Source organism: Choloepus didactylus, chromosome 3, assembly GCF_015220235.1.
Source record: "Choloepus didactylus isolate mChoDid1 chromosome 3, mChoDid1.pri, whole genome shotgun sequence".
NCBI lineage: Eukaryota > Metazoa > Chordata > Mammalia > Pilosa > Megalonychidae > Choloepus > Choloepus didactylus.
The window spans coordinates 35,819,470-35,891,558 of NC_051309.1; positions in this window are offsets into that span (position 1 = coordinate 35,819,470).

Sequence of the window (72,089 nt, forward strand, 5' to 3'; positions counted from 1 at the left end):
TACAAAATGATGCTTCCCTTTACCCACACACTAAGACATACCTATTCTACTCTATCCTATTCTATTGTACTTATTTATTTTTTAATGCTCAGAGTACACTAGTAAATTCAATTCATGCCCACTTATGTGTTTTGACTTAGAATAAGAAATCCACAGAGGTATGATGGTCTCCCATTCAGCAACTATCAAGTAGCTACTCAAATATTTATGATGTTTTTGAATTTGCAACCTGCCTGTGGTGTTTGGAGTTATCCACCCCAGAAAAACATGCATTTAATTTAATCTACTCCTGTGGGTGTGAAGGACCTTTGGATGAAGTTATTTCAGTTAAGGTGTGGACCAACTCTATTGAGATGGGTCTTAATCCTATTATTGGAATTCTTTAGAAGCAGAATGAAATTCAGGCAGAGAGAAAGCCACAGGAAACAAGCAGCTGAAGGTCAATGGAACTGGAAGAGAAAGGAGAAACCAGGAGAGGATGCCATGTGCATTGTTATGTCACCTAGGAGCCAAAGACCAGTGGTCACCCACAGGTAACTCCAGAATTCCAGTCTTCAGGAAGAAAGCATTGTCTTGATGGTGTCTTGATTTTCAACTTCTTCTAATCTCAAAACCATGAGCCAATAACTCCCCATTGTTTAAGCCAACCCATTGCATGGCATTTGCTTGAGCAGCCAGGAAACTAAAACACTGCATTTTTACTGGTCACTACTGTGCAAACATTAATTAAATATTTCATAATCCCTGATTTCTTAAATTATTTCATTAATGAACAGTATTGGCATAGTAAAAATACAAATATTTTAACACATGTTATCAACACATATTAAAGGTAAAACATCCTCAATATTTTAGATAAAGAGCAACTTGAGGAGATGTGATAAAACTTCTGTAGCTCATCAGTACAAATTATTGGTACTTTTACATCTTTTTACATTAACCTCTTTAAAATAATGATATGATAAAAGGTCTTACAATTTTCTATAATCATTTTAATGATTTTTAACTAAATACAATATGCATCCCATTAGCTTTAAAGGCATCTGCTATTTTTCCAGGTAGTTAATAAGAAAAGGTCATTAAATCATTAGCAGTTTTGTGCTACTGAACCTTGCATCAATTTTAACTTAATAAACTATTTTGAAAATTAATGTTATTTTAATTGAAAATATGTAGATATTTATTTATAACTTCTAAGTATAGTTATATGAGAATTTGAATAATTAAAATGTATAATAAGAATTTAAAATTGTATGGTTGTATATGAATAACCATTCAGTGTTAACGTCAGGCTTGAGAACAGGAAAAGTCCCAAGAACATCAACTACATCAAAGCTTGGATTAATTTATGAATATGATGATGTGGTTCCCAGGTGTAATGTTCTCACCACTTTAGTTCTGTATTTAATCTAGTCTTACTTGGAATCAGAACCAGGCTCTGGAATACTAGATATCTGTTCCCCATATCTCAAGTATGTCAGTAAATTGTTTAGAAAATGCATTTAATTGAATTCAATTTGATTACTAGACAGAATTTAATTCTAAAAAATAAAAAAAAAAAATTTTGAAAAACACAGAGATACACATAAAGCAAAGGGAAACAAATATTAATCCCACTCTCTTTTCCACTTAAGCTACTTTTGCATCACTACACATCTGAAGCAGCTGCAGTTCCTAGACTGTGGAAATATTTTTGTCCACTCCTCTTTCCCCTTCAAGGGTAGGGAGTCAGCAGACATCTGGTTGGTGAGATGAGCACTGTGAGGGCACTCAAGTGGAGAGAAGTGGATGAGTGAGGTGTCAGAAATGAAGAAGTGCAGGGTATAAAGAGGTCACAGGAAGTTGGACTTAGCATGAAAATGATATGCAGAAAGGGAATCCACATCCCTTCTGTTTTTCACCATTTCTCCCAAATGGGATCTCCATGTAGTTTCCAGACTACATATGTTATAGATTAAATTGTGTCCCACACAAAGACATGTGTAAGTCCTAACCCCCAGTCCTATAAACATGAACTCATTTGTAATATCCTATTAAAATAAGGCCTAATTGAATCCTGGTGTGCCCAATATGAATGGAGTCCTTGTAAGCAGAGGAAATTTAGACACACTAGTAGGAGGAGACAGAGGTTACAGAGGGCCATGTGACAGAGGCAGTGTTTGAGTTATGGATTACCTGCAAGCCACCAATAGTAGGCCACAGACTTTGGAGAAAGCGTGGCCTTGACAATACCTTGATTTTGTACTAGCTTCCGAAACTGTGAGACCATAAATTCCTGTCATTTAAGCAAATCTATCTGCAACATTTGTTATAACAACCATGGCAAACTAAGACAATGTCTAATCCCTATGACTAGGCCATGTGACATTCCCTAATTCCTATACCACACTATCTAGCCAAGTTCTTGGCAATCATATTACTTCTCTACCTCCCTCTCCCATTGAAACCAGCACCCTTTTATCACACTACAACACTTTTTTGTTATAGTTGTCATCATTGTTTTAGTTTCCTTGGCTGTTCAAGCAAATACCAATGCAATGGTCCATCTTAAATGACAAGAATTTATTTTTTTTTATGGAAGTGAGGCTAAAAGAAATTCCAAATCAAGTCATCATCAAGGCAGTGCTTTCTCTCCAAAGATGATGCTTAGTGAACATCCAGGTAGAGATTTTGAGTAGGCAATTATTTCTCACATCTAGCACTCAGACATACAAATTTGGGTTACAGAAATATCAAAGATACTTAAATCCAAAGGATTATTGAGATCATATTTTGGGTAACTGAAGATAGTAAGAGAAGAGGGTAAAAACTAAAACTATGGCTTTCCAGCACAGAAGTCAGTGAGAGTACAACCCTGCAAAGGGGATTTTGAAAGAGGTGTCAATAAAATAGGAGAGTATGAAACCATAAAGGACCAGTTAAAGGAGCCACATGACCAAATGTGCTAGTAAGTAAGATGAGAGCCAAAAATTAAACATTGGATTTAGCTAGAGGAGACCAGTTGAGACTGGTTTCAGTGGACCACAGTGTGATTAAAAAATAATAATTGGTAAGAAGGAAGTGGATAAAGTGAATTTAGATAGCCATCTCAAGGAATGTTTCTATAAAGGGAAGAAAAGATACAGGGATAAAATTGTAATCTGGACTTTCGGCACTGTTTCTCAGTGCTTAATAGCAAAAGAGAAAAAATAAGGATGTCTATTACATGTATTTACAAGAGTTGACAAAATTTAGCAAATAGTAAATTACAGATTCTAAAAACTTGCTTTATTTAGTTGATAGTCTGTGATGGTTTCTTCAGAGCTGTTACATACTATTATGTAAATACATAATCACTGACATGCTGCATATTACTTACTCTATCCTATGTAAAGACTCCATTGGCATCATTATGGATTATTGTGTAAATGCCGAATTGCAGGCAATTTAAGATGGCTATTATTTACTTGATAGTTTGTAATGAATTTCTCAAATTAGGTATATAGCAGATCTAGGAATGCCTTTTAGTGTTCAAGACTTGATTATAAAAAGAATATGATTCTGTGTATGCATGTAATTGTGTAATATGCATACTGAAAATCAACATTTAAAATATTTTATTGCATTTATTGATGTTTTATTTCATCAATTGTAAGGAGATGTATTTTAGGAGTCACACAGACATGGAGATAATTATGGCTCTCCACCTACCAGTGGAGATTTTAGTTTATAAATCTCATTATCTGTTGCCTCCTTAAATTAGAAAAGTTTCTCAATGGAAATGCTGTTATTCTCTTGCTGCTTCTTACAGGTGTGCCTCTTTTTCTGGCTAGAGTAGACTATGAATGAGTTGAGTTACTCCTATGACTGCTCTTGATTTGGCATGAAATATTTCTTGTTTGGGTACCTCTTCATTCCACCTTTCCTACATTTTACTCATATTACAATTAATTAAATATAATTTTTCTTTTATGGAAAGTTTGTTTCTAGATGTATTCATTAATACATTCCATAAATATTTGTAATGAGGATTTCTGGGGGTAGGGGAGCAAAGAAGCAGATAGCTGTATAAAATACCAGTCAGGATAAATTCTTCTCGAGAAGGTTAGATTTGAGCAAAGGCTTGAAAGAGGTAAGGAAGTTAGCAATGTAGATATTTTTGGTGGGGATATTTTTCGAGGCTGAAAAACTGGCAGTTAGTGCAAAGATTGTATGGCAGAAGTATGCTCTACACTCAATAAAGGACAAGGATACCAGTGGGGCTGAATTAAAGTAGGTAAGTAGAAGTGTAGTAGGAGATGAGTTCAGAGAACTAGGAGCAAAGATCCAAAGGACCCATCATTTGGTGCCTTGTTGGCTTCTGGCTTTTGCTCTGAGGGAAGAGGGGAGACATTATAGAATTTGGAGCAGAGGATTACTCTGGCTGCTGAGAAGAAACTCTAAGGGTGAAAAGAGTAGAAGTAGAAAGTCCAATTATTAAAACAATATAGGAGAGAAAATTTGATGAATTGAATGAAGGTGAAAACAATAAAGAATTGGAAAAGTGGTATACTTTCAAATTGGTTGTGGGATGTGAAAAAAAAAAGTAGACTTAAGGATAATTTAAGGTTTTTGGCCTGATGATGTGATTGGATAGATTTGTCATCAATTGATCCAAGGAAGATTACTAGAAGATATGGGGAGAGGATTATCAGGCATTTGGGTTTGTACATGTTGAGTTTGAGATACCTATTTAATATTTAGATAGGGAATTGGATATATGAATTTGGAATTTAGAGGAGAGATCTGAGGTAGAAATATAAAATCATGAGTCATGGGCTAAGAAGTGTCATTTGAAGCAAGGGGAACTATTATGATCACCAAAATAGAGGGATTATTTAAAGAAGCATAACAAAGGCTGGATTCTAGAGAATTCCAATATGAAGATATTGGGAGGAATAGAAGGAAGAATAGAAGGAACCAGTAAGGGATAACAAGAAGATTTTACCAGTGAGTAACAAAAAAATGAGAGAGAATTCTGTCCTTCAACCCAATTTTTAAAAATGTATTAAACCAACTGCCGAAATCTGAAGACTGATCATGAAGATGAGAACTGAAGTGCTGGCCATTGGATTCAGCAATTTGTAAACCAATGTTGACCTTAGCAAGAGAAGTCTCTGTGGGGTATTGGGAGCGAACATCTGATTGCAGTGGGCTTAATAATGAATGGGAGGAGAGGAATTGAAGGCAGACAGAACAAATGACTGTTTCTAGGAGAGTTTGTTACTGACACTAAGAGGAACAAATTGGATGGTAGCTGGTGGGGGAAATTTAGTCTACAAGAAGTTTGTATTTGTTTGTTTGCTTTTTTTAAATATAGAGGTACCAGCATGTTTGAACATGGGATTCTTTTCCTATTACTTCTATAACAAAGTACTACAAACTTAATGGCTTAAAAACAACACAATTTGTTTCTCTTAACTTTTTGGTCAGAAGTCCAAAAAATGAATCTTATAGGGCTAAAATCAAATTTTTGGCAGGGTTGATTCCTTCTAGAGGCTTTTGAGGATTATGCATTTTCTTGCCTATTGCAGCTTCTAAAGTGACATTCTTTGGCTTATAGCCACTTTCTCCATCTTCAAACCCAACAGCATCTCTGCTTTCAGTCAGCACCTGGCCTTCTCTCCCTCTGATCATCTGCCTCCCTTTTACAGAAACACTGGTGATGACAGTGAGCCCACCAGGCTAATCCAAGATAATCTCTCCAATTCATGATTCTTAACTTACACACAATGCAGGGTCCATTTTTCTATATAAGGTAATACTTCACAAGTTCTTGGAATTAGGATGTAGACATCTTGGTGGGGTCATTATTCAGCTGATCACATACACTGATAAAAAATGATTATGAAGGGAAAAGAGGGGAGACTTGCTGGAGCAATGTCTGAAGTTACCTAGAGGTAGTAGCACATAGTACCCAAGTTAAATGGTTGGTTTAAATAGGAACTTAAATAGCTCATAGTTAGTAACAGGTGAGAAGGCAAATTGTGTGAGTAGTGTTAGTGGTAGGTAAATTGGTGTAGGGAAGGAGGTCAGAATATCTTCTTAGGTTAGTAGGGTCTTGTTTACTGGTCTAACTATACAAATTCTAGATTGATGTGACCATGGAATATGAGCTGAATTAATTATCAGTTTTCTATTCAACGCTTTTCAAATAGATAATTCCATTGTCTTGTTGGGAATAAATAGCAAGTATTAGGGAACAAATAATAGGTAATACTTCCTTTAAGCACTGTGATATTACACCAAGAAGTGTTCCTTGCCATCCCTGCCTGCTTTAGTGCATTTCTTCTGAGTTCCTTTAGTATATACTCTTCATACACTCAATATGAACTAATGGATTCATCAATTACAGTGCAGACAAGACATCTCATTAAGATTATAGCATAGATGAAATCCTTAGTATATGAAGCAAGTAGGATTTGGATACTATATTTAGTAGGATTTTTTGTTTTCCTTTTTGGCAGCTGGCATAAGTTTCCTTTCCCAAACTGCATCTGGATCTCCTTTTGGGAAATTTTCTCTCCAGTATTGTGTGCAATATTGGTAGAACAGTAAATAATATGGCTGTACCCGACCCTTTCAGAAGCTTAAAAGGCTCTGGAGGGTACATTGGCCAAGAACATCCTCTGATCATCTCGGTACAGCCATAGAGAGAAAATGTAATCCAAGCTCACCTAACTGAACTTTTTTTTTTTCCTTGGGCTTTGGACTTTTAGCAGAGAGATGGACAGACAGGTGAAAAACAAAAGAAAGCAATGCCGCAATGGTGCATTCCTGCCAGGAATGGAGCCAATCAGTTCCTGCTCTATTTTCCAATGAGTTTACAAAATGTTTAACTATCCATTAAATCCTATATTGTTCCCAATAAATTTCCAGTTAATTCTTGCGCTCTCGCTTGCTCTCTCATGCTCTTTCTCTCTCTCTCTTTCATTCTCTTTATAAAGTTTTACAGAGTTATTTTCTTATTACTCAAAACTAAAGGACCCTAATTGGTGGCTAATTCCAAAGAACTTTTACTTTAGTCCTAGAGAATTAGGACATATAATAAGAATTTGTCTACATGAGCAGCTTTGTTAGTAGGTGCTAGCAGTCAGTCAAAATGGAATTTGAAGCTGGACCACGAGGCAGGATAAAATTGAATTATGTTGAAAGAAATTGGTTTAGCTTTACAAGTGTGGGAAACAAAAGATGCACAGTGGGAAGTGGAAATGGCAGTTTGCCTAGATGCTTAATCAATTACCATGCAATGAATTGGTTTAAATAAAGGGAATTTATTAGCTCAGGGTTTTGAGGTTAGGAAAAAGTCCAAATTAAGGCATCATCAGGGCAATGCATTCTCCCTGAAGACTGTGGCTTTCTGGGGCTGACTGCTAGTTTTCCTTGCTCCTGGACCTCTCTGTCACTGGGCAATGCACATAACATCCTCTTCTGGCCCCTCCTTTCTCTTCTGGGTTCTGCTGACGTTTAGCTTCTTGCTTTCCATGGCTTTCTCTCCCTGTGTCTGAATTTCATTTGTTTTATAAAGGACTTTAGTAATAGGATTAAGACTCAGGCTGATTGAGGTGGGCCACAATTTAACTGAAGTAACCTCATCATAATTTCCTATTTACAATGGGTTTATACCCACAGGAATGGATTTAGTTTAGGAACATGTATTTCTGTGGTACATACATCTCCAAACTGCCACAAGGGCCAAAGAGAAAAGTCCAGATAAAGCAGACAGCTCCCACTGAAAAGTGGTCAAGTCAATAGAATAAATAATTCTTTCGCAGTTTGGTAGATAACATTTGAATGCTAAGCAAGATTGTGCCCACAAATATTTATAGTTTTAATTCATTTGCTTAATATACACTATAGACACATGCAGGTAATACAGATCTTTAGGCTTTTTTAATAAAAGTTAAATATGAAATTATATGTATGTCTAAATATATTGCACATGATTTTTTGTGTATGGTTGTGTGTGTGTGTGTATGTGTGAAAGAGAGTGATTGATTCTAGTCTAAATTTCTTGCTTTTCACAAAAGAGAAAAAAGAAAAGGAAGAACGGTGGAAAGAACACTTATCAACTAGAAAAACACTTGAGGAATTCTGTGTTGCTTTTTTTATTGTTTCATTAATCCTATAATGTAAATAACATTATTCATTTTGCATTGATTAGGAAAAATAAGCACAGAAAGATTAACTTGCAAAAGTTCCTGTTGAACAGATAAGTGGAATAGCCAATTTTTCCAAGGTTAAACATTGATTAACATGATTAATTATATTTTATTGTTCAGATTTTGGATATTCAGTCACATAACCTTGTGCTAGACCAATGATTCAGAAACAGACATATGATTTAACACAGTTTTAAGACTTTGATAACTTCTTTTTTCTCAAGTATTCAATAGCATAAAATGGGGAGAATCAAGGCTAATACTGTGATACAAGGTTTCTAGATCCATTAAGATAATTATGTAGGAAATAAAAATAAGCAATTACGTATGGTTCAATGAAAATATTCCCACAATATACACCAAATATCAAATGTCTGTTTTATTTATAGGTAAGCAATATCCCTGATTCATTTTGTTTCAGTTAGGTCGCAGCTTATTTTAGTAAAGGAATAAGTGGGTTATTATTCACTGCAATGTTTAATTCATTTCAAACTCTTCCCTGCTGATATTTTTTTATGGTGTCACTTGAAGGACACCATGAGATTTTGATTTTAATTAAGTCCCAATTCTTTTGCAGTTCTAAACTTGTATATTCCCATTCAATTAATCTTGACTTTGTTCCCTAGATGCAATATGTATATTATTAAAAAAAAGTTGCAAGTCTTATAGGATTTCCTGTGAGAATACTTTAGATAGAAATCATGTTTATGATTAATTTCTTCTGCACTACATTGAATATTATTTTTTTCTTGAATTGCCCATATAATATACTTCCATTTAGTGAAATAAACAAACAGCATGTCACTTATGAAAAGAAGTATTCATTCCTGAACAAAGGCTACATATTTAATTAAGCTCACCATTTTAAAAAAGATGTGTCTGTTATTATTGTTATTGGTAAAATGTTGTCGGTTGTTATTATTTCTAGTTAATTAAATGTTATGTTGTAAATCTGAAATAGTGCTATTAAAATGTGCTTTATTTGTCATATGGTGATATATTACTAATAGCTATTATTTTAAAAATAGTACTTTTATCTGTACTTATCTCTATCAAGTGCTTTTTTTGGGTGAGAAGTCTTATAGGTAAATATTCAACATCACATCATAGGAAGGTAATTATATGATCCACTGATATTGCTCCTCAGTGAAGACAGAAATAATTGACTTAGGCAAAATTTATATGAATATATTTATGCAATTGCATTGAATTCACTAATTGAAAAATTCCATAAGGACAGGAAGCATTCACTATTGTTCACCACTATATTTCTATGTACTTGGTAGTGAGCTTCATATATACTAGATATAAATAAATATTTGCTTGCAACTTGTATAAAAATATTTTCAAATTGAATGAATTGGTATTTGGCAAAATTCTGATACGGAGTTAATGCTCCTGCCATAAGCAACTATAACACTTAAAAAAAAAATGAGGCAACTGTTTTCTGTCATCCACACAACAAGAATTTTAGTACTTTGATCCTTGAGAGAAAGGAACCTCATGAAATAGACCTTGCAGTTCACCACCTCTCTGCCTGGAGATATTTCTTCCAACTTTAGTGCAGGAGGCTGGGTGGACCCGCTGACCTGAGAAGGTGGAGGTCAGCATTCATGGCTGCTGAAGAGTCTGGAACCGGGGGTTCACGGTGCTGGAGAAAAGGGTTGTGGTACAAAGAAATCTATAGTGTGTGTGTGTGTGTGTGTGTGTGTGTGTGTGTGTGTGTGTTTGACAGAGGAAGGTTTCCCCACAATTCCTCCGCTGAGGGCTGGACTGAGTATAGGCAGAGAACATCTGCTATAATACAGAGAGTGAGAAAGAAATACAAGATGTTGAGAACAATGCTGGGGAACATTGTAATTCCAACCTACTCAGAGGACAGAGACCTTGTTAGCACCCCTAGTATCCAGGTGTGATACCAAATATCTATGCCTTAAGGACCACGCCCTGGAGGAAAACTATACCTGTCTTATGGAAGTCTAAAAGGGAGCCTTAACAAGGTGACAGGGGAGATAGAGTTTGGAGTCCCTAAAAAAATTCCAGTATCTAGAGTCTATAAACGTGCAGCATAAAATTACTAAATATTCATAGAATCAGGGAACTTATGCCCAGTAGTCTAGATAAAAAAAAAAAAAAAAAATCTTCCCAAGTATGTTCTCTGATCACAAAACCACAATGCCAAGTAGAAATAAATATCAAAGGTGGCTGGAAAACTAATTAAAAAAAATATTAAATTTTTCATCATGATTTGGTGTGTTTATCCCACAAATGCCAGTTTGTTTCAATAGTCAAAATCAAATGATTTGATTCATTCAATTAACAATATAAAGAAGAAAAACAGTATGTTAATTTAAATAAATGCAGAAAACAACATTTAATAACATTCAACATTTTTTCACAATGGATCTGAGAGAACTGTCTAGATTTGCAAAATAAAGAAACTATAGAAACATATTGCTAACATCATGCTTATCATTGAAATAGTGAATGCTTTCTCACTAAGATTAGGAAAAATAAAGAATGACTGCTTTCATACTTCTAGTAATATTATACTAGAGGACCTAGCCAGGGTTGAGTAGGCAAGTACAAAAAATAAATAAATAAATGAAAAGCACAGCTACTAGGAAAAAAATGAAGTGAAATAGAGATTCACAAATGAAATGGTCAAATGCACAGAAAATCCTAAATAAACTACAAGAAATTTACGTAAATGCTATCATACTCTATGCTACCATTTTGCATATATATATATTTTTTTTCACTTAACATTAGGTTTTGGAAACTTATCCATGATGCTCCATGTGAAACTACTTCTTTCATTTTAAGTTCTATTAGTGAATATAGCATAATTCATCAATCTAGTTTTCAATTGCTAGTTAATTACAATGCTAGAAATTTTTCATTTTTTCATCTATTGCTATAACAATCACACATGTATTTATCTTCTTGGTACATGTTGGACACAGTCTCTAGGTCTGTCCAATAGGGTAGCCACTATCCACATGCGGTTACTTAAGTTTAACTGTAAATTTATTAAAATTAAATGAAGTTAAAAAATCAATTTCTGAATAGCACTAGTCATATTTCAAGTGCCCCATGGCCACATGTGGCTAGTGGCTATTGTATACAATAGCACAAATACAGAACATTGCCATGATCACAGGAAGTTCTACTGATCAGTACTGCTTTAGGATAGATTTCTAGAAGTGACGTTGAACTGTTGACAACATACTTCTTCAACTCTGCTAGGTATTGCCATGAAATTCTTTGAATTTGTTATACTAATTTAGACTGCCACCAGCAGTACAAACATTTTTCATTGCTTCACATCATGATTGAGGCTACAAATTATTAGATTTTTAATAATTGTCTATTAGTGAACTGAAAGGTTATCTTGTTGTAATTTAATTTTGATTTTTTCTTATTACTTTGGAGTTTGAGCACCATTTTATATATTCATTGGACATTGTTTTTCTTTTGCTAGGAATTTCCTGATCATATCATTGGCTCAATTTTACTTACATTTTTAATAGAATCTAGAAAGTAATAATTTGTTGATTTTAGATATGCATTTTAATTTTCCCCATTTGTGGTATGTATTTATATTTATATATGATCACATTGACAGGTCCCAGGGGTTAGGACTTCAACATTTATTACATTATTCAAGGAATAGCAAGGAGAACAGTGTGGCTTGATACACCCAGCAAAGGGAGGATTAACAGGAGATGAGATGAGAGAGGCAAGAGATGTTGGGCATATCACATTAGACATTTTAAGTGTTTGCAAGGATTTTGTATTTTACTGTTTGTAAGAAAAATTAATGGGATGTGTTGTGGTTTGAAGCTGTATGTACCCCAGGAAATATCATGTTCTTAAATTTAACCCGGTCCTGTGGGTGTGGACCCACTGTAAGTAGGACTTTTGGTGAGTAGAATCTTAATTAAAATTGAAATGTGACCCACCTCATTCACAGGGTGGGTTTTAATCCTCTTGTTGGGGTCCTTTATAATAGGAGAAAAGAGAGAGAACATATAGAGAAAAGCTCAAAGAGGCTCAGGGAGGACACACAGAAGCTGAGAATGAAAACCACAGAAACAGAGAGGAAACCACTGAAGCCAGAAGCTGGAAGCAAGGAAACCTGGGAGTAAAAGGAGAGACCAGCAGACTTCGCCATGTGCCTGGCCACATGACAGAGGAACTGAGGATTGCAGTAGCCAGTCTTCGGGGAGAAGGTATCGTCCTGTTGATGCCTTGATTTGGACATTTTCATGGCCTTAGAATCGTAAACTTACACACTAATAAATCCCCATTAGTAAAAGCCAGTCCATTTCTGGTATATTGTATTTTGTCAGCTTTAGCAAACTAAAACAGGATGTTCTGAGAAAAGTGGTTAAATGACTTAAGTTATAGCATGGTGCCTTTGCCTGCTATGGGGAAGCAGTGAGATGACTTAGGGTCTTTTTCTATAATTGAGATAGAGGACGGCCATTATTTAGAGTGAGGTGTAGTCGTGATTGTCATAAGAAGTGGTAAGATACAGGATATGTTTCATAATCATTTTCACATTGTTCTGTTATCTCATGTTCTTGCAGTGTTGATTCCCCTTTTCTTTGTTCTTCATGGTTTTGGCTCATGTTACTATGAAAGTTTTTAATGTGGGCTTGTACTTCTTTTCCATGAGGGACCAAAATGTGTCTCATGTTGTAGAAATGACTTTTCAGAGTTTTGTTTTTGCTGTTTTTGTTTTGTTTTGTTTCCAGTCAAGTGCCTTAAAAGTGTCACTGTGCAGATTAATATTTGTTAAACTTTTTAACGGGGACTCCTCCATCCATGACGTTCATAAGTGTGTATTAAACTCCATATTTGGTACAGACTTGGGTTTTGTTTCTTTCCTTCTTTCTTAGAACAGACTATTGTCTACCTAGAATTTGGTCATAATTTGTACCAGCTTCCTGAAACAGCAGGAAAAATTTTGCTAATTCCCCTTTGCTTGAAGGTGCAATATGTGTCAGATTTCCTCCGCCTTATGGCAAGATCTTAATTCCCATTCTATACTTTACAGTCACAAAACTTAATGTTTCCTTAAAGTTTCTCTGTAGATTGAGTCACACTCTCCCCAGTTTCTTCCATGTGGACCAGTAGTCCCTGCAGTGATAGCCCATAAACACACATTTTAAATACATATACAAATACATTGTTGGGTCCTCTCTTCTCTTATGACACCAGGGGATTTTTTATTTTCTTTTTCTCTTTTCCTTGTAGGGTCAAGAATACATTTTTGAAGTGCAGTTATATTTTCCACAGAATTTCTAATGTTTATAAGAAAAGTTTCAAAATGTGCTCAGATCAGGGTGGTATTATTCTTTATACATCTTTTTCTTGAAGACACTATAACCCCAAGTAAGTGAACATTCCTCTTCTTCTTTCTTACACTTCTTCATTAAACACAAAAACACAAATACACTTAAACACACACATGAGTGCACATACACACAATCCAAATACTCCAGAAACTGAGAAGACAGGCATGGAGAATTCTACATGGTAGCCATTATCATTACTGAGTTCAGAAAAAGGACTTGGGTTCCAGTGGCACCAAAAAGGCTCCTCATAAGAAAATAAGACAGAGAGGAAATAAATACTTACACTTTAAATGTATTCTTTATTCTTTTCACAGAAATTTTGATATAAACGAAAATGAATAAACAGGTGTATGTATACATGCTATCCAATATTTTAATAAGAGTGGTGCTTATAGGAAGCAAGTTGCACGAAAGTGAGGTTTGGGGAGAGATTTTTTAAAAAATATTTTTAGGATTATTCAGCTGATGCTTTCTTTATTGCCTTTGCCTAAAGCAAGGTAGAATGTAAAAACTGAAAAACATTGTCAGTAACAAAATGTTATCAGGATACCTGAGGAACACTTTGACAGACCATGGTCAAGGCACTTAACTTTGCTTAACATAAATTTTGATAAAAAACATGATCTGGATTTAATGGTGGACACATATATCAAACTCTATCCAACTAAGCCACAGCTTCCTACATGTAACTCAGAAACCATTGAAAATACTTAAGAGAATTTTATAATAGATTTTCTCTCACATTTGGAGAAAAGCTGCAAATTGTATGTGGGCTGCTTAATCACTGACTATCTTTGCCTACGGCTCTCCCATTGAATGCATTAGTCATTAGTAATCTATCTATTTCAAGGGCCCCTGTTTGAACTCTCACACCTTGAAGACCCATCTTTTCTCCCAGAAGATAGCATTGAAAGTGCCACTTTTCACTTCTACATGATCTCTGTTAGTGGCAGTCTGGAATTATTTTAGTTAAGTCATTTTAGAACATTAATCATCACTGTGGATCTAATTGTCAGGTTATCTGTCCAGTTATCAGTTCTTTGAAGAAATAAATTTTGAGGAGGTGTGGAAGGAAGGAATGCATTTTATAAATGTTGCAATAAGGCTCACTATTGACCTTTAACTGGAAGGACTTTTTAAGCATGTTGTTAAAAATTTGAATTGGACAGTTAAGGGAATCACCAGAGAGTGAGAGAAACTGAGCTTGCCAAGCAAGCTTATAAGCAGAACATGGAAAGCCTACAAATATAAGTGTTTTGTGGTTTATCTAAGAATAATACAGAAAATATTGCTGTTATTTTTGGTGAAGAAAATCAATTTTGTACAGTTTATTCTAATCTGAATAAAATGTGAATTTTTTAAAAAAGTTATCAATAGGGTCAAGTTTGGAAGAAAGATCAAAAAAAGATAAAGTAAAACCATTTGTATAAATGAAGTATGTTAAATAATGAACTAAATCAAACACTCTCAAGCAGAATGAAAACTCCATGAAAGCTGGAATGTTCATTTTATCCTCACCCTAACACTTAAACAGTACCTGTATCACATTAGACTTTCAATAAATATTTGATAATGAATGGATTCTCATATTCTCTAAAAGGAATAAGATAATAGGTATTAATCATTTTATTGTCAAGGTCTCCAAAATTAAAAAATAAACACATTTTGAGTTGTTTTCAATGTCAAGAAACTTACAGCTATTAAAAAAATACAAGGCAGAACAAAATAATGCTGACAACTACAGCTCCTTTGTACCTATAAATAGATATTTGATTTACATAGTAACACTTTTTCTTTACATTTTCACTGAGGACAATTATAACAAATTAATCATTTCCTATGGGGAAATAAGTTGTTGAAAAAAGTGCTAGAATATGTATTTTTAACTGAAGTTCTCAAGTTCAAATGGCACTAGTCTAGAAAGTTCAGGAAAAAAATATGTTTAACTCCTCTTCCACTCTCCAATCTCAGTTTTTTCATGAGAAAAATATCTTGTGAATATGATAGCCTATAAATTAAAGCTCACAGTCAAGTTTCTGAATTGGTAACGAAGTTTCACTTCTATAATCTGTATAAATTTTTAATAAGAACTACACCTTGCGTATTTTGGAGGATAAACCCTCTTAAACACAGCAGTTCATTTGGCTTGATAATAGGTTAGAAAAGGTCATGACCCTGTGGCTCACTAGTAAATGTTTAACAACAGGCTTTCCAGCCTGTTTGTAGTATTTGCCTACTTTCACACTGTAAATATTCCCACATTGTTCCCTTTCAGGCTACCTGTATGTCATCCAGGAACATGGAGTTGGGAATAGATGTGCTCTTTGGCTCCAGTGAGCCTGTGTGAGCTGTCTCCAGCACACCAGTGGTGACTCTACAGAAGATGTCAGACGCCAAAGCAGGGAGATGATCAAGAGCAGTTCATGCAAGAAAATATGTATATTCATTTACTACTTATAAGCTAAATGTCATTTCCAAGCAACAGAGGGAGAACTTGGTTCCTTTTTCTGTTATCATAAAATAGCAAAACATTAGATCAATGTTTTCACGTAATAGAAATTAGGATTGAAGCTCTCCAACTCTTTCTGCTCTCTAGCAGACCATGTAAACTAGAAAATGTAAGAGATTTCAAGTGCATCATAAATGGAGGTAAGTAATGCTCTTTCTTGAAAAACATCATATTTAGGCAAAATTCTACAATAAGGGAAAAACAAACAAATAAATAGGATTTAGGACATATAATATCTACTAAACACAAGGAAAATTTACCAAATGCTCAGAAAGGAATACAGACTTCCAGAAGATGGCAGCTAGGAGAAACAGGGCAAAAAAAAAAAAACACCTCTGTGAAAAATACTAGGTAAAAGCCAGAAAGTGACCCAAAACACCAGTTCTAGCAGTGCACCAGCTGGACAAGGTCTGCTAAATCCACAGGGACCATGCACTTGGTGAAACCAGGAATCTACATTCTGAAATGAGTGAGTGAGCCTGCTGAATATCCAGCAGCCATGCTGTGGTGTGGGGAAACCATGGGGTGGTGTTTGGAGTCAGACCAGTTCCTTTTTGAAAAACCCAAAAGTGGCTATGGATACTGCAGCAAGAACCACACGGTGTAGCATGGCAGGAACGGGCTGTGCCAAAGCCTCAATATCTGGCATGGACAATAGCCTTTCACGCACCTGCTGCTAATTGTCTCAGAGTGAGGAAGACAGAGGTGAGCCAAAAGGGGAAAATAATCTTGCCCCTTGCAGTCATCTTCCCGGTGGGCCGGGAACACTCCTGCCCAGTGCCAGCGCCACAGCCCAGAGCTGTGCCAAAAAACCTAGTGTGACAGGAAGTGTTTCCAGCAATACACATATGCTACAATATCAGGTGTGGACAATAGCCTTTCGTGCATCCACAGCTAATTGTCCTGGAGCTAGGAAGGTGAAGCTGTGCGAAAAGGGGGAAATTAACATGTCCCATATAGCCATCCTTACAGCAGGCTGGGAATGCCCCTACATGGCCAGAGGCCCAGAACTTCCCTTGGGGGATGGCATTCACCTGTGATGTAGCATAGCCTTCCCTCAGCAGAGGCCCTAGAAGTGCACAGCTTGGAAGAGGGACCGACTCGGAAATCCCAGGGACTATATGCCAATACAAAGGACTTGTGGGTCAGTGCCAGAGACAATCTGTGGCAAGACTGAACTGAAGGTTTAGACTCTTGCAATAGCCTTAAATTTCTAGGAACACCTGGGAGGTTTGATTATTAAAGCTGCTCTCCCTCTATAACCACTCAGACACACAACCCACATTCAGGGCAGATAGCATCAACAGCACACCCAAACTTGGTGCACCAATTGGAACCCCACAAGAATCAGACCCCCACACACCACAAAGACAAAGTTGGGGAGAACTGGCTTGAGGGGAATAGGTGGCTCACAGATGCCACCTGCTGGTTAGTTAGAGAAAGTGTATGCCACCAAGCTGTAGATCTGACAAATTAGAGATTAGTCTTTGAATTTGCCTACATATCTTAAAAGAACCCTATCAAGTTAAGCAAATGCCAAGAGGGCAAAAACAACATAAAATTTTAAAGCATATGAAAAAATCAGATGATATGGATAACCCAAACCCAAACACCCAAATCAAAAGATCAGAGGAGACGCAGTACTTGGAGCAATTCATAAAAGACTAAAGACAAACAATGAGAGCATGGCACAGGATATAAAGGACATGAAGGAGACCTAGAAGAGCATAAAGAAGAAATTGCAAGAGTAAATAAAAAAAATAGATGATCTTATGGAAATAAAAGAAACTGTTGACCAAATTAAAAAGATTCTGGGTACTCATAGTACAAGACTAGAGGAAGCTGAACAATGAATCAGTGACCTGGAGTACAACAAAATGGAAAATGGAAGAGCAAAAGAAAGAATGGGGAAAAATAAAAAATCTCAAAATGAACATCAGGGATATGATAGATAAAATAAAGCTTCCAAATATAAGACTCATTGGTTTTCCAGAAGGAGAAGAAAAGGGTAAAGGTCTAGAAAGAGTATTCAAAGAAATTGTTGGGAAAAACTTCCCAAACCTTCTGCACAATATACAGACACAAATCTTAAATGCCCAGTGAACTCCAGATAGAATAAATCCAAATAAACCCACTCCAAGACATATTCTGATCAGACTGTCAAATACTGAAGAGAAGGACCAAGTCCTGAAAGCAGCAAGAGAAAAGCAATTCACCACATACAAAGGAAACAACATAAGACTAAGTAGTGACAACTCAGCAGCCACCATGGAGGTGAGAAGGTAGTGGCATGACATATTTAAAATTCTGAGAGAGAAAAATTTCCAACCAGGAATTCTTTGTCCAGAAAAGCTCTCCTTCAAATTTGAGGGGGAGCTTAAATTTTTCACAGACAAACAAATGCTGAGAGATTTTGCTAACAAAAGACCTTCCCTACTTCAGATACTAAAGGGAGCCCTACTGACAGAGAAACAAAGAAAGAAGAGAGAGAGATGGAGAAAGGTTCGGTAATACATTGTTGGATTTGATTTACCAATATTTTGTTGAGAATTTTAGCATCTATATTCATAAGAGATATTTGTTTATAGTTTTCCTTTCTTGTAATGTCTTTATCTGGTTTTATCATCAGGGTAATGATGGGACTTTTGTAACTTCTCCCCTTCAGTATCATCAAATACATAGTTGGGTTTAAACAATAGGTGTTACCTCATTAGGTTATTATGCAGGTTAAATCACTAAATACATGTAAAGCACCTATGACAGAGCCTAGTGCATAATAAGTACTAAATATATGTATATATATATTTAAAGTATTGCTTTATTGGAAGTAAATTCTACATGGTTACAACTCAGTATTCAATGACCATGTTGTTAGATTTCACTTGTTAAATGTTTGTTTATAACTTTTTCTTTGGTGTTTATAAAGTGATTTGCTTATCATCTTCTTTATATATACTGTTCTTGTCTACGTTTGGTATCAGGGTATGGCTAGCTTCCAAAAGTGAGGTGAATAGCTGTCCATTTTTTTCTATGCTCAGGAAGTGTTTACATAATATAGAAAATCATCTGGGACTGGGACCTATTTTTGTATTAGTTATATATTTCTGTGTAACAGATTGCCCCCAAAACTTAATGGCTTCAACAACAAACATTTATTACCTCATAATTTCTGTAGGTCAAGAAACTAAGCATGGATCTCTTACAGGCTGCAATCAAGGTGTTGGTTGGGATTTCAGTCATCTTAGGGCTATCTAGGGGGAGGATACATTTCCAACCTCACTCACGTAGCTGTTGGCAAGAAGCAGTTTCCTGTGGGTTGTGTGACTCAAGACCTCAGTTCTTCATGGGCTGTTGGCCAGAGGCCCCCTCAGTTCCTTGACACATGGAACTCTCCCCAGGGCAGTTCACAACTTGGCAACTGGCTCCACTAAGGGAGAGAGTCATGTAGCAAAACAGGAGTGACTGTCTGTTTTGTAACCTAACCTTGAAAGTTATATCTCATCACTTTTGCTGCAGTCTTTTGGCTAGAAGAAGCGAGTTGCTGGTCCAGCCACCCTCAAAGGGAGGAGATTACACAAAGATGTGAATACCAGTAAGTGCTATTGTGGGCCATTTTAGAGGTTACCTGCAACAAATTTTAAAGGTAGATCTTTGACTACCCTTCCACTTTTTTCTATGGTCCTATGCATTTTCTTACACAATTTTGGTTATTTATGATGGCCTACCAAATAATTATGTTTCTTTTTTGAAAATTTATTTGTTAAAAAGTCTAATCTGGAGCTGAAGCTTATTCCTATTATTATTTATGTCTCCCCTCTCTTTTTCTTTAGCAGAAAGAACATTTGTCTAATTTGTTGGTCATTGCAAAGAAGCAGTTTTTTGTGTATTGCTCAACTGTATTTTTTGTATTTTCTTTCTTTGATTTCTGACTTTATTAATTACTTCCTTTTACTTTCATTTGAGCTTATTTTGTCTGCTTTCACCTAGATTCTTGAAAGCTTGGTTTCTTTGTTCTCAATTTTGATTTCTAATAGAGGCATTTAGGGCCAAAAAAAAAAATAAAGGAATACAGTTCTGAATATGATTTTAATCAAAAAAGGAAGAGAAAAAATATATATACTTGGACTCTTTATAGTCAGTAAGAACCCATGGCTTCAATTGAGACAGAATCAAGAAGTCATTGGAAAAGAATAGGCTGAGATACAATGACAAAATCCTCATTCCTGTTGAAACCAGAGTTGATATAAGGAAGTTATGCAAAGTAACCAAGTATGTAATAGCAGAATTAAATTTCAGTATTGAAGGAAATAGAGTACAGAATTGGAAGTTCAAGCAATCAAATTATTGGTGTGAAGTGGAAATTTGGAAAGTCCTATAAAAGTGCAAAAGAAGTACAAAGAAATTGTCATGAATTGAATTGTTTTCCTCCAAAAGATACGTTGAAGTCCTTATTCCTCGGGCCTGTCAATGTGACCTTATTTGGATATTGGATCTTTGCAAATGTTATCACGTTAAGATGAGGTAATGATGGAATAGGATGCACCTTGACCAATTGTAACTGTTGTCCTTATGAGAAAAAGAAGAGACACATAAAGATACAGACATGGAGAGGGGAATGATCTAAATCAAACACTCTCAAACAGAATGAAAACTCCATGAAAGCTGGAATGTTCATTTTGTCCTCACCCTAACACTTAAATAGTACATGTATCACATCAGACTTTCAATAAATATTTGATAATGAATGGATTCTCATATTCTTTAAAAGGAATAAGCTAATAGGTATTAATCATTTTATTGTCAAGGTCTCCAAAATTAAAAAATAAACACATTTTGAGTTGTTTTCAATGTCAAGAAACTTATAGCTATTAAAAAAAATACAAGGCAGAACAATATAATGCTGACAACTACAGCTCCTTTGTACCTATAAATAGATATTTGATTTACATAGTAACACTTTTTCATTTACATTTTGAGAGATTGAAATGCTGCAGCTGCAAGGCAAGGAACATCCAAGGATTGCCAGTAAACCAACAGAAGCTAGAAAGGGACAAGAATTCTCCCCTGCTGACACCTGAATTTCAGACTTACAGTATACAGAACTGTGAGGCAGTAAATTTCTGTTGTTTTTAACCACCCGGTTTGTGGTACTTCATTATGATAGCCCTAGGAAATGAATTCGGAGACAAAACAATTGTAAGATGGGTGATAGATTTAAAGACTTGATAGCAAAGATCCAACATCTAAATAAAAAAAAGTTCCATAGGAATATAAAAAAATAATAAAATGTATACTTGTAGGTGGCCTCCCTTTCTTCTTCATATTTTCCTAGCCCTTGGCTAAGTTGAAAATTTGGCAGGCACTGCTCTCATGTTTTGGGGGTCGATGGGGCTGTGCCCTGACTGTGGTGGAAGGTGCAATGGTGAGTCTCAATGGTGAGGCTAGGACTACAGAAGTGGCACTTGTGTTGGGACGTTGGTTACATATAGAATGACTAAGCAAATAAATAGCTGGATGAAAATGGGAGCCAGATTTCTTAGTGTCAGAGAATGTATAGACAAATATAGAAAGCTGGAAGACTAGATATCTTGTTTGAAGTTTATACACACATATAAACATACACATGCACAAAAACTCATACACACATGATTGTACTTAGTCATATCAAAGCAATATTCCACTTTTGAAAGTGCAAAAGAAAGGTACATCTCATATGTATAGTATCACTCACATATACATACAGAAAGAGAAGAAAGAAAGAGAGAAGATACATGTTAGAGAAACTGGGAATGATACCATACCAGGGGAACATTCGTTAATACAAGAATTCTTTGAGTGAATCTTGTTACCTTTCTGTGGATTTAAATTATTTAAAAGTAAAATGGCAAAAATAATTCATTTGTGGGAAGAGATTCCTGATATGAAAAGATAAGGAATTAGAAGGCATTTGTTGTGTATAAGGAAAATACAAATAACAATGTGTGTGTGCAATTACATTTTGGTCACTACAATTTTGGGTTAAGTTGGGCATTCTTCCAATTTCTTCTTTAAAACACAAAATATTCATAATTTTACTTAATACAATAAATGCTTATTATGGAACATTTTTTTAATGGAGGCAAGAAAAGGTAAAATTTTAAAAGAATTCTCCCACTCATATAAAACTGCTATTGAGTTTGCTTCTGTTCTTTCTGATGTTTTTCAGTGCCAAATAGTGCACGGATTAAAGGAAAGTCTTTGTGGTCCCAGAAAACACAACTGGAATCCAGACTCCAGCATGCGTTATCTATATATACTTGTCTACTTTTTCAAGTTCTTTCTGTCTCACTTACATAAAAAGGAAAAAATAATACCTGTCTCATGCAGCTATCTTAATAATTTAAACACATAATAAAGCATGCTTCAATATCCCTCTTGAAGTCTGTTCCTCAAAATCTGTTGTATATAGTTATCTGGTAAAAGGTTAAAATTTTGAAGTTTCAATGTACTCCTTCATAAAGCTAAATGTTATATTTTTGAAAACCACAATTGTTAAAAATACTTTCCTTATTCTAAGGCAATTTCATCTACTTTTAGGACTCAACCAGTGTCCCAGGTATGCTAATTTGAAGTAAGAGAATGAACTTACTGTCCCTTCTATCTGATTTGAAGTAACAGAATGGACTCACTGTCCCTTCTATGTGATAGCCATTCAATATTTGAATATGGCTATTATATGTTGTGCCGGTTTGAATGTATTGTGTCCCCCAAATGCCATTATCTTTGTGGTCTTGTGTGGGGCAGACCCTTGGGTGCTGGTTGGATTTGCTTGGAGTGCGCCCCACCCAGCTGTCGGTGATAATTTTGATGAGATGTTCCCATGGAGGCGTGGCCCCACCCATTCGGGGTGGGCCTTGATCGGTGGAGCTATATAAATGAGCTGACTCAAAGAGCTAAGAGAGTGCAGCTGGGAGTGATGTTTTGAAGAGAAGCAAGCTTGCTAGAAAGGAACGTCCTGGGAGAAAGCCATTTTGAGGCCGGAACTTTGGAGCAGATGCCAGCTGCCTTCCTAGCTAGCAGAGGTTTTCCGGACTCCATTGGCCATCCTCCGGTGAAAGTACCCGATTGCTGAGGTGTTACCTTGGATGCTTTGTGGCCTTAAGACTGTAACTGTACAGTGAAATAAACCCCCGTTTTATAAAAGCCTATCCATCTCTGGTGTTTTGCATTCTGCAGCATTAGCAAACTAGGACATATGCCATTTAAGGGTTGGCTTTTGTAAGGTTAATATTCCGAACTTAGCCAGTAATTTCTCTTATGTCTTGTCTTCCAGACACCTCAACATCATATTATTTTTTTTCTGCAGACACACTCTAATTTATTAATGTGCCCCATCAGTGTTATAGCCCAAGTAGCAAACAAAAGATGTTAGATATTTTTTGACCAGCAGAAAGTTTGGTGAGTTTGTTACTTCCTTGACAACATTACTATAATTTCATAAATTCAACTTTAGAACAAGTCCAAACACTCTACCAGTCTTGAGGCACTGATCTCTAAGTAATATTTGGCACAGAAGTTTGTAAAAGGCTAGGTGCAGGAGAGTAAGTTATTAACTGATTATGCAGGAGAAAAGCATGAGACTTGGAATAGGAACACCTGGCTGGACAGGTGAGTAAGGATTGCAGAACTGTCAGGGAAATGATCACAAGATGCCAGTAATTGCTTACCAGACTTTTCCTGGACCTTATGAATTCAAATGGGAATTTTTAAAGACCTTTGGGGATGATTGTACTTTGTCATATCAAAGCAATATTCCAGTTTTGAAAGTGCAAAAGAAAGGTACATCTCATATGTATAGCATCACTCACCTTGATTCTTAGGGTCATCTGTGTAATCAACTCCCCTTGACTTCAAATATTCTTTCTCTGCTCTTCAAACATTACTTTCGCACTTGTCAAACTCAACTGGCACTGTGCAAATACACCTGACTCTATTCAATTCAGGAAATTGGTCAATGCTTCTCTTTAAACACAGGGTCCAGAATTGAACAAAAAACCCTGGTTAATCTTACTAGGACAGAGTTCTGTGAAGTGGAACCATGACTTTTCATATTTAGGAAACTCTGCTTTTGTTACTTTAGAGATAGATTTTGTTCTGTTTTTAAACTGTGTGATAACACTGAAATGTTCCACCTATTTTTCAGCAAGACCTTCTCTCTTGCACCTCTTACCTCAGTTCTCATTACTTTTATTAATAAGTTTTTCATCTTTTTCTTTTTCTTTTCTACCCCATACAAATCTCCATTTGAAAGGGTGAAGGAAGATATTTTATGGTGATAAAACAACAAAGCAAGGACAAGAAGGTTGAACCATATATTAGTGCATTAATTGATTTATTTAAAAAGGTATTTACTGAGCAGTTATTATGTTACTGGCCCTATGTTAGGCATTAGAGATACAATTATACACTGTACATATGTAGTTCCACCCATTTTAGAGCTTATAGACTAGTGGTTCTGAACAGTTAGTAGTTCCATGAGATAAGAGATATTAATTCAAATATTAGGAGAGGAGTAAAGAATAAAAAATAATTGTGGAAATAGAATAAGTAAGACTTGGTAACCAGGAGAATTAACACTAAAGGGGTAGAGCAAGAAAAAGTTGAAACTCTATAGATAATCTTGGTTTTTCCTGGTGAATTCTTAGATTTCAGAATTCAAATAGTTTTATCTTATTTGGTATATTTTTTGGTGCCATTATATACCTAAAATAATTTAGTTATATATTATTAAATTTTAAAATAGGGCTCTTTTAAAAATAAGTAAAATAAGTCTATTATGCCATGGTCATTTACTAGTGGTATAGCCTACTTCAATGTAGAAAGAGCAAAGGAAAAGAATGACATCAAATACAAATTGTTCTGTGTCAGTTTGTGATGTTATTTTTTAATCTACTTTACAGCAGGTATCAGGGAACATAAATTCAGTAAACAAATGGGCATTTTATGATAATTCATGTTTTTAATTATTAATTATTTCTCCATAAGTAAATTTCTGAATAAGTCCAAGAAGAGGTTGTAAATTTGTGAAAACAATGTTTGAAGGGGCAAAATGGGAACTCAAATATCTGTTTAGTTTCCAAGTGAACTAACTTTAAATTAGGGTTTTGCTTGTACAAAAAAGTGGACCTGTCTCTCATACTTTCAGAAACTGAATTAATTTTAGTTTTGTGAGTATAATTATTCCTGTTTCTTTGATGTCATTTAACTACTCACAGCATATTTTTCCATATTTCAATTTACCATATATAACAAATATATAAGTGAAATATATAATTATATAAGTAAAACAAAAGTTCTTAAGATACATCCAAGCAGGCCCTTGCAAGTCTTGATCCATTGTGAATTCCCTGGTATGGTGATATTCCGTATGTTTAATAATTTCAAAATTAAAAGATCGATTAAATCCTGTTGAGCTAAATGCTCTCAAGAAGTAAAACATAGGGAATATTTAAAAGTTTCATTAACTATCTTAGACCCTGTAATGTTTCTTAGAAAATAGCACTAAGTCAATAAAATTGGGAAAAGTTTATAGCATGTTACCCTTTGGAGCCTATATTTTTCTTGGAAATTTATATAAAATTTGAGGTTTCATATTGTGAAATGAGATGAACTGAAGGCGGTACTTCTAGTAGGTACTCAATATTTCTCAACTCTCCTAAATAATTTCATCCTCTCCCATGGCTTTAAATACATCAATGTGCTCAAATCTCAATCTACTTCCAGTCCTACATCTTCAATGGATCAAGATTCATATATCTAATTGCTTTTTGTCCATCTCCACTTCAGTGTCTAATAGATATTTTAAATTTAACATATTCAAAACAATGCTTCCCTCTTGCAAACTTTGGTTCAGTTTGGTCTGTTTCAGGAAATGGCAAGGACATGAACTCCAGCAACAAAAACTTTGGAGTCAATTTCGAGTGCTATGTTTCCCTCACAGAAAGTGATTCATTGGTAAGACTGCCCCTAAATTCATCCTAAATCTATCCACTTTTCTCTATCGGCTACTACATTTTATCTATCTGTTACTCTAGTCGAAGTCACCCTCACGTCTCACTTGAACTATGACAATATTGTCCTAATTAGTTTCCTTTTCCCTGCTCTCTTAAACTCAATCATCTATGATTCATTACCTACTCACCTTAAATGCTGCTATAACTTTCCATAATACTTTGGGAAAAAAATCTTTGCCATAGCCCTCTACATGCTTGGACCCAGCACTCTTCTCCAAGCTCCTCTTAAACAACTTTCCCCTTTATTCACTATATATTTTTAGATCTGTTTGCTGCAGGGTAATTAGCAGGTACTTTTTAAAATGTTACTTTTTTTGTATTTTTGCTTGCTTTGTTGTTGGTTTGATGATAAGCTACTTCCACCTTCTTCCTTAATTTGTAGATGCTCACTTTAGTTTGTATGGCAACATGCTCAGGGAATCAATCATAACAATACAAGCCCATCAATTTCCTATCAGTATCTTTTACATATGGTGGGTTTGGGGTGGGTAAGTGACTCAGTTTTGGCCAATAAGGTATAAGAGGTGTGATGCACAAATTCTAGGTTGTATTTTTCTTCCTGATAAAAAGAGAAGTGAGGAGAAGACCTATTCTTTCTTTCTGTCTTGAATGGGATTATATAAAGAAATGATGTTTTGAAATATACATGTCATCTTGTAATTATAAGGTTACTAGGTAAAGGGCAAAAACCAGGTTAAGGGCAGAATAGAAAAAACATGGGTCTTTAATAATGTTGCAAAGCCTCTGAACCAACTTGAAAATTTTTGTAATGTGACATTTAAATATATGTTCTTAATAATAAATAACCCTAACATTTAGTTGCAAAATAATTTATAGTTGCTGAAGAATCTACAGGGTAGCTGTGTGACTGGTGATCTAGGACAGGTTTGATTGACCTTGACTGGGTCAAACCTATGTCCTTGGTGCTGAGAGGTAAACTGCAGTTTGGTTTGGCTCATCTTGTCTGGGTTCCCTTACACGTTTGGATCCTAAGCTGGGACAACTGTGTTGACTTAGTTCTGGTCCACATAACTTATTATCCCCTAACAGATAGGTCAGGCTTGTTCATGTGACAGTGGCACGAGTCCCAAGAAGGTGGATTTTTGTGCCCAAGACCAAGGTACAGAACTGGGATGCTGTTACTGCCACTGTATTATGTTGGCCAGGGAAAGTTGCAAAGATAGCCCAGGGGATATAGTCTCAATCACTTGATAGCAAGTGCTGAATTTCACATTGCAAAATGCATACACAATTTACAAAGTTGACTGTGAGTGTGACTGAAAGAGGAAGATTAGGGTCATGCATGTAACCAGAAGGAAAGCTGGAGGATTAAAACTGGGACTGTATAACTTAGTGAAACCTGGAGTGGATGATGATAGTGGTTAATTGTACAAATATAAGGAAGTTTTTACATGAACTAGAACAAACATATGTCACTATTACAAGGTGTTAATAATGGATAATAGGGTGGTATATGTGAAAAAATACAATTAATGCAAATTAAGGTCTATAGTTAATATTAACATTGTAATAGTCTTTCATTAATTTGTAATAAAGGCCCTATACCAGAGCTAAGTGTCAATAATAGGGGTATATAAGAGAGTGGTATGGGATTTTTTTTTTTCCTATTTGGAAGAAATGGGAATGTTCTCATATAGATTGTGGTGATGAATGCATAGCTATGTGATTATATCAGGAGCCATTGATTGTACACTTAGGATGGATTGTATGGTGTGTGAATAAAACTGTTTTTTAAAAAAATGCATACACAGAGATAGGTAGAGAATTGGGACTATTTCTGTGATCTATTAGAGATATTGATGCCTGTGACTTGCCAGCAGAATATGCTTTCACATTAGCAAGTTGGTATTTGCTTCTTTCAGCACTAGTCTTTCTTTGGCTTATCCCAACGCTGTTTCTTTACATTCTTAAGTTTACATCAACTCCTCAGAAATGCCGTCTCTCTTTATTGAAGTAACCACATTCACCCTTCCCCAGTTATTGTATTTCCCCACTAGAAATAGAGTAAAAGTTTAGTGAAGCTGGGGATTTATTTTGTTCATGCTAGCACTTTGTATATTGCTTGGTGTGATGGCTTAAAGCCACCAAAACCATGTTCTTAAACTTAATCCATTTCTGTGGGTATGAACCCATGGTAAGTAAAACATTTTGATAAGGTTACTTTAGTTAAGGCCCACCTCAGTCAGAATGGGCCTTAATCCTATTAATGGAGTCCTTTATAAACAGAGTGAAATTCAGACAGACAGAGAGAGAAAGCCAGAGTGAGAACCCAGAAGCTGAACATCTACAGAGTACAGAAGAGAAGGGAGAGATCAAGAGATGCCTATATGTCCCTTGCCATGTGACTAACTAAGGACCAAAGACCACCAGCAGCCAGGCCCAGAATGCTAGTCTTTGGAAAGAAAGCATCACCTTGATGATGCCTTGATTTGAACTTCCTTTTAACCTCAAAACTATGAGCAAATGAACTCCCATTGTTTAACCTGACTTGTTTCTTGGTATTCACTTGAGCAGCCCAGGAAACTGAAACACTACGTATGTGGTAAGCAAGTATTTGCTTGATTGGTTGAATGAATAAATGAATATATGTAAAATCACTGGAATCTGAGAAGTTAATTTTTAATTTGACCCAAACTGGTTTACATGTTCAGGGGAGTAGGTTTGATTATCATTAGTTTCGGAAAGGATAATGGAGGGGGGCATTATATATTTCCATCTATTTTATTAGCCTTATGTCATGTTGTTTCTTTATAAATGCTTTATTCCTGTAATGACTTATATTTGTGCTTTTCTATTTCTGTGACTTTGCTTATATATTTACCCTTCCTAGGATATGTATCCTCCATTTATTCTTTTCAATATTTTATCCTTTTATTGTTGTTCATATCAAATGTCAAATCTTCCAAGAAGAACTTTTGGGTTATTACAGGATATGTTGCCTTCTTCCCATGGAGCCCTCTAATATTTGCTTTGTTTCTCCAGAATGGCACCTTGCATTCATTACATTTATTGTATCTCTAGCATGACACCTGGCATACTTTGATTTTTATGTCCAGGAGTTTCTGGAAGTCTGAGTCTGTTTCTTACTTACTCTTTCACTTACTATGTATTTCTACATGTATATAGGTTGCCAACAAATACTTTTTAACTTGAATTAAATGTTTTAATATATTCTGCTTTATGTTATAGGATAGTAGGTGTCTGATTTGATATTGAAACCTAACTGTAAAAATGAAGTTTTTATGCTTGCCTTATTGAATTTGATTATGCCACTTTTAAATTAAAGTATCTGTATGATACCTAAATGAGCTTCGTGCCTTTTGTAATTCTGCAAACTATGTACAACATTGCATAGGCACAACAGCACAATTGCCTGACTTGCTTTCTCCTAGCAGTTGTTCATAGCTTGTTCTATGTCCCAACTTCTGTTGGCTTTGTCTCCTTCATTATATCTTATTTCCTATTATGCTGCCTTCCAATCACTCAACTCCAGTCCCACTGGCCCTGTGCTGGGATCTTTTCTTTCCCAAACTCCCAGAACTTTCCAAAATGAACACCTGCAATTACAATCACTCCACTCCTTTTCCACACAGGCCTCTAACAATAAACAACTTACTCAATAAGTAGTTGAAGAATGCATCTCAGATTCGCTTAGTATAACAGAGAACTGGATGTAATATCTTTTTTGCTCTTTAAACTCCCATTAGTCTCCTCATTGTAGAGGATTGTTCTGGTATTATTGCTCTGTAAACTTAACTTCATCAGTATGATGTCTAGCACAAAGTAGTTCTATAATATTAAATATATTCCATTGTATAAACTTCTTCAACATCTTATATAGTGAAATAAATGAAACACTACCATGGTACAAACTAGAAATAAATAAATAAGTTGATAGATATATAAATAAGCAACAAACACCACTTAAAATGTAAGAGAAACAACCGTAAAATTATGGATTTTGATTTGAGTACTTCTATAATTCATTTAGAAAAAATACCCTCTTAAATTTTAAGTGGCTTTGGATGATGAGAAATTGAAAAGTAAATTTCAACTAAACATGAATCTAAAAACAAGTGGATTTAGGAATTTCCATTTTTGAAACACACTCTAAACCCAGGCAAAAGTTGGAGCCTGAACAATTATGTTGAATTCCCCTTTCTGTCTCTTGTCTTCTGTTTTAGTTTGCTACCTGCTAAAACAAATACCATTCAATGGGTTGGCTTAACAACAGGAATTTATTGGGTCACAGTTTCAGAGACTAGAAGGCTTGTTTCCACCCAGGGTTGACATCTTCTAGCTGGTTGGCAATCTTTGGGGTTTCTTGGCTGTTCCTCTCATGGCAATGCACATGGCAATGTCTTCTCCTTTCTTGTCCTGGTTCCACTGACTTCCACCTTCTGGCAGCTCCTGGTGGCTTCTCTCTCCATCTGGCATTCACTCTGCTTATAAAGGACTCCAGTAAACCAGATTGAAGCCTGAGCTGATTCAGTTGGGCCACACCTTAACTGAAGTAACTTGCAGAGATCTTTATTTACAATGGGTCTGCACCCACCAGAATGCTGACCAAGAACAAGAACATGTCCAAACTGGGGTATACAATTTAATCCACCATAATTTCCTTCTTCCTTCCTGTGTTTTGCATCCTGTGTCCAGCTGACTGTCCTGCATCCTGTTCCTGAAGAGTCTTAAACTCAGTACCTAACAAAGATTTAAAGGGAGAATGAAATTCTTAATTTTTTTTTCCCAAGACCATTCAAATAACACTTGGGTACAAGTGAAAATCAAATAGGTACTAAATCCTCATGAAGAATAACTTATCATAGAAGGAATAACAAGGGTTTCTCTTTGTTTGGACAGAGAACTCCACCAAGCCCCTACTTTGGATTTCTCCATGGAGACCATTTTCTACTCAGCCTATTTTTTAACCTGCCTGCTTATGTAAATTAACACAATTATATGAATACATGATACTATTGTATAGTACAAATCATGGAAATCCCATAGTTGTGCTTTCTTCTTTATTACAGAAAGACAAATGTGTATATGTGTATGTACGTGTGTGTGTATGAGAGAGACAGAGAAATACTTATTGGGGAAGAGTGTACTAAGGGGAAAGAAAGAAAGGAAAAACATAAAAATAAAATCTACATTAAACCAGGTGCAACTAAAATAATTCTAAACTTACTACATGTATAAAAAATATATTGTGAAAGAATAAAAAAGTCTTTTTAAATAACTATACTGTATCTTTCCTCTCTCTCTTTACACACACACACACACACACACACACTCATTTGTGAAAATTAGTCTTTGGAAAATCCCTACTATTATTTCAATAGCATTACTATATTTTGTCAGCTTTAATACCAGCAGAAAGCAGTTTGCTCCCAGCAATCGTAAAATCAATAAGTATGAATGTGGCATAGAAATGGCCAAATATGCTCAAACTTGCTGTGTGAATGCTACAGTAATGTGGAAATGTATAACTGATGGAGAAAGAAAGTATAGTGGGCCAGTTCATCCATCCTACCTTTAAAAAAAAAAAAAAAAATAGTGATCCTTAGTTGGCTTTTGTTACAACATTCTGTGGTAATGAAGAACTCCAAAATGCAGTGGTCTACATGATCAAAATCTAGTTCTCACTCTTCTTGTTTCTTTGCTGCAATTGGGCTGAAGTACTGCTCAATTTCTCTTAATTCCAGGAACATTGGCTGAAGGAGATCTACTTCAGGAGAATGCCAGCTTGGTGACAAGGGTAAAAGCAAGAGCACAAACATGAAGACTTTTAAAGTTTCTTCTCAGATTTGACACACATTGCTTTTGTTCTCATTTCACTGGGCAAAGCAAATCACCTAGGCAAGCCTGGTGTCAATGGTGTAAGGAAGTATAGCCTTTCTACCAAAAGGCAGCCCTAGTCACATGAAAATGGGCAGTGATGTATTGTCTTCTTACAGGGAATGGTGTGGAGAGACTTGAGAACATTAATATAATCTACCATTGTCATCCTCTCTTGAGCAAAAGCTTCTGGTTGCCCTTTTTTAGCATGTAAAACACACTCATCCCTCCCCAAATAAAACACACTGGTCAATGATTTTAAACTTTAAATTCAGGATCTCATGTTAGTCTCAGCTTCATGTCTGATCTTGAGTCCTGTGAAGGACAATCAAGCTATTTGCCCCAATATACAGTGGTAGAATAGGGACAGAAGAACTGGAAACACACAATCACACACAAACACACACACACACACACACACACCAAACTTGCAATGAGAAAATAATAGACTGGAATGTCAACAGCAGACCTAGCCATTTAGAAATCCTGCTGAGGTTGTTAATGTTTCATCAAAGTCCTTATCTGTGCTACCCAGAGGGAGCTCTCCCATCCAATATTATCCGCAGCTCTTGAAAACTAAATCTGGAAGTTTATTCCTTTTATCTTCCCTAAGATATCTGAAGTGGGCTTTAAGGAATATCCTTCTCAGAGATTAGGGCATTGTTCTTAGCCTCTGCTGTGTCCATTGAACATGGAGGGCTTAAAAGTTATTTAAAGTCTCAAATTGTCACAGCCTTTTTTAATCCATGCTGGTAGATCTATTGGTAGTACAATTCTGTAAAAACATAATGGATTTTTCTTTTAATTTAATTTTATGATCGCATAATGTACCTATAGTTACATCCATGATGCTTTTCCATATGCAAGTCTCTCTCTAAATTTAATTATACATTCCTTAATTTTCAGGCTTTCATGGAAGAGCTATGTACTTAGTCTCCTTTTTCTGACCCTATGTCTAGCCCAAAGTAATTTCTGGGTGTTGTTTAATTAATTGATTGGTTTCATCACAAATATGGAGGCTATAGTCTTGATTATATCTTTATCAAAAGCTATATTAAGCTGAGTTCTAAACATTTGAATATTCTAAAACATTTCTTAATCTGTCTTTCAGAAGTTGGATATGAAAAAGACTTACATCTTTCAATCCTGAAAGCCCAAGACTTTCTGAATTTCTTAATAACTGCAATTCTTTTCCAAGCTCAACTTTTGCTTATAGTACCATTGTAAATGCACTAATGGGGGAAGAAAGTATGCTAGTTTGCATGCCAATGAACCATTTGCTTGTAAGATTTACTTAGAAGTACTTGACGGTGATAGTTTTGCCAAATGGTTTGTCACTGCATTGCATTCAGCCTCTAATAATAATTTCCCTGCTGTCTAGAGCCTGATCCCAAAGCCAAAACCATATTGTTTAATGAAAGCTTTCAATTTCTAGACACTAATTTTATTAGTCAGCTGTTTTGCTAGACTAAGTTGTGATATCAAAGGACCAGAACATCTCTGTATCTTAAAGGGAAAAAAAAAAAGGGTTTTACCTCTCCTTACATGTTGGTTACATGTAGGCTACAGCTCTGCTCCACTGCTTCTTCAATCCAGAAAACAGGCTGGCAGACCCTTTCGGGCACATACTGGCCTCATGGCCTGCATATAAGTATGGCAGAACTATGGAAGAGCTTTGCAAACTTTTACACATAATTACCGTGTAATACTTTTGCTCACATTCCATTGGCCCAAGCAAGTCACAAGCCCAAGCCTAACATCAGGGGTATGGGTAAGTATTTTCTTCCCACAGACAGGCAGTGAATTTTACGAGGTATTAGGCAGGAATGTATGAACCACTTTTAATGAAGGCAGCCATAATTTTGAATAATAATGATATCTAACACTGTTTTGTTTTGTTGTGTTTTTATGGCTAGTAGTAAACAGATGTGAAAACAATTTTAAACTTGGTTCTAGTTTTCATTTGATCTAATACTGTAATTCTAACTAGGCTTTGTTATCTAGCTCGATTTAATATATTTGCAGTTCTCAGTAGCCATTGAGTTTTTCCATGCAGTAAAAGAGATTAAGACAAAACAAAGGATCTTACACATGAAAACAGAAAAAAAAAATTACTTTTAATCTCTCAAAAGCAAAATTATTAAAAATACCTTGCACATGTGCATTCATTGTTATGGGACATAAAATGTGAAAAGGTAAGTTGTAGGTGTGTTTTTGTTGGGCTGAGGGTTGGTATCATCAATATTAAAGAGGCTTGCATGCTACATTCATTTTATAATATTTACTAAGTGTTTATTGTAAGTTAATGTGTATACAAATATCAGTCAATTGTGGCCCCTGTCTTCAGGGAACATTTAATCTTTAACAGAGACAGAGGTGGAAGAAAATACTTGCGACTGAGAAGATTGAATAACCTAAGCAGCGCCTTAAAGGATAGGCAAGATAGATTTTTTCAGAGATAATAGAGGTGGGTGTTTCTAGAAGAAAAAGATGATGAAATCTAAAAAAGTTGAAACTTTTAAAATTGATTTAAATTGAAATAATGAAGTACTTGGGATGATGGGCAGTACTTCCTATTCTTCCTCTTTCCTGCAGTTAGGATGCCAGAGTGCCACTTCCTTTCTCATCTTTTGGCTTTGCTGGTGTTTTATGGTCTTGCACCAGTAGTCAGTTTGGAGGAAGGGACACAATGCAGTCAATGACAGTCTACACTTGCATGGCCTGACCAACCATATTCTGTCACATGTAAAGGTGAAGTGTAAATCTGATTATGCCATTTTGCTCCTTCAGAACTTGCCTGTAGCATTTAAGTAGGTCTATGGTTTTAAAATCATTTATTTAAATGGAAAGTTTCATAAAACTATTTTAGCATCATCTGAAATTTACTGGAAATTCCTGAGTCACTATTTCCTCTCCAAATGGCATAGCATCTCTGTGTTTATCTGATTTCTAGATTAAATTTCTTCAAATTCTTTCATCTGAAGGAATCTTTCCATGGATAAAATATATTTGAAAATGACCCCATCAACTCTGTCCCCTCCTTTCTCCACATATCCATCTAAAACAAACTTGAAACCTTTTGTTGATTTTGATCAAATATTTGCTTTGCCGAGGTTCCACCCACAACCTCTACATATTACATCAAACTACTTATCAAAGTGCCCTATATTCTTTGACTTAACGTTATGGAGGACAGAAAATCATAGCTGACCATACAGGGACATGGATAGTACTGGGTCACTTATGATATTTGGGAATGTACTTTATTAATTCAGAAGTTTGTCATGTCTAGATAATAAGTAAGTTGAAGATAAAACAGAGATGGCTCTTCCATGGCCAAATCTCCACTGAAAGCACTTGAAACTGAATTAAATTATGGGACATAAGTGGCAGTTCCAAAACTTCAGGAGATCAATTTTGCCTTGGCTACTGCTTATGTTCCACAGGGACTTTGACCTAAATAGCTCAAACTTTAAGCCATGTTCTGTGTGGTATTTCATAACTTCCAAAGCAGAGGGGCTCAGAGATGGGAGAGGATAGCACAATGTCAAAGTAGTATCAGAAAAGAAGAACCCTTAAAATATCAACTGATCTAACCTCCTAGCTCTACATTGAATAGTCCCCAAATTATCTCACATTTCTCTACATCTAACAGGAAATAAAATTCTGTGGGTGAATGGTTCTCTGACTAGCAATCTTATTAGAAATCTGCAGATAGAAATTTCTCCTCCATGTCTGTCATTTTAAGCCCAAGTTATTTCTAGCTTCAGTGAAGATAGCAAACAAACAGCTGTTCATCTTCCTTAAGTTCACCATACATTTAACAACAACTCTATTAAACAGTCCTTCCTGCATCTTCCTTGCCCTGATATCTGATTACTATTTTTTATTATTTTAGGACTAACATTTTTCTTATGCAGTTAATCTCTTTTTCTTATTAATGCTGCATTTCTCTTTACAAGGAATTTTGTAGGTCAATATGTAAGTCAGTGCAATATGAAGATGAATTGCTAGCAGTAGGGAAAAATAGCAAAAAGTTGGATTGATGATAGGGAAAGAAAATGGTCAGGTTAACTAACTAGCCAAGAATGTGAGAAAAAAATATATACTGATATTTTTTTCCTCATATAGCTATAAAGTATCTCCATTAAACAATCTCCTGGGCTTCCTAATGTGCAATAGGAGAAAAAAAAAATTCTGAGGAATATTTTACTTTCCCTAATTACCAATTTTACCCTGGCAACCATCTACTAAAACTACTAATAAAAAGAGCATGATTTGTTTCTCCTACAGTTGGCTGAATTTAGTTAAATTAAAAATAAAGTGTTATTGACATTAGCTTCAGAAGATAAAGATCCAGAGCTGACTCAAGTAGTGATTTAACCAGAAAGTGATTAAATTCTGTGCATATATATGATAGGTCTTGTGTCTGAGAGATTTTTATATTGACTCTTCTTATAGATCTTGTTCTAAAAGCTCCCTGAATAAATCAGTAACAGTAATCTAAGGCAATGGCTAATGGAGATGCTACTTTTACAGCTCAAGGGTAAAATATTTGTTTAAGAAAATAGGTATGCTAGACTTCCCTGAGACTCTTTTTCCATAATTAATGAGTTGATTAATTGTATGTGTACCATGAATGATGGTGCCTGGATAATGATTACTGACCCATATGCAGCTCCCAAATCACAGTGAACTTCAAAAATTCAATTACAAGGTCCAGATGCTGTATATTGCATATGTAAACTGTTTCAGGCAAGAAGATTGAATATTAATAACATAGTCTATGTGGGTTATCTCTGCAGCCTCCTGACTATTTTGCAAAAATAGTTCTTAGAGAAAGCAAAAAGTATGCAGAAAATAGAATATGCTTTAAGTTTATTACAGCCTTCAGTTGCATTAAATTTTTACCCATATATTTTCATTAGTATTTTTATTTTGATAATTAAAATCTCTTTGATAATTTTGTTTCAGATAACTGATTTGATTAATACCCTTCAAAGATAAGGTACTCTGCAGGTTTGAGACCATTGTGTATCCCAGGAAAGACCATGTTCTTTTGACCCACTCTGGTGGATGCCACTTATTATGGGTGGGATCTTTTGATTAGGTGGTTTCCATGGAGATGTGACCCACCCAAGGTGAGTGAGACCTTTAGATTAGATTAGATTAGATTATTTCCATGGAGGTGTGACCCCATCCATTCAGGGTGGATCTTAATTAGTTTACTGGAGTCCTTAAGAGAGCAAAGGACAGAAAGATGCAGACAGAAAGATGTTTGGAGGTGAAGCCCAGAGTTTGCCCCCAGAGAAGCTAAGAGAGGAACCACAGATGCTTAGAGAGACATGCCTTGAGAGAACCAGCTAGGATGCATAGGAGCTGAGAGAGAGAAGCTAGGAGAGACAGAAGCCCAGAGACATTTTGAAGAAAGCCATTTTGAAAAACAAAACAACACGAGAGCAAAGGATCACCAGATGCCAGCCACGTGCCTTCCCAGCTGATGGATGTGTTCTGGACACCATTAGCCTTTCTTTCGTGAAGGTATCCTCTTGTTGATGCCTTAGTTTGGACACTTTTATGGTCTTAGAACTGTAAATTTGTAACCTAATAAATCCTCTTTATAAAAGCCAATCCATTTCTGTTATTTTGCATAATGGCAGTTTTAGCAATCTGGAACAGGTCCTTAAGCATGTATTCATGATATTCTGGAAATACCGTGTCATTTTTATGAGCCAAAATTGACTCCCTTCTGATTCTATAAAGTCCAGAATAATAATTAATATTGATATGGACTGAAGCGTGTCTCCCAAAAAGATATGTTGAAGTCCTAATCCCATGTACCTAAGAATGTGAATATATTTGGACATAGGGTCATTACAGATGAAATTAGGCAAGTTAAAATGAATTCTTACTGGAGTAGTGTAGGCACTTAATACAATAAAAGTGGTGTCCTTATAAGAAGAGGGAATTTGGATTCAGGTGAGGAGAGAGACAGAGGAGAAAAGGTCATGTGATTATGAAGGCAGAGATTACCCCTACCTTGCTGACAAGCCACAATCAGAAGTGAGAAGAGACTTTGAAGGAAACATTATCCTGATGACACCTTGATTTTAGACTTCTAGCTTCCAAAACTGAGAGAAAATTCTGTTGCTTAAAGCTACCAAGTTTCTAACTTCCACAACAGAGAAAATTCTGTTGGTTTAAGCTACCAAGTTTGTGGTACTTTGTTGGGGACGATTAAGGTAGCAGGTATAAAATCCACCCTCAGCGATGCCGGAGATATGCAACATGGCCGCTGGGGCTGATGCAATAACGGCTTAAGTTGCCCTCAGCCCTCTTTACGGAAGTGATAGCCGTTTGCGCCTAAGATTCACATCTAGAGTGCTAGCTTTACTACCTGCCTTCTACCCCGGCAACAGCATCTACCAATCCTGTGCTAGCCTTACATCTGCCATCCACCCTAGCAACAGCAGCAGCCAATCCTAGACTGCCACCCGCCCTTACTAGCCACTCCCTCCACCCTTAGAGTATATATACCCTGCCTCTTCAATAAAGTTTTGCAGCTTGATCAGAAACCTGTCTTGCTGTCGTTCCTCGCATCTCTTGTCCCATACCATTCCTCCCTCATGGGATTTGGAGCTTCCATTGAACGTCCCGCTGGCCGGGACAGTACTTTGTTGCAGCAGCTCTAGGAAGCACAGATAGATATTTCTGGAAAAATGAAAAAGCCAGTCCTTTGTTACACAAGGGACAACAAAATATTGTTAGACATTTGTAAATTGTTTTTTTTTAAAGCTGATATTTAATAAGGTTTACTGCTTATAATTGCTCATTCAATGTAATCATCCACCCATCACATACTTACTAAATACCTACCAAAGCCAAGGTCTGCACTATGCATCTCAGCTCCAAGGAAAAAGGGCATGTTGCCCCTGAACTCAAGGAGAGAGTTATATAAAAGGTCTAATGGGAAATGACAGTGAAGACTAGTTTAAAACGCAGACACCAAAGCCCTTTCCATAGATCTTCTGAATCAGTTGGATTGAGATGACCCAAGGAATTGGCTTGATTTCCCACCTGTCTGGTGATTTTGATGCAATGGTCTCTTAAGCACATTTTGATATTTAGTTGGCCAAAGAATAGAAATATCTCTACTCTCAAAGACTCAGCCATCCCTCCTCATAAGATTGCTGAGGGAGATACACCTTAAGGGAAAACTATTGTAGTAAGTTCCTTCTTTCCTTTTTCACACTTTCTTTCTTCTACCTCTTCAATTTACTCCTTTTGTTGTTGTTTCTTTAACTGTATCCTATTGTTAGCAAAGGAATCAAGATATTTAGGTGCTCCAGTAAGTTCACTCTCATTATCTTGTCTGTGCAAATTAGATTATCATTCTTCCTTCACTAGCTTCTGTCTATCTCTAGGTCCCCTATATTCTACATTATAAGACACTTATTTTACATTTTTCATGGAGTTCACATTAGTGGTAACATACAGTGTGTCTCCTCTTGTGTCTGGCTTATTACACTCAGCATTGTGTCTTCAGGGTTAATCCATGTTGTCATATGTTTCAAGACCTTGTTCCTTTTTCTGCTACATAGTATTCCATTGCATGTGTATTGCTTTTACACTCATCTGTTGAAGGATGCTTGGATGGTTTCCAACTCTTGGCAATTGTGAACAATGGTGCTATGAACATCAGTGTGCAAATGTCTGTTTGTGTGACTGCTTTCAGATCTTCTGGGTATATATCAAGAAGTAAAATTGCTGGACCATAGGGTAACTCAATATCTAGCTTTCTGAGGAACTACCAAACTGTCTTGCACAGCAGCTGTACCATTAAACAGTCCCACCAGCAATGAATAAGAGTTCCAATTTCTCCACATCTTCTCCAGCATTTTGTAGTTCCCTGTTTGTTTAACGGCAGCCATTCTTATTGTTGTGAGAGGATATCTCATTGTGGTCTTGATTTGCATTTCCCTAATAGTTAGTGAATATGAACATTTTTTTCATGTGTTTTTTAGCCATTTGTATTTCCTCTTCAGAGAAATGTCTTTTCTTTTATTTTGCCTATTTTATAATTGGGTTGTTTGTATTCTTGTCATTGAGTTGCAGGTTTCTTTATGAATGCAAGATTTCAGTCTCTTATCAGATACATGGTTTCCAAATATTTGCTCCCATTGCATTGGCTGCCTCTTCACCTTTTGACAAATTCCTTTGAGGTGCAGAGGCTTTTGATTTTGAGGCGTTCTCATTTATCTATTTTTATTTTCATTGCCTGTGCTTTGGGTGTAAAGTCCAAGAAGCTACCTCCCAATACTAGGTCTTGGAGATGTTTCCGCACATTATCTTCTAGGAGTTTTATGGCGCTGTCTCTTATATTGAGGTCTTTGATCCATTTTGAGTTAATTTTTGTATAGGGTGTGAGGTAGGGGCCATCTTTCATTCTTTTGGATATGGATATCCAGCTCTCCCAGCCCCATTTGTTGATGTCTGTTCTGTCCCAGTTCAGTGGATTCAGGGGCCTTATCAAAAATTGGGAGGTCTGTTTCCAAAGCCTCAATTCAATTCCATTGAACAATAGTTCTATCTTTGTGCCCGTATTTTTTTTTGGCTATTGTGGCTTTATAGTAGGCTTCAGCATCAGGAAATGTAAGTCCTCCCATTTCGTTTTCTTTTTTTAGAAAGTTTTTAGAAATTTGTGGCCCCTTTACCTTTCAAATAAATTTGACAACTAGCTTTTCCAAGTCTGCAAATTAGGTTGTTGGTATTTTGATTGGAATTTCATTGAACCTGTAGATCAGTTTGGGTAGGATTGACATCTTAACAATGTTTAGCCTTCTGATCCATAAATGTGGAATATCTTTCCATCTCTTTAGGTCCCCTTTTATTTCTTTTAGCAAAGTCATGTAGTTTTCTGTGTTGAGGTCTTTTATATCCTTGGTTAAGTTTATTCCTAGGTTCTGATTTTTTTAATAGCTACTGTGAATGGAATTTTTTTTTTTGAGTGTCTTTTCAGTTAGGTCATTGCCAGTATATAGGAACATTAATGACTTTTGCACATTAATCTTGTATCCTGTCATTTTGCTGAATTTGTTTATTAGGTAAAGTGGCTGCATCATTGATTTCTCAGGATTTTCCAAATGTACAATCATGTCATTTGCAAATAATGAAAGTTTTACTTTTTCCTTTCCAATTTGGATGCCTTTTATTTATTTGTGCTGCCAGATTGCTCTGGCTAGAACTTCTAATACAATTTTGAATAATAGTGGTGGCAGCAGATATCCTTGTCTCATTCCTGATCTTAGGGGGAAGGCTTTCAGCCTCTCACCGTTAAGTACTATGCTGGCTGTGTATTTTTCATATATGCCCTTTTCATATTAAGGAAGTTTCCTTCAATTTCTACCTTTTGAAATGATTTTATCAAAATAGGATACTGCATTTTGTCAAATGCTTTTTCAGCATCTATTGAGATGGTCATTTGGCTTTTCCCCTTTGATTTGTTACTGTGTTGTATTACATTGATTTTCTTATGTTGAAACACCTTTGCATGCCTGGGATTAATCCCACTTAGTCATGAAGTATGAATTTTTTAACATGTTTTTGGATTCAATTTGCAAGTATTTTGTTGAGAATTTTTGCATCTATTTCCATTAGGGAGACTGGCCTGTAGTATTCCTTTTTTGTATCATCTTTATCTGGTTTTGGTATTAGGGTGATGTTAGCTTCATAAAATGTGTTATGTCATTCTTTTGCATGTGATGAATCACTTCTGCAGCTTTCAGAAATTTCTCCTACTCTTCAGCATTTGACAAACTGATCAGAATATGTCTGAGGGTAGGTTTATTTGGATTTTTTCTACTTGGAGTTTGTAGGGCATTTTTGATTTGCATGTTTATGTCATTTAAGAGGTTGGGAAGTTTTCCCCAACAGTGTCTATGAATAGTCCTCTTAGCCCTTTACTCTTCTTTTCACCTTCTAGAACACAATGATTCTTATATTTGTGTGCTTCATATTGCCCATCATTCCCCTGAGCTGCAATTCAAATTTTTCAATTTTTTCATCATTTGCTTTTTGTGCTTTTGCATTCCATCATTTTGTCCTCAAGTTAACTAATTCTTTCCTCTTCCTGTTCAAATCTTCTGTTGTGTGTCTCAAGTATATTTTTAATTTGATCAACAGTATCTTGTATTTCCATAAGATCCACTATTTTTTTTACTTACTCTTTCATATTCTTCTTTATGCTTTTCTAAGGTCTTCTTGATGTCCTTTATGTCCTTAGCCATCTCTTTGAAGTTGTTTTGGAGATTTGTGTTTAATTCTTTGGTTAGTTGTTCCAAGTCTGTGTCTCCTCCGGCTTTTTAATTTGTTCATTTGGGTTGTCCATATTTTCTGGTTTCTTCATATGCTTTATAATTTTCTGTTTTGCCCTTGTGACATTTTTTTATGTTGATAAGGTTATTTTAGGATATGAAAGATTATTTGAAGGATTATATAATCTGTAATTTGACAGAGCTACAGCTTTGGTGGAGTGCACTTTCCCTGCCCTACCAGCAGATGGCACTCTTGAGCCACCTTTTATCCTCAATCAAGTTCTCCTCCAATTTCATCTATGCACTAAACAGGTTCCAAGCCATGTGGAAATCCAATCAGGATACCAATTCTCCATGTACACTGGGGAATGGCTACCCTGTATGAGTGGAGTAGGTCCTGTGCAGTTCAGCAGGGAGTCTGCTCCAGGGCACAATGGTCCCAGCAGTTCCTGGGGCTGTGGGTGAACTAACTGAGGGCTGCAGAGATGTGCATCTCACCTTCCAGCTCAAATGAACCACAGTCCCTGTCCAATGTGCACCTGTGAGTCCCTGGAGTTGGGGAGGGGCTCCTGGCTGTGCATATCATGGGCATTCATGGAGGAAGAGTGGTAATGGTCTCAAGTCTGCCAAATCCTGAGTTTCCAAAAAGGGGCTCTCAGCTGTGGGGCAGTGAAGGGTTATCCTTCCAGCCAGTTGTGATGGGTGCATGGGGTGTGGAAAGCTGCCCCTTCCATGCTCATCTGCTAGCTCCCCTCACCCATCCTAAATGCAGTCTGTCTGCTTCTCCAGCAAAGTCACCACTATGTGGTGTAGAAGTCCCTGCCCAGCTGGTAGCACCTTTGAACTCCTGTTCTGGAGCACTTTCTGTCCTTTATCTAGTAAATTTCATGGAGGAGAATTTTGCTCCACCTCTCCTAATCTGCCACCTTTCCAGAAGTTGAGGATCTACTTTGAATTATTTTTCTTTTTCTTTCTTCTTTTAATTAATCATCTCTGGTTGGAAAAACACAAATCTTGGAAATACATCCAACTCTAAATTTACATAGTAATGTGGCCTTGTGCAAACCAATTAAACTTTCTGAGCCTCAATCTTTTTCATCTCTATAATAGGATTTTTATTAAAGTTTCTCTATGGTCCTTTTCCTCTAATAGTTCATTATTATTTTTAATTTCAATTCCAATCCAAATCCCTTTTTAATGAAATTCTTCTAACCAAAAATTTTGAGAATTTTAAAAAACTTCAATCTTTTATAACTTCTCTGTATTTATTGCTTTCCTTGTTTTTACATAGTGTGCTCTTGTTAACCACCACCCCTTCCTCAAGCTTTGAAATCAACTCAAGTTGGAAAATATATTAAAAGTCCAATTATTTTCTCTTCCTTATTTGCATTTTATCCTTCTCTTAAAAAGCCCAGTGAAATTAATGTCAAAAAAACTTTGTAATATTTATTTTACATTGTTTCTAAGGTCTTTGATTACTTTTCACTCATTGGAGAAGATATTTCTAAATATAGCCACCTTTGTATATGAAGGGGATAGAACTTTAATAGCAAATGAGAAAGTTAAAATGCTATATTAAGATAAACCTCTTAAAAACTCAGGGATATCAGTAAGGGGGGTTGTAGAACCCCCTTTTTAAACATGAGGTGGCAATCAAGCATATGAACTTTTTATGAATAAATAGCATATTTGTTAGCATTTAAAACAGTAAAATTCCAGAAAACACTCTGCTTGATCAATAACTAAGCCCATTCACAACCAAGTATCAACAAAATCTCTACAGTAAGCACTTTCCAGGAATTAATTGCTGTTCATCCATGGTAAGTGTATAAATGATTCTTCCAAGACTGTTTTAACAGATGTCATATTTTTCTCTTACTTTTTCCTCCTCCTCCTTCTGCCACTGTCTCAAACTCTCCTTACCATATTTCTCAAGAACCAGTTTCATCTGCTCTTACCACCTTTAAATATGTGGTAGTCTTTGTTCGTTTAATCGATTTTCCAAAATAAGGTTGTTTCAGTTAACATTAGGAGCACTGGGGAAATTAATATGGACCTTAAAATGTAATCTTCCATAATGCCATGAAATGTAATCAGCTTTGCCAGTTTTGTAAATTCCTTTGTTCTCTGTGAAGCGGGTAGTAATATACCTTTGTCATTCAAGGGACTCACCTGAATGATAACTCAAAAAAAGAGAGAAAATTAGTCCTGATAAAGGGTCCAAATACAATTAGGTATTTTAAGTCATGCATATAACAGTCACTTTGTCTCAATCAATTGCTGCTCTTCTGTGTTGCACAATGAATTTCCTTCTTTCAATTATTTTCCAAAAAGCATTGTATTTTTTCATGAAGATACATGCTAAGTATGCTTAAACTTTATACTTACTTATCATTTTTGAGCAGAATTATTAATTTGGGCTGACTGAGAGACTGTTTGAATTAACTGTAACATGCATTGTTTTTAAACTGGTAGAGACAAGGTTATTATGTAAATAGAAGTATGTACATTCATTTTATTTATTTATTTTTCATAATCAGAGCAAACGGAACTGCACAGCAAGATAAACTCATTTTACAGAAAGTAAAATGCTTGTATATCTAAGTTGTAGTATATGAATATACTGCCTATTATAAATGTATAATTAAATATGTTTAACATTATGGGTAATTAAATCCTTTATTGAAAATTATTTTCCCCCATATGTGCTGCCACAGTACCTTATATTTTTCCCATTGAAGCACTATCATCATATGCTGCATTGCTTGTTTACTAGAAAACATTTTACTTGAGGAAACTCTAGAAACCACATCTACCTTTTCATCCATTTTTCTCCAAAACCTCGTCCAGTGTATGATCATAGAAGTGGCTTATTACATGCACATTGAGAGACACACGTTAGGCTATGGAAAACTCTAGAAAAGTCATGATCAACCTCAATACCAGCAACCTGACATGCTAGGGTCTGTTATACTTTTTGCTGTGGTGAGATAAGTATTCCAGGAATTTCTACTCATCTGTGGCCTAGTTTATCTACCCTGCCACCTGGACGGCTAAATGAGCACCATCTATTATGTGTGTCACTGCAGAGAAAAGGTTGATATCTGCAGTCTTAAGAAGTCTTTTGTGCAATAGTTAGAGCAATTATGAATGGGGTAATATTCTTTGGGAAATTTCCATTTCCCTTTTGTATAAAGTATTTCCATCGTTTATGTCATGACTACACTGATGGGTCCACTGCCTCCCAAACTGATCACTAACCCCCTTCTTCTAATTCTGTAATCTCCAAGTCTTTGGAATTTGCATAGATTTCAGAGCATTCTATGATTTCCTTACACTTCATACTTGATCTGCTTTAATCTGTATTTGTTATAAACTCATTGCTACCTGATCAGACCTATATATTGGATCACCTACAGTATCATTATTTTGACTTTGACAGATTATTACTTCCAAAATGGCTATTAAATTTTGCAAACTTCTAACCATTACCTTTAACATTTACAAACAGATGATTTTGGTCTTATCTAACACTTTGGAAAAATACTTTCTATTTAAACATTTTGAGTGTGAGATAGTTTTAGCTAGTTGCATAAAAAAATAAAAACTATTTTTTCATCTCTAAATATGCTAGTCTCTTCCAGTTGAATTAGGATGAATTATTGTGTGTTGTAAATCAAAATTATCAACCTGCTATCACCAAACTTACCATTTTACCTGTAGAATATTTATGTTAAAAAGAGCTTTGTGATATATTAGAGGATAAATCTCATACCTCTTTTAAGAAACATTTTATCTGAAAGATAGCTAAATGGAATAGTGTGCATTCCTAATTTAAATTCTTCTAATGAGAAAAGATTTAGATGTAGTAGTAACCTGATTTTCATATTTATTCCAAAATAAATGATATTGCTCTGTGAAGTCATGGCTGGCTTTTACTGAGAGTGCTGTAGTGTTGAGAACCGCTTGTTTACTCATAAGTCTTTTTTCATGTAGTTTACATTCAATTGAACTTGAGATCTTAACTCTTTATCCCTAATATCAGTCACACATTCCAATAACTGATTGTTGAATGCTTTTACTTTTAATGAGAGGCATTGACCAAGAATATTGAGAAAATTAGAGGATTGTTAGAATAGAAATAGAAAGAAAGAAGTTGAGGAACTTTGTTTAGTGAGGCATGTTGTACAGTACCATTTTTTAAACATAAATTCAATATTTATTTAAAGTAAGAATGGTATATTCTCTTACTGTTGATTTGTAGGTAAAACCATTTTCATTTAATTGTAGTTTTCATAGACTTCCACATTGCATAATCTACACTGGATTACAACTATTGATACATGCTTCTTTATCTTTTACCTCTTTTCTTTTGTTCTCTTTAATGGAACTCCTTGAATGAAGTGACCAGATTTAGGCATTTTTTTAATGACTAGCTCCTAGCACTTATTTTGCACAAAGTAGTCACTGCTTGAATATTTCTTGAACTATATTAACTAGATTTATTGCAAAGCTTAATTAGATTACAAAATGCTTCAGTTATTATCACTTCTTCTCTTTTTCTGTTATTTGGAGCAAAAGCAAAAGTTAGAAATCTTCTATTTTAAACAGGTTTACTCTGTGGTTATGTTTATGAACCACTGTCCTGGTATGATTTTGAAGTTTCCTTCCATACTCGTTTGACTTTTTTTTCAAACTCGTTGATGATTGTTTTTTTATCCTCGTCAAGAAATCATTAAATTGGGCCCAATAAAGACACAGTCTGCCCTTTTCCCAGGTGTCTTGGTGGGATAGGTCTTAACTATTTTACATAAAAGGAAATAACTACTAACATGTCTCTCAGATATTGATGACAGACTTGAATCCCAAATTCAAAGGGTCAACCAGTAGCTACACCCAGAATGTGGCAAGATATCATGAAGACATTTTCTTAGGAATTTTCCAGAAGTATCTCAGTGGAGGAGTGCAGTTAAGCAGTTAGTCACTACTACACACATGGTGGTAGATCAGGTTGAAATACACGGTGGTAGATCAGGTTGAAACAAGGAATTTGGAGAACTGAAATAAAAAATTATTTTACCAAAGACTTTGGGTTGTGGGAGGGAAGAAGGTGTGTGTATGAACACATAGAGGAATTGGTTTTTTTTTAAATTCAGTTTTATTGAAATATATTCACATACCATACAATCATCCATGGTATACAATCACTATTCACAGCACTATCATATAGTTATGCCTTCATCCCACAATCTATTTCTGAACATTTTCCTTACATCAGAAAGAATCAGAATAAGAATAAAATATAAAAGTAAAAAAAGAACACCCAAACCATCCCCCCCATCCCACCCTATTTGTCATTTAGTTTTTGTCCCCATTTTTCTACTCATCCATCCATACAGTAGATAAAGGGAGTGTGATCCACAGGCTTTTCACAATCACACGGTCACCCCTTGTAATCTACATTATTATACAGTCATCTTCAGGAGTCCAGACTGCTGGGTTGGAGTTTGGTAGTCTCAGGTATTTACTTCTAGCTATTCAAATACATTAAAATCTAAGAGGTGTTATCTATATAGCCCATAAGAATGTCCACCAGAGTGACCTCTCAACTCCATTTGAAATCTCTCAGCCCCTGAAATTATTTCATCTCATTTTGCATCCCCCTTTTGGTCAAGAAGATATTCTCAATCCCACGATGCCAGGTCCAGATTCATCCCGGGGAGTCATATCCTGCATTGCCAGGGAGATTTACACCCCTGGGAGTCGGGTCCCATGTTGGGGGGGGGCAGTGAGTTCACCTGCCAAGGTGGCTCAGTTAGAGAGAGAGGGAGGGCCATAACTGAGCAAGAAAGAGGTACTCAGGGGGGGACTCTTAGGCACAATTATATGCAAGTTTAGCCTCTCCTTTGCAGTAACGAGCTTCATAAGGGCGAGTCCCATGATAGAGGGTTCGGCACATCAAACCGCCAGTCCCAATGTGACAACATCAACACCAGTCCAGGTGAGGAAGTCCAACAATTCTGCACCTTCTCCCAGCTCCTCGGGTGGGGGGCTGTAAACATATTTTTTATTCTCTGCCCAAATTACTTTGGGATGTGTCACTATTTCACTCTAACCTATACTAACCTACTGTATTTCACTTCCTATTCAAAGTTCCATGTTATTGTGGTATTTGAACAAACTGACTGTAGAGTTATACTGTTTAGAAGACATAGATCCTGCACCAAATAGACATCTCTTCCCTTGGTCTCACATGGAAGTTGAAGTTTTAAAACACAGTCAGTTTTGACTTTACCCTTTGGCCTGGTTTGCCCTAGTCTTAACCAGATCTGCTTCATTCACATCACTAATTGAAGTCTGGGCTCTTTTTCAGCTTTTTTTTTTTAACAGTTGCTGTATGCACTAATACTGACATTCATATCTTCTGAGCTCTAGCTTGGAGTTTCAGGTGTCTCAGAGATACGCATTGTTCCAGACACCAATCAGGTTATACACTAAGGGATCAGCATCTCAAAGTTTAGAGAGAGGCATTACAATTCAGGAATAGAGTTGACTGCTGTAAGAGCTTACAATCTGGGGACCATTACAATAATCATTTCCATGTTAGGCTATGTTCTAAGATTCAATTCTGAGTTTACACATTATAGTTAGTCCATTTTGGTGAGGCATTATAGTGTTTTTTCCTTTATTTCTGGCATACTTCACTCAAATACTGTGTACAGGATCCATTCACCTTGTTGTGTGTCTCACAGCTTTCTCGTAGTTGCTCAATATTCCATTACATGCATACGCCACAGTTCACCATACTGTTCCTCAGTCTATGGACCCTTAGGTCGCTTCCACCTGTTGCAAATCATGATTACTGCCTCCATGAACACTAGTTTGCAAATGTCCATTCATGTCTCTGCTCTCAGATCTTCAAATGTCATACCCCATAATGGGGTTGCAGGACTTTATGGTCCCCACATACTTTACTTTTTGTGGAACCACCACACTGACCTTTAGAAAGGCTACACCATTCTTCCTGCTCATCAACAGTAGATAGGCACATCCTAGAGGAATTGTTATAATCTCATTATTCCTATAAAATCTGATGACTGGCTTCCCAGAGCATTGTCAGTCAAGGTCAAAAGCTTATGCTGACCAGTACATAGCAGTTGATCATGCCTGGATGATGCTGTGCAAATTGAGCTCTCCTAAATGGTTATATTGTTAAATATGTTTAAATGCATCTGCATTTGTAAGGACATACTGTTCTATGTATTTTTTAATTATTTTAAGGACTTTGCACTTGTGCCGCTAAATTGTAAAACACAATATTATTTCTTATGCATTATTGAATCTAGAAAGAAAGAATAGGAACACTGTGTAAAACTGAAATAAAATATTTTATGCTTTAAAGGAGGTACTACATCATATTTGATATATTATGGAAATGATATATCCCACCTAGTTTCACTGGATGTCCTGTTATGCTTCATTGCCAACATGTTAGCATAATAAGATATGACAGTTTGGAGCATTTTAAGTCTGAAAAGACTCAACCGGAAGTAAATTCTTAATAATATCAAGCAAGGAATGTTAAGTCAAGTGTCTTGGGCTATGAAATACAAGTGAAAAATTCTAAAGGGAAGGTTTCCATCCAAAAGTTGTGCTACTGGGGAAATTTAAATTATTCCAACAAATTAAAAATGGAGGAAGACTGACCACTTTAATGGTTAATAATATATATATAGGCAAGTTCAAGGAATCATTTCAAATGTAACAGGCTGCACAATCTGAGTTGGAAACGGTCAATGTAGATTTCATTGTGATGATGATTCTCAGTTCTTTCCCCTAAGGCTTTCTTAGCAATTTTTCTTGCTTGAGAATTTTTAACATTGATACTTAAGTAAGCTTTTAGAGGATTTGTTTCTTGGGATAATTCATTCTTATAGTTAGGCTCAGTTATGTGTGCAAGGATTGCCTACTTATTCTGACATTATCAGAAGTGGAGGAATGTTTTTATTAACCAGGGGCTAAGCTTCATAAAATCATTGTTTCAAACACATTGTGATTCACCAGGCATTTCTTAACCATTTTTAACTTTAACCACTGTTCCTGGTGATATGTTTAGTGTAATAAAGTATGTTCCATCCTGTGGATTCTAATAAAACTTTGTCATAAATCAGAGCAGAAAATTTGTGATTAGATCTTCTTTTGGAATTTCCGCCAGTGACAAGGCTACTTGTATGTCTAGACTGATTTTATGGGTTGAAAAGCTGCCACAACTCTTTTTCCTGGAGGGCAGTTTTAGAATTAAATTTAACCTATTAATACCATTAGTTGCAGAATTAATTACCAGGAGTTAAATGAACAAACTATAGAATGTTAGAAATAGAAGATATTTTAAAACATATTATGTTCACTGTGATGGTTAATTTCATGTATCAGTTTGGCTAGTTTATGGTGTCCAGTTGTTTGGTCAAACAAGCAATGGCCTGATTGTAACTGCTAGGGTATTTCATGGACTTAAGCCATTAGTCAGTTGATTATATCTATGGCTGATCACGTCTACATTACACCAAAGAGATTGCCTTCTACAATGAGAGAAGTCTCCTTCTTATCTAATTGGTTGAAGTCCTTACAGGGAGAATTGATATCGATAATTTCAACAGTCAGGAAGAAGAATTTCTATCTTTACTCCAGAAAGCTATCTCCTCCTGGGGAATTCATGGGATTTTTGGGCCACCTTCATTGTGTTTCAAACCTGTGGCTTGTCCTAGGGAATTCAGACTTGTCACTCTCCATGGCCACGTGAGCCAATTGTTATAATTTCTCCCTCTCTCCCTCTCTCCCTCTCTCTCTCTCTCTCTCTCTCTCTCTCCATATATCCTGTCAATTCTGTTTCTCTGGAGAATGCTGTAGCATTTCACTTATTTATTTATTGGAGTAAATATACAATACAGCAGAGACAAGTAGAGAAATTTCCTGAACTGGAAATTGAAAAGGTGTATGTGAAAATCCCTATTAGGTAGCCCTAATCTGAGCAGATTCATAAGATGCTTATGACGAATTTTAATACCGAGGCTACCTATTAGAAAAGGAAATTTTTGAAAAGACTATGGTAATACTTGATTTCCCCAGCTTCTCTTCTGTTGTCTTGCAATTTCTTCTCTCTGAACTTGGAAACAATACCTTGGACTTTTTTCCAAACTTTTCCTTTAAAATGCCTTTCACCTTCATCTGATTTTCTTTTGACACTATCTCATGCTTTGAAATATATTGTTAGCTACGTTTCATCCATGATAATATGTATCTAAAGACATCCAGTGACCTAAGATTATATAATTGTTATTAGTAAACTGGGACAATTAACACAAACATTCCAATTCCCAACCCCAAGCTCTTTCTTCAGGCAATACTGCCCATTATATTAGGAATGGGAGATGGTAGTAGAATGAAGAAAAGACAGGGAGACCAGGACAAAGGCTACATGATACAGTATCACAGTTGAGAGTAGTAGGGAGAGACTTTTGGGTATGGAGTTAATTGACCCATAATAGTGTATGGCCCTGATGTCTATCAATAAACATCCCTACATAGAAGAATTCCAGGTGATTTTTAATTTGTTCTTTTTTTTAGTTTATTTCATTATTTTACCATTTGTTTATATCTCTTGATTTTTTTTACTATCTTGAACTTAAATTATATATACAAATATTGGAAAAGTTATTTTTAAAATCAAAGAACACTGTAACAGATGAATGGGATAACATATGGAATTGAGTAAGAGGGCAGTCTCTAGTTAAAGAGGAAATATAAAATATCAGAAGTAAATCCAATGAAAGTCACTGTGCCCACATGGAGCACATGGAATTGGGAGGAAAAACTTAATCAAGTCAGATAGACCTAAAATAGCGAAGCAGAAAGTTAGAATTTTTTTCTATTCCACCTTTAGGTTTTTTCTATTCTTCATTGCAAGTATCCTAAACCTCAGACCATTACTTCCAATAAGTAGCTCTAGTCTTATTTTCCTTTTTCCCCTATACAAATAAAGTCAATGATATATTTTGTTTAATTAACTTAATATGTATTGTCCAGGTCATTTTCTCCTACAGAAGTCCTCCTTCTTTAGGATCACTTTCTATTTTTTATCGTAGATTGCAGTACTTCCTACCAACTAAAATATTCATGGTAATTTTCTTTCAGTTAAAATGTTATGACATCCAAAAGAGAGGTTCCAAAAAAAAAAAAAGATAGACTTTTAATATTGAGAATATGGGGTACAGTAAGTGTCTTGGATTCTGTATATAAAATGAAGGCTCCACGGGGAACTCGGGCAAGATGGCGGCATAGAGAGGAGTGGAAGCTAAGTAGTCCCCCTGGAACAATTACAAAAAAACAGAAACAACTAGTAAATAATCCAGAATAACTGCGGGGGGACAAACGATACCATCCACTCATCATACACCAACCTGAATTGGGAGGAATGCCCGAGAACACAGCATAAAATCTGTAAGTAAAACCTGCAGAACCGGGTCGGGAGACCCCCTCCCCCATAGCCCGAGCTGCGGAGCCGCGTGGTGCCACAGAGAAGCTCTCTCCCAGCAAGCAAATATAGCTCAGCTGAGCTCCAACTGGGGTTTTAAGTAGCGAGTGTCAACTGCTCACTACAGGTACGCATCCCCAAAAAACAGACAGAGGCTTTGGGTGACGACTGACCTGGGAGAGCCGGAGGGTCGCCTTAGACTGGGTCTTAGACTGGGTCTGTTTCTTTTTTGGCTCAGTGGAGAAAGCACCAGTCATTTTCAGTTTCCAGGGCTGTGACTCGGGGAAGGGCGGAGACAGCACAAGCAGAGAGCGAGACCATTGACACGCTAATGACCTCCACCTGGGGGGCTCCTCTGTCTTCTCTAGGAGTAAAGGGGTGGGGCCCTTTCCATTCAGAACCAGACCCCAGAGCCTGGGGGAACATGGCCATACCTCCTCACACCAGTCAAGAATTATAGGCTGACAGGCGCCACCTGCTGGGCAGAAAAGCACAGTGACCCGAGGCATCAAAGGGTGGAGCAATTTTCTAAGACACACCCGCAGGGAAACCAGATACTGAATATTTCTTCCCTCTGGGACCTGAGCCTGTTCTGGTCTGGGAAAACCTGATTTGGATAACCAAGGAAACCATGCCTAGACAACAGAAAATTACAACCTACACTAAGAAAAACAAAGTTATGGCCCAGTCAAAGGAACAAATGTACACTTCAACTGGGATACAGGAATTTAAACTAATGCTAAATCAGTTCAAAAAGTTTAGAGAAGATATTGCAAAAGAGATAGAGGCTGTAAAGGAAGCACTGGACATGTATACGGCAGAAATCAAAAGTTCAAAAAAACAACTAGAAGAATCTATGGAAATGAAAGGCACAACACAAGAGATGAAAGCCACAATGGAAACATACAACAGCAGATCTCAAGAGGCAGAAGAAAACACCCAGGAACTGGAGAACAAAACACCTGAAAGCCTACACATAAAGGAGCAGATGGAGAAAAGAATGAAAAAATATGAGCAACATCTCTGGGAACTCAAGGATGAAACAAAGTACAATAATGTACGTATCCTTGGTGTCCCAGAAGGAGAAGAGAAGGGAAAGGGGAAAGAAGCAATAATAGAGGAAATAATTAATGAAAATTTCCCATCTCTTATGAAAGACATAAAATTACAGATCCAAGAAGTGCAGCGTACTCCAAACAGAAGAGATATGAATAGGCCTATGCCAAGACACTTAATAATCAGATTATCAAATGTCAAAGACAAAGAGAGAATCCTGAAAGCAACAAGAGAAAAGCGATCCATTACATACAAAGGAAGCTTAATAAGACTATGTGCGGATCTCTTAGCAGAAACCATGGAGGCAAGAAGGAAGTGGTGTGATATATTTAAGATACTGAAAGAGAAAAACTACCAACCAAGAATCCTGTATCCAGCAAAGCTGTCCTTCAAATATGAGGGAGATCTCAAAATATTTTCTGACAAACAGACAATGAGAGACTTTGTGAACAAGACACCTGCCCTACAGGAAATACTAAAGGGAGCACTACAGGGTGATAGAAGACAAGAGTGCATGGTTTGGAACACAATTTTGGGAGATGGTAGCACAACAATGTAAGTACACTGAACAAAGGTAACTATGAATATGGTTGAGAGAGGAAGGTGGGGAGCATGTGAGACACCACAAGAAAGGAGGAAAGATAATGACTGGGTCTGTGTAACTTGGTGAAATCTAGAGTATTCAACAATTGTGATAAAATGTACAAATATGTTCTTTTACGAAGGAGAACAAGCAAATGTCAACCTTGCAAGGTGTTAAAAATGGGGAGGCATTGGGGGAGGGATGCAATCAGCATAAACTAGAGACTGTAACTAATAGAATCATTGTATTATGCTTCCTTTAATGTAACAAAGGTGATATACCAAGGTGAATGCAGATAAGAGGCGGGGATAGGGGAGGCATGTTAGACACTTGACATCGGTGGTATTGTCTGATTCTTTATTCTACTTTGATTTAAGGTTATTTTTCCTTTTGCTGCTTCCTAGCTGTCATTTTTTTCCCCTGTTTCTTTTGCCTCTCTACCTTCTTTGACTCTCCCTCCTGCCTTGTGGAAGAAATGTAGATGCTCTTATATAGATAGTGGTGAAGGTGGTGAACACATAAATGTATGACCATGCAGAAAACCATCGATTATTTACTTGGGATGGAATGTATGGTGAGTGAACAAAACCATATTGAAAAAAAATGGGTTGATGACAAAACCTCGAGGGCAATATACTGAGTGAAATAAGCCAGACACATTAGGACAATTATTACAGGGTCTCACTGACAGGAACTAATTATAATATGTAAACTCATATACATGAAATATAAGGTACCAAGATATAGGATGAGGCTTAAGAATGGGGAGTGGTTGCTTAATATGAGGAGAATGTTGAATTAGGATGAACTCAATTGTTTGGAAATGAACAGGTGTGTTGGTAGCAAGATGTGAGAATAACTAACAGCGCCGAATGGTGTGTGAATGAGGTGGAAAGGGGAAGCTCAGAGTCATATATGTCACCAGAAGGAAAGTTGGAGGTCAAAAGATGGGAATGTATAAAACTGAATCCTATGGTGGGCAATGTCCATGATCAACTGTACAAATACTAGAAATCACTTCCATGAACCAGAACAAATGTATGACAGTACAATTAGAAATTAATAATAGAGGGGCATATAGGGAAGAACTATATACCTATTACAAACTATTACTACAGTTAGTAGTATTTCAACATTTTTTCATAAACAGTAACAAATGTACTATATCAATACTACGAGTCAACAATTGAGGGGGGTTGGTTAGGGATAGTGGAGGATTAGAGTTTCCTTTTCTTTTTTTCTTTTTTCATCTTTCACTTTATTTCTTGTCTGGAGTAATGAAAAGTTTCTAAAAATTGAACAAAAATTAAGTGTGATGGATGCACAGCTGTATGAGGGTACCCAGGGGCAAGTGATTGTACACTTTGGATCCTTGGATAATTGTATGGTATCTGAACAATCTCAATAAAAATGAAAAAAAAAAAAAATGAAGGCCCCACACTCAATTTGAGATTAGAGTCCAGATTCTAACATATACTTGCTATGTTATCTTAAAAAGTAAAAATATGCCTAGAGATTTACTTCATCATATCTAAAAATGGGAAGAAACAATAATATGGACAGCAAAGGATTTTTTGTTTATCTCATGAGATAATGTGTAAATAGTATTTAGCATAGTGTTTAAAATATAGTCACTGCTCAGGAAAAATTTGTTATTCTCTTTACTAATTAGTATTTTATTCTAGTAATATGGTGTATTTTTGGCAAGTTATGCAGTAAATGCTCAACATTTCTTTTCCCTGATTTTCTTTTGGGGAATTGTATATGTCCAACTCACAGGCAATAAGGTTTGTATTAATCTGACCAATCTCAAACTCCAGAAGATCTTCTGTGACCCAGATGTAATCTGTGTATTCCACCTGACTGGTCTTAAATAATTGGTTCATTGATGAACATGTGGCCCAATGCAGGAGAATTAATCCAGTCTGCACCACAGATGGAAGAAATATATTTCTGACCTTATCATTTGAGTTCCTGTGTCCAAAACAAACTATAATCCTTGTCTTTAAAGTTAGATGCAATCATGTTGTGGCGCAGAGTCACACCAGCTCATAAGATCCAACTGTTAAATTGTCAGGAATATTGTGAGCATGTTCTTAAACATAGCTATTAAAAAACAAAATTATATCAAATTCTAATTAAATAATTTATATTTATTAACAACAATGTTAAATCACCACTTTAAATTATTTTACAGTTTTGCTACTATTAAAATGCTATTGAGATGAGAACCTAAGTTGAGACAGGGCAAAAAATCACCTCCATGAAAAATACTAGATAAAAACCAGAAAGTGACCCAGAACACCAGTTCCAGCATAGCACCAGCCAGACAAGGTCTGCTAAATCTACAGGGACCGTGCATTTGGTGAAACCAGGAGCCTGCATTCTGAAACGTGTGAGTGAGTCCGCTGAAAGTTCTCAGCCACGCTGCAGTGTGGGGAAACGGTGGGCTGGCATTTGGAGATGCACTAGTACTTTAAAAAAAAAAAAAAAAAGCCCAGGAGCAGCTGCAGATATGATGGGAAGAGCTGCACTGTGAAGCACGGTGGGAGCAGGCTGGGCTAACACCTCGGTGTCTGGCATGGAGGTTACCCCTTCCCACACCTGCTGCTGATTGTCTCTGGGCCAGAGGAGCAAAGGGGAGCCAAAAGGAGAAAAAAAGCACCACTTGCAGCCATCTCCCCAGTGGGCTGGGGACACTCCTGCCCAGGGCCAGACCCACAGCCCAGAGCTGTGCCAAGAAACCCAGTGTGACGGGGAGTCTTTCCTGCAGCACTGCGCACATGCCACAATATCGGCCTTGGACAGTGGCCTCTAATACACCCATGGCTGATTGTCCCAGAGCTGGGAGGGCGGAGATGTGTGCAAAGAGGGAAGTTAACATGTCCCATTCAACCATCTTTGAAGTGGGCTGGGAACGCCCCTGCACGGCTTGGTGTCCCAGAGCTTCCCTGGAGGCCGGCGCACACTTGTGACGTGGCGCGGCCCTCCCTCAGCAGTGGCCCTAGCAGAGCACAGCAGGGATGGGGAACCTACGCCAATACCAATGACTTGTGAGTCAGCGGCAGAGACAATCTGTGGCAAGACTGAAATGAAGGCTTAGACTCTTGCAACAGTGTTAAATCTCCAGGAACACCTGGGAGGTTTGATTACTAAAGCTGCTCTCCCTCCCTAACCACTCAGACACATGCCCCTCATTCAGGGTGGACAGCACCAACAACACACCCAATTTAGTGCACCAATTGAACCCCACAAGAATCAGATTCCCACATACCACAAAGACAAAGTTGGGAAGAACTGACTTGAGGGGAATAGGTGACTCACTGACACCATCTGCTGGTTAGTTAGAGAAAGTGTATGCCACCAAGGTGCAGTTCTGACAAATTAGAGACCAAGTAAAGCAAATGCCAAGAGGCCAAAAACAACAGAAAATCTTAAAGCATGTTATAAAACCAGATGATATGGAGAACTCAAACCCAAACACCCAAATCAAAAGATCGGAAGACACATAGTACTTTTGCTCAGTTAATCAAAGAACTACAGACAGGCAATGCAAGTATGGCACAGGATATAAAGGACATGAAGCAGAGCATGGCACAGGATATAAAGGGCATAAAGAAGAACCCAGAAGAGCATAAAGAAGAAATTGCAAAAGTAAATAAAAAAAATAGAAGATCTTATGGAAATTAAAGAGACTGTAAGCCAAATTAAAAAGACTCTGGATACTCATAATACAAGATTAGAGGAAGTTGAACAACAGCTCAGCCTCCTTGAGGACCACAGAACAGAAAATGAAAGAACAAAATCAAGAATGAGGAAAAACATCGAAAATGTCAGAACGGATCTCAGGGATATGGATAGATAAAATAAAACGTCCAAATTTAAGACTCATTGGTGTCCCAGAAGGGGAAGAGAAGAGTAAAGGTCTAGAAAGAGTATTCAAAGAAATTGTTCAGGAAAACTTCCCAAACCTTCTACACAATATAAATACACAAAGCATAAATGCCCAGCAAACTCCAAATAGAATAAATCCAAATAAACCCACTCCAAGACATATTCTAATCAGACTCAAATAATGAAGAGAAGGAGCAAGTTCTGAAAGCAGCAAGAGAAAAGCAATTCACCACATACAAAGGAAACAGCATAAGACTAAATAGCCACCATGGAGGTGAGAAGGCAGTGGAATGACATATTTAAAATTCTGAGAGAGAAAAATTTCCAACCAAGAATACTTTATCCAGCAAAACTCTCCTTCAAATTTGAGGGAGAGCTTAAATTTTTCACAGGCAAACAAATGCTGAGAGATTTTGCTCATAAAAGACCTGCCCTACTTCAGATACTAAAGGGAGCCCTACTGACAGAGAAACAAAGAAAGGAGAGAGAGATATAGAGAATTTTAACAGACATATATAGAATATTACATCCCAGGTCACCGGGACACACATTCTTCTATAGCAATCACGGATCTTTCTCCAGAATGGACCGTATGCTGGGACATAAAAACAAGCCTGAATACATTAAAAAAAAAAAAAAAAGAATTTGTTCAAAGCACATTCTCTGACCACAATGGACTACAAATAGAAGTCAATAACCATCAGAGACTTGGAGAATTCACAAACACCTGGAGGGTAAAAATGAGGGGGAGATGAAAACATTCCCAGATAAGCAAAAGCTGAGGGACTTCATCACCAGTTGATCAGTCCTATAAGAAATGCTAAAGGGAGTTGAGCAGACTGAAAGGAAGGGACACTAAACAACTGACTGAAACTACATGAAGAAATAAAGATTTCCAGTAAAGATCACATGGTAAATATAAATACCAATACTACTGTATTTTTTATTGTAACTCCACTGTTTACCTCCTACAGGATCTAAAATACGTAAACTATAACGATAAATCAGTGGTTTTGGACTCAATGTAAAATATGTAATTTTTGACAAGAACTATATAAAGGTGAGGGAATGATGGAGTATAGGAACATAGTTTATGTGTCATATTGAAGTTAAGTTGGTATCAAAGAAAAACAAGATTGTTATAGATTTAAGATGCTAAATTTAAGCCCTACAGTAAACACAAGGTATCAGAGAATATGACCACAGGGATGAAAAGTAGAGTATGCGTTACGAGAAGTGGGGGAAGGGGCAATGGGGAGGTGAGAAATGAGTGTAGGGTTTCTGTTTTGGGTGAAGGGAAACTTCTAGAAATGGGTGGTGGGAAGGTGATAGCATTGCAACATTCTAAATGTGATTAATCCCACTGATGGAATGCTAGGGAGGGGGTGGAATGGGAAGATTTAGGGTGTATATATGTTTCTACAATTGAAAAAAAAAAAGACAGTCTAAATAGATGACAAATAAATGCCAAGGATGATCCTGGATGGGATCTGAGGATGGAGGAGAGGAAGCTCAAAAGGACACAGATGGGACATAAGAAAAAAATAAAAGGAAATATAGAATGTAAGCTTTGTATCAATGTCGAATTTCTTGAACTTCTTAGCTGTGCTTAATGGGATTGCATAAAAGAATGTTCTTGTCCATGGGAAAGGTATATGTGAATTATAGTGTGTTCAAGGATGTGTGCAGCTTGCTCTCATATGTTCAGAGGACAGAGCAATAGAGGATGGATGATAGACAGGGAGGGAGGGAGGGAGGGAAAGAGGGAGGGAAAGAAAGAAATGGTGGTGTGACAGGATGTTAAAGGTGGTGGATCGGGGTATCGGGGGAGGGAGTCGGGGTATGCTGGAATTCTATCTATGGGGGTTGTACTGTTTTTGCAACTGTTCTTGTAAGTTTGAATTTATTTCAGATTAAAATTTATTAAATTAAAAAATGCTATTGAAAATATTTGCATCTATATAGTGATAACACTATACATGGTGAGCTAATATGCATCTATTCCTAACTTCAAGTTTAGAGACCTCAGATTGGTAGCTTCATCATGGAGGGAGAATTACACCATGATACCTAGGCAAGCACCACATATGAGGGCTTGACTTATTGATTTGTTGATTGTTGAGAATTTAAAAAAATAATAGAGGATGTGTTAATAATGCATTTTAAACCAAAAATTTTTGTCACGTGTGTGACCATTAAATAAGCCCAAAATAGAGGAAATATTCTTCTTGCTTTCAAAAATAATATTATGAGGTTCAACAATGTAGCTGTTTATGCCATTAATGAAGGAGAAAAGGTCCAGAATAGTTCCTTTTTATTTCACTTTCATTTTACACACCAACGTACATGAAAATATCAACCAGTGTACATAATGGAACTGCAGTCATTCATCAGTTGGCACAATTGATTGGTTATGGATTTAAGGGCTTAGCAGAAATTAATGAAAGCACTCTGAGAATTGATTGGCTATATGGAGTTTAGGGTACATGTATTTCATCATTATTTGTAAATTATATGCTATACATTCTTTATACCAGTTAAATATACAATAACTTTATGTAGTATATACTGATACCAAAATAGTTTTGGGAGAGCTGATTTGTAAATATTTGCTAGCATACACTGTGAGTAGAATTTCTACTGTTTGTTCCCGAGAGTCCATTGTACCTTATAATGGTGGATTGCAAGTGAGTGACCCTACAGTGTAGAATTTGATTAATAAAGGTTGGATGTGGATACAAAAGAGTATGCTATTTCCAACTTGGAAGTTGACAACACCTATCAAATGGTAGAAATCATTTATTAGACAGTCACTTGTTACATCTTAGAAACCAGATCCTGTGCCTACCTATAAAGATGTTCTAATCTGTCTTGAAATAAAATATCGGACTATTGGTAAAAGGAAGGGAGGAAAATATATGCTTGCCAAGAGAAATTAATATCAAACTAAGACAGGTTCAAATCTGATAACCATATACTTTCCAGGCCTGGCAAAGCTTAATTCTGCATTTTAAATTAAAGATTATATAAAGAAATATAGACTTGATGGAGACACAGTAGAAAACAAGACTGAGATCTGGGGAAATCTGGTCTTCATATTCCTTACTAGTTCTTTATAGCAAGTTTATATCCATGTCTGACAATATGACAGTTACCCCCACTTTACAGTCCCAGTTTCTGGGATGCAGCCTGGGGACAAGGGGACAGATTAATTGTACCTCCCTCTCTGGCCTAATGTCTCATATTGCTCCAGGATAGAGCAAAATGAAGATCATTGAAATGAAATCTCCAGAGATGCATGAGTACTGAGTTCTTTTTAAAGAGATAGATATCCTCAGTATATGATTTACAGTCAGGAGCCATAACTTGGTAAAATTTCAGGCTTTTCTTATTAGCCTATGGGGCAAAAAGAAATTGAATGGCCAAAAGCACTTCTAAACTTTAAGGTAACCAATTTTAAAAGAAACAACAGCCTGATCAACAAAAAAAAAAACCATTAATACTCAACTTCTAGGGCAAATTCTAGGGCTAGAATCAGAAACTGGGGGTTGTTGGTTACTAAAGTGTAGCAGATCTCAGGAAGAAAAGTCTTTCCAATATCTTTCCAAAATATGGCCAAGGAAAACCAAAGACAAGAAAGAACCTTTCAGAAAACAGACACAGGGGCTGCCATATTAGCTAAACAAGAAACAAGTCTCCAGTCAGGGTAGGAAGTTATTACTAACCTTTTCAAGCAGGATATGGTCTATGTTTTGAAAAGTTGTCATTCTGTGTATTTTTTCTTTCTTCCCTTTGCCAAATGGGATACTGCATCTCAGACAACTTATTTTAACTCTGTGATTGAATACTGAAAGTATGGAGGTTAGTTAAATTTATCATCCAGTTGTAGGTTTCTGAAAATGAGTAACTGCATCTGCAGTTGACTGGATGAAATTTTGGATGTTCTGTTTTTAGTATAAACAAAGAATATGCTATCATATGTATGTGAAATAACTGCATTGTTAGATCAGAGAATTTTTAAAGTGTATCATGAGAGGCAGGAAATATATTGATTTTAAGCAGTGAATTGGGTGTTTTTGTTTTGTTTTGTTTTGTTTTGTTATTGTAGTGGCCACCTGTTTCTTACGTCTGCCTAGACCACTTCACTCCTTCCATTTATGAAGAAATGGTGATTTTCTTTTTTCAAACTTCTCCCGTACTTCAGTCCATGCTGTTAAAAAAGGAAATTCTCTCTTCCCTGATTATCCAGGTAGACATAGGATCATGACTTGTTCAATATTGTAATTCATCTTCCAACCACAATAATTGGCTTAGAGATAAGCACTTTACCCAAGCTGGGCTAATGGTAGTCATCACCAGGACTTTATTCAAAATTATCAGACAAAAATAATACCTGTAAAGTTGAGCTACTGGAGGCCATACACTCCACACTTTAGAGAAAGCTTGCTTGAGAATAGAGACAAGTAAAATGAGCTGGTTGGTGACTGAGTGCTCAAGGATCCATATCCTTGATCTTTGAGGATGCTGTTGCTGAAAGAAGCTTCTATCCTCTCTATGAATTCAATGTGTAATTCTTGAAAGTCCATTTGGTGTTTCTCCTATTTAATGGTGTTTTGATAACTTCTGTTGGAAATCCACATAGAATTCAAGAAAAGTAGGGTAAGACAGATTTTCAAAATACATGATTTTACATATTGTCTCAAAAGCCCTACTTTATCATAGGTTAAGTAAGTTTATGATGGAGGATAACATCACACACTCACATACAGACTAACAAACATGCAACAAGTATCATGTGAATGTTATAGATGTATTATGATAGTATTGTATATGTACAATAGATACTGCAGACTTTTTTCAGGAAGGTAAGTTCTGTTGCATAGAAGATATCTTTGGTTTGCTAAAAAAATTGGTAAATACAGATATGCAAAATGGAAAAACTGAATTTTTCTGTATAAGAGAAACAAGGTATTTTGAAGTTCTGGGGATAAGAGGGGGAAGAGATCTGGGAAGGTTTTGGATAAGAGATAATAATGAAGGAGGAAGAAAGAATGGGAGCAGAAATGTTGTATGAGGTAAGCACATCACATGGTGTAAAAAGGACAATGAAATTTTCCAGTAATTAGATAATGGAGCTTTTTAGAAGAGGAATCACTAATATTCAACTTTAAGTTGTTCCTGTGACTATCCAATTTTTGCTATGCCTTTCTCCCTCTAATCTTTAATACAATTTCCAGTATCAAATGTCTTATGTGTGTGCATGAATGTGCATCTAGGTGTGTGTGCTCAAGAGTATATAAATCAAGTAAGAAACAACCCCTCAGTTAACATAGTGGGATCCAAAGACTGGGAGAAGATAGCAGTAATATTATAAATAAAATAAATTTATTTAGGAGAAGCAGGGGTCTGATGAAAGAGATGAGGAATCAAGACCCCCACACACACAGAAACTTGGAGACACATTTCATATTTCTACAAGATGTAGAAGCAGTACCTGAGATCAGTTTACCCACATCTGAATAGTTTGCATATAAGTCAGGTCCCCAATAGAAAGTGACTGTAAACTGAGAATAGGATAATTCTTGGAAGCTTTATTTGTAAATGTGTGGGTAAGGGAGAAGGGTTGGGAGAAATCACAACAGAAAATGAAGTAACCTGCAGCTTTCTAGCTGCCAAGCTCGTACCACCACTAAATCTGAAGGAAAGAAGAAGGAACATTACTCAAAATCAAAATTAAAATCTCCCATAGAGTCTATGCTTTGTGGGGTAGTGGATTTTGGCTGAAGGGCACAGCTGCTTTGAGATGCCCTTTCAGAGAAGAAGCAAGGGGAACATTATCCTGACCTCACTCTTCTCATTCTTTCTGATCTGCCAGGGTTCCTCATTCACTGAATCTGAATAGAAGCCAGAGGACCCAAAATATCAATATCTATAAAGGGCGATTTCCTGGGTAAATAAGGCAGAAGGGAGAAATGAGAGGCATGTATTTGAAGAGGCAAATGGAAAGTATCTTGCACAGGCTTGAAACATTAATTTACTCAAAAATATTAGCTTCCTTCCTCATCCTTTATTTGCAAATTGTTTGCGGTAAGAATGCATAGATGTGGAAGCCCCTTTTCTCAGAGGAAATTTTTAATATATTAAAGGAACATGAAGTATGAAAGCTGTTTAGATTTTTATAAACTCTTGATTTTGACTAGGAAATTGGAAGAGTAAAACCCCTGACTCTGATATCACAGGCTTTAAGATAAAAAGGTTGAAGCAAATTGGCTATAGGTAAGTCCAATTCATTCCAACCAGTGAAATGTCTTAGTACCAAAGGGAGAAGGATGCATTCAGGAGAACTTTTTTTTTTTCCTTGCCACAGAATGCTGTTAAGGAAATCAAAGTTTCAAAATTTATGAAGTTATTGGTCTGTGACATTTTTTACTTGGTAGCTAATTCCCTGGTGGGAGAAAGAAAATAATGGACTTAGACTTTTTGACAGTCTTGTGTCTCTTTTGCAAGCCCATGACCCCTCAGAATAGTTGCAGAAAGGAGGCATACATGTAAAATGGAAACAGAAGATGTTGGTTCTCAGGAACAAGAAAAAAAACTTATTAAGAATCAACTCACAATTGTGAACAACTTTATGGAGGCAACTCTATTCTAAGAATATGAGAGATCAGGTTAAATATTATATGTTCAAAGTATCTAAACATGATCATTTGAGTCCCATCTACCACAAATTCTTATTGGAAATTTTTTTCACTTCCTTTTTTATTATTATCATTTAGACTGTATGCAGAATTTCCTAAGTTTAAACTGAATGGGAAGGCAGCATTGTTTGGATTAATGGTTGAAGACTACATGGGGATATATTATCTTCAACATGCTAGTGGCAAGTCCTTGAGTTTTACCATAATATTTGTGACATCCCTCTGTTGCTAAGGATAGACACAGTTTTTCCTCAGAATTGGATCTTGAAATACTCTTCCTGCTCTTTACTCAGTTGGTGTTAGAATTTTCTTTTTTAAAGAGAGAAACTGATACTAAAATTTCTTTATTTTTCCATTGAATCAAGCACAGTATTACTACCAGATTTTTTGGCCTTCCAGATTTTAATAGAGTTAGCTTCATCTTTTCAATAACCCAATAATAAAATGACTCAAACTAGATCTTATTGACAATGTCCATAGGTAGATTGTTTAGGTGATTAGGAACACTCTTATTTGTTCAAGGTATTAGTTCTTGGTTATCACTCCAAACATGAAATAGCTGAGAAGCTACTGATGCCCCTGCAAACAGCAAAGGGTGGGGGAAGTCTATTGTTTCTAGAGTCAAGTTTGCTGAATTTAGAGAAAGATATTTAATGCATAGTGCAAGAGTATGGGGATGAATTCCCTATAATTTATAATGTCTTCCTAAAGAGTCACAAAGTGTGCATTTGTGTTTGGGTATAAACATTCTCAGTAATGAGTTTAGTAAATTATTAGGATTTTTATAAATATATAGTAATACATAAATAATTAAAATATTGATCCATTGAATGAGTTTTAATGAAATAACATTAGATGGCTTACATTTTAGTAGACACATGCTTTGCAAATATGTTTAGTCCAAGCTGAGATTTACACTTTTTAGAATATGCAAATATGAAATAAAGTAAAATGGGGAAACTACCAATTTTCAGCACACTCCAAAGTTCATTTTGATTACTAATAGAGGTATGCATCCAACTCTTTTAATTTTACTTACCTAGTCTTTGATATATCCCTTAGTGTGGATTTCAAATCAGAGCCAAAGTTATTTTTGCCAATGTTGAGGAAGTTTGGCAAGGCAAAGGGAAGTAGTTGATTTCTATAATGTCTTATGCTATTGATTTCACCCTCTGATAAGCAATAATTACTCCACCATCTCTGCTAAAACTCCTCCTACCTAATGTCACTGAATATTAGAAAATCTACTTTATTAATGCCAAAGCTAAATAGAATCCTTTTACAATTAAAGGGAATAATGGTCTTAACATAGAGATATATTTCTATTTCTCAAAGGGATTTGAGAAGAGGATTTAAAATAAAGATACATGGTTCATATATATCTAAGCAACTCAGGGTGCCTTGAAGAAAAGCTATATTGCTATATATTTCTGTGTATGCTGGTTTGGATCTGTTATGTACCCCATAAAAGATTATGTTTTTCTAATCCATCCATATGGGGGCAGACCTATTGTAAGTGGGACATTTGGTTCCATTGAGATGTGACCCAGCCCATTCAAGGTGTGTCTGAATTCTTCAGTGGAGTCCTTGTGAAGAGGATAAAAAAAAGAGTAAAAGGCCAGAAATCTGAGAGAGAAATGACCAGAAACATTTGGAGACAGCCACTGAAACCAGAATCAAAATAGAAGGACCAGCAGATATCACCAATAGACAGAAGAACCCTGGATGCCAGCAGCCTTTCCTCAGAGAAGGTATCTTCTTGATGCCTTAATTTGAAGTGGCCATAGAACTGTAAATTTGTAACCTAACAAAACCGAATTGAAAATGTCTACCTATTTCTGGAATAGCATTCCGACAGCTTTAGCAAACTGAAACAGTGTATATGTTTGTTCTGGAAATAAATGAACATGAATTTTATAAAAACTAATTTACCAGAACTTTAGGGGTCCAGCATCATAAAATTGCATGTAGGCATGGGGGAGGAGGGGAAGGGTATATAGATGGACTTTCCTACCTGAAAGTAGAGTTAAAATAACTTCATCGTAACATCTCCAGGCAGGGACAATGCCATTGCAAATGTCTGTTTATCTCAAAGAAACACAAGTGCATTTTATTGAAAATAGCATGCTCCAATTATATCCCATAGCTTCAACCTGGATGTTAATTACTTCATGAAGAAAAAAAGAATACTCAATATTTATGTAATGAAATACTATCAACATGCAACTTGCCTATAGCAAATGCACATTCCATCTTTTTCATTAGCAACAATAAATATTTAGAATGTCATCTTGTTCCAGCTGCCTTTTAATTTGCCAGCAGAATTTTCCTGGAAATGTATAAGAGATCAAGAATGTTTTTCAGTACTGATAATGAATAAAAAGGACAACATTAAGCAAAAAGGACAGGGAAAATGGTAATAATCAATTTGAACATATTTTTAGCATATAAAAATAAAATACAGGAATAATTAAGTGGACTCATGCTATTTGCCCTGTAACAAAATGTATGACTAAGATGTAAGAAGTGTTTTGTTTTTGTATTTTAATTCCTCTCCTCATTTGCAATCTCCATTTCCTATAAAATGCTGCATTTAAAATGTCTTCATAGGGAAAAAAAGGTATTGGGTAGAATATAATCAGATATCTGTATACTTTCATATCTTATCCTTAAAGGAGAGGGTGCCAGCATTTGATGGAGGTACATTCCTAAGGAAACATGATTGGACCAAATTGAGTCCCTCCATGTCCCAATGATAATAGCAATCAGCCACCTATGTGTGTATTGATTCTGGTACAGGTTGGTGAGGAAGGTTGTCTGGTAGCTTGGTGGGCAGTGGGTAATCACATCACAATAAATATTTGGTGTATGGAATTAGATAAAATTTGCATTATTTTGTACTCTGTGTGTGTGTGTAAGAAGTTTAGTCATGTCTCAGATATGTATGATATATATTTCTACCTTTTAAATTTTAAAAACTTATTTGTTTTTAATATTTTGTTAACCAGCAACCTGAGGCATTTGCTGGTTTGTTTGGCAAACCATATTTGATTGGTATGTTAGATTTTACAATAACACATAGTTCAGAAAGATTACAAAATATGTGTAGGATGAATATATGAGCAAACTTGAGTTTAGAAAAAGTATCTCAGCATTTCTCCCTGTAATTCTCTATCTTTCCATCCCATATAACAAAGGCATAAATTGGAACATAACAGAGTGGTTATAAAGTAAAAGAAAGCAAGATAAAAGGATCTTTTTACATCATCTGGTATCAATTTCTTCATGGTTCATGCAATAAAAATATAGAAAACCAGTCTTCAGAAGCAGGATACTTAGTGAAATATAATCTGTCTTGCCTGTAAACATAAAAAGTTGTTCTAATCAATTAAATTAGGTATAATCTTAAAATATTTCCATTTATGGATTTTTTTAGATTCTTTGAGGTGTCAAAAGATATCTGTACATATTTATGGTACAAATATTATGTGTTACAGAGGTAAATTGTGCTTGTATAAACACATTCCAAAAGAGATGTGGTGATGTTTTCTTTTTCTGCTTTGAGGCCCATTCTTTCTTTTTTTAGACTGGAACTCTCATCAGTCAAAACAATAAGTTTCAAGAGGCTTTATAATTTAAAATTAAGTCATGTGGTTCTTCCCTATTAGTCCCTGCTTTGAAATCATACATGATTGGGCAGGGGGAGCAAGGGGGAATCTTATTTTCACTCAACACTGCATTCTCTTCTTTAAATTGCAGTTCAAGCCTCACACCTTTGTAAACACTTTCCATTCAAATATCTCACAGTTTGCAGGTTTCAACCCTGAAATGTCTAAGACTTAGGGTATTGAAATTTCAATTCTAATTATTCAACTGTTCTATTTTCTTTAAAGAAAAAAAAATGCTGCTTATTAACACCTAAAACTCATTGCTCAGTGAATTCCTTAATGTAAGCTCCAAATGGGTAATACATGGCTGTGATTCCTTTCTTCAAGTAATAACTCCTTTCTGATTGATTTAAAGGAAGGAATGCAAAATATTACATAAAACATTAATTGAAATATAAATAATTTAGGTTATTAAATAACCATCATAAAATTATTCATATATGAAATTTAAACAATTTTAGTGCACATATTTTACAGATCACAGAATCTGCAATACATTTACTTCCCTGTGAATAATAAAAATATTAGCCTCCCAAGACAACAAATGTGTCATTGGAAATTTCATATAATATGCTGCCTGAGAAGAGGTATCATCACCTGACATCGTTAAACATTGGCAAAGACAGAAATAACAGCTTGTGCTAATGCAAATTGCCCAGAAGTTTGTTGATATAGAATGAACATGGACAGATGGTTTTCAGTAAGCAGCATCATCACTGGTTTCCTATTTAACTAAAATGAAGGACTTGATGTTTATGATGGCATACAAGAAATTATGAGAATGAAGATTTTCTCCAACAAAACATTATATAGAGAGACTATCGGGTACTTGCATTAAACATTGTATTGTTTAAAGCTGTCCATTCTAACTATTTAATTTTGCCCATAATCATTGTCCTTGCAGTAAAGGCTTGTTGCCTTTAGTTTTTAAAAGGGTTAAATCTCTCTCCTTAATGGGAGATGGGACAGAGGAGGGGCTGTGTTGTTTATATATTGTGGGTGCAGAGAAGAGGAAACTAAGATATGGTAGTGTCAAGTTACTTAGAGTTGTCAGGATGGTCACAAAATTAAGAAAGGCTATTAGGGTCAGGAAGTGACTGGTGGTGACAGAAATCAGTAAGGCAATCAGAACACGTCTCCAAAGACAACAGAAGCAGAATGAAATTTGAAGAGCTATAATAAAAATCCAGGAGATTAGAAAGAAGATGATCAGTGGTACATGAAGACAGAGACAATTATAATTCTGAGGAAGTTTATTTTACCCTGCACTGGACTTAAGTATTTCCTTGCATGAAAACACCAGGTATGGTCAGTACCAATTACAATATAAAAGAATTGGCAGTCAAACAATTGACATTCTTCAGATAAAATTTACTTTTTAATTAATTCCAATGTAAAGTAGAAGTATCTGAATCCCACCAAGTCTCTAAAAGATCATTGCTATTCACTTGCTATTTCACTTTCAGGGAAACAATAATTCTAACTTGTACTTTTCAGAAACTAACTAGAAATGTCATTTCTGCAGATTAGTTGGGTCAGCTCCAAAGATAGGCATTATTGCAAAACAGAAGAACTTTTAACAATACAATTTTAAATATTCTCAAAGATAATAAACATGTAGCTCAAACTCCTGGCTGTTGCTTACACAATAATATAGGTGCTTGTAAGTGATATCCCTTCTCCTGAGGAGTAATCACAGTAAAATCAACTGAACCTTAACCCAAAGAAATGTGACAAATATCATCAAGAATTGATTCCATTTCCTTTATAATGACTTTAATCAAGAGGTAACTACACTGCTGAGTATAACTAAAATTGCATTAAATTATAGTTTACTTAAGATTCAAGAGTTCGTAAATTTTCAAAATATAAATACAATCTAAATCAATGTTACAACCCTGGTTTTCAATAGAAAGTTATTTTCCCCATTTATTTAAAGGACTCGAAATACTAGGATAACCCACCTTAAACCTGTCCCAGTCAGATATGTTTCTGAAACAAGAAACCAGTAACCCATAGCATCTCTGGATATGGCATCTCCCCAAGATAATGTGTCATGCTTGCCAAATGTGCCATATTTAAAATCACTTAAAACATTTTCTTTTACCAACAGACTAGTAAAATTAGAAATTTGAACCATATAGTCCCACTTAGAGTAATGAAGCATCTGCTTTATAGTAGTTACCTTTAAGATTGTTAATTTTTTGTTACGTTTAAGGTGGTAGGAGCATATTGGAAGCAATGAAGTTGTTTCAGGATATTTGTTTTTCCTGTTCCTTTGTTTATTTTAGCTGTAATTTTTTTTTGACAAATAAAGTAAAAAAAAAAAAAAAAAACAAACAAAAGATTGTCCTACTATTAGTTTTCAGAATCTCTTCTTTTCTTTTTCCCTTTTCCCTCTGAAATCCAATTCAATTGCATAGATGGTATAATGGCCCAAGAAAACTTCACAGCTGAAGCACTAAAGAAAGCACTGGACATGTTCTAAGACATGAACTTTTATTTTGGGGCTTACCTACAGGGTGGTAAGTTGGTCACATTTCCCTGAATTCAGGAGCTACCCTGAATGGATTCACGAGCTGCTCTGAATGGTGGTACGTTCAGAGCTCAATGTGAAGATACTCTGCAAAGCAGGGGGTGCCAGGGAGTGGTTTATAAGGGTTAGGACAAAGACATAGAGGAGCAGGGGTCTTGTGATGTAGGGAGGGATCGATTGTAGTCAACAGGGAAGAAGGGAGGATTATAGACTATTTTGTAGCCTCAGGGAATTTCAGGGAGGAGGCCATTTCAGGAGGGAGGTAAGCTATCACTGGAGGCCTGATCCTACAAGGGGAGTGGGTCAAACCTTAACTGTCCTAGGTCAAGCAAGCTGCTATGTGCAGTCTTCAAGGCACTTGGAGAAGGCTCTGGGCCTGGGGCTCCCAGAGATGGTTATATTCTCTGTGGATGTAGAACTAAGGAGGAGACTTAATGGGTGACTGGTGGACAGTTATTTTGGTTCTCTTGATAAAGTAATAAAATTTAGTTTTTTTAAACAAGTGCACCAAATCTTATTCACATTAAATGTTTTATATCAACTTGGGGCATCAAAACTCATTAAATTTTTTCTACTTTCTACAAACTAATTTTGAGTTTCCTTTGCATCATATTTTGTTTGTTGACAAAAAAAAATGAAAAAACAAAAATACTGCTATGTTAACAGGGAATTTGAAGATGAATAAAATATAACCCTCACCTACTTCCTCCTCCTTCAAAAAAGATTATAAAAACAGGGAAGATGAGAAAAATATGCATGTAGTATTAGCACACTTTTCAATTCCTGATACCATTGTTGACAAATAGCATGAATTTTGTCATCATATTAGAGGAGAAGTTACCTG